Consider the following 72,089-nt stretch of genomic DNA (forward strand, 5'->3'; position numbering starts at 1 on the left):
GACTTGAGCAATTCCAGCAGGACAATGTGACACCCCACACGTCCAGAATTGATACAGAGTAGCTCCAGGATCACTCTTCTGAGTTTAAACACTTCCGCTGGCCAACAGACTCTCCAGACATGAACATTATTGAGCAATGTGGGATGCCTTCTAACGTGCTGTTCAGAAGAGATCACCACCCCCTCGCACTCCTACGATTTTATGGACAGCCCTGCAAGATTGATGGTGTCAGTTCCATCCAGCACTACTTCAGACATTAGTCGAGTCCATGCCGCGTCGTGTTGCGGCAATTCTGCGTGCTCGCGGGGGCCCTACACGATATTAGGCAGTGTACCAGTTTCATTGGCTCTTCAATGTAGGTCGGTGCATGAGAAAAAGTGTGCTGTAGTCGAGTTTCGAATTCGAAGAGCTCGTCCACACATGGAGCAGCTTCCCTATCAGCATGACAATTCAAGACCACACACGTGCTCTGCTACGTCTGCAACAATCCGACGTCTTGAGTAGACTGCCATAGATAATCTTCTTTACAGTTCTGACTTTGCCCCATCCGATTTTTATCTGTTTCCAGAATTTAAAGAACACTTCACTATGAAAGTGATGAAGCGGTGCAACCAGAGGTGAGGGTGTGGCTGTGTCAACAGAGTCAAACATTCGCCAGTGATGGTATCAACAAACTGGTCTCTCGTTGGGAGGACCGTGTTCGTCTCCAGGGTGACTATGTTAAGAAATAAGTATGTAGACATGAAGAAAAAGATGCAAAATGTTAATAATGCTTGTTTTATTTTAAAAGCTTTAAGAGTTTTCACATAATAAATTCGGAGGAATTACTTTTTAGCATGGCCTCGTACCACATTTGTAAACCAAGGGCCACGAGTGAAATTTGAGCTCAATTAGACAAGGACTTGTATTGTATTTTATTGTATGTTAACCGGGGACCTTGAAACGACGGAAGGCTCCGTCCCCGCTGCAGCTGCAGTGGTCCGCAACCCCACGACGACTACCGCAGTCCACTTCACCCCTCCGTCGCCCCACACCGAACCCACGGTTATTGTGCGGTTCGGCCCCCAGTGGACCCCCCTCCACCCCTACCCCCAGGGAACGTCTCACAGCAGACGAGTGTAACCCTTATGTTTGCGTGGTAGAGTAATGGTGGTGTACGCGTACGTGGAGAACTTGTTTGCGCAGCAATCGCCAACATAGTGTAACTGAGACGGAATAAGGGGAACCACCCGCATTCGCCGAGGCAGATGGAAAACCGCCTAAAAACCATCCACAGACTGGCCGGTTCACCGGACCTCGACACAAATTCGCCGGGCGGATTCGTGCCGGAGACCGGGCGCTCCTTCCCGCTCAGAAAGCCGTGCGTTAGACCGCACGGCCAAGACAAGGACTTCGTAGAACCGTTTCTATTTCAGAAGTATTTGTACTAACTGGAACAATATTGCATACTGATTTGACTTGTAAGCCGGCCGTTTGCGCCCCCCCCCCCCCCCCCCCCCCCTTTACTAAAATGTTTTTGCTTCGTTATTGTGTAGTTCGATAGGTTTTCGCTGTTAATTATGATACGCCCTGTATAACTTCCGATTCGAAACGTAATACTATTCTCGGGGAAAATGCTTTTCTGGCACGAGAACTGCATAGTGCGACAGTCAATTCGCTATTTTTCATCGATTTAGGGCCATCACTGATTTCTCGCAGCCTCCTGCGGAAGTATCGGAAACAGCCGTTAGCAGTGCACTAGTCGCTGACACCGCATCCGCTCGTCGGTAAGACTTTTCCTGCCACCGGCTGTCGACTTGGATTTTCTCGTCACCTGCTGTAGTGTTGGAGACTGGCGAGTAAGCAGGAGTTTCAGACTAGTGCACTTCCTCCGCTTGCTCTTGGTTCGGGGAAGGGTATCGGTCGTGTTCCTTTCGAAAGAACCATCGGGGAAGTTGCCTTGAGCGACATAAGGAAAGCTTGAACTGGATGACGAACGGGGTTTCGAACACTGGTCATCCAAAATGCAAGTACAGTGGCTATCCGTTTACGCCACATCTCTCTGTCCACGATTAAAAGAACGTGGACCCTTCCTGAGGACAATGTCTTCTTTGGCAATGAGTGTGGTATTAGTCATAGCTGGAGCTGCTGCATCGTCTTTATCACAATCGTTTACCACCATGTTAATTGGTCACAGAGTGACAATATGTCTAGAAAAGCGCGCAGCTTTGCGCGTCTATTTTTAAATATCTCTCAATGTTGGAGTTATTTATAGGAGTCTTCGTTGTGTATTAAACCATTCTTGATGGTTAAAAATTCAGAATGTTGGGCTTTTTGTGGATGTTTAATCCCGCGCAAAAGGGAGAAGGCCGGTTTATAATCTCTTTTGTCGTTTCTCCACAGTTTTTGCGAGGTACTCGTATCACGGGATGCGATTAGTTTACATACCACGATGCATATAATCCTTTTGAAATATCTTCACTGGCGGCAAATATTACAACGAGCTCCAAGAGTAGTTGAGAGCTGACGAGTAGGGTTAGACTGCGCCATCATTGAGCCGTAGGTATAGTTTCTATTTTGTTAGTGCGCCTGTTGTTCACCTACACCAAAGAATTTATACCATATTTGTCAGTTAAGCAAGTAGACTGAACCCATCTCAGACGAAATCGCTGCAAGTAATAGTATCACCTCCGATGAAATTACCGCAAATAGTACTATGTCAGAGCAGAAAACATGTGTGAAGCATTAAAATAGTAGGCCTCACTATCCACTTACAGAAATCGTATGTTATTAGTTGTGTCAATTACGAGGGCTACTCGGAAAGTAAGGTACGATCGGGTGCGAAATGCGAAACCAGAGCGAAAATTCGATGAAGCTTTGTACAGATGTATTGGGCAATGTCTCTAGCATTCCCATCGATCGCGTCACGTTGCTCTTTTCAGTTTAGAGCGCACAGTGAACACTTAAAGATTCCTAGAAAATAGTGTCTCTCCTCAAGTATGAGTGCCTGGTGAGATATTTCGCCTGATGTGATGCAGCCCACATAACATAACTGTCATGTGTTTCCTTCCTCGTGACAATTCTCGGCCGCACTGGGCACAGGGGCAATGAAGATACTCCTGCGGCGTTTCCGGTGGGAAGTGTTTGATTTCCCACGATACAGCCCGTAATTGGCTCCCCTTGAGTACCATCTCTGCTCACATGAACGTTGGTCATGAAGACGACATTTTGGCACGGACTGCGAGCTGCAGACTAATGTAGAGAATTGGTTAAAAGCACAGACGGCTACCTTCTGTGACGAGGACATATGAAAGCTGGTACAACGCTTCCACAAATGTCTAAAACGGAGCGGCGACTATGTAGAGAAGTAGCTGGGAGCTGTAGCTGACTGTTACAAATTAAACGTTTTTCATTTTCACAGCGGTTTCCGTTTCGTGGCTGACCGGACCTTATTTTCCGAACAGCCCTCGTATGTAAATTGGTTGTAGAATCGACATAACTGATATCTCTCAAATAAATGCATTGTTGTACTTGTCAGCGCTTCATATTGCACAGCTCAAGAAAAGGACCCACTGTTGTTTCTCAAAAGAAAATACTTAGTCGTGGTTAAGAAAAACATGTATGACAGAAGACATGACCAAGCGCGAATTGTTAGAAATGGTTACAGCAAATAAACTTAAGCATGAGCACATCTTCTATAGACTTTAGAGTCCGCCCCGATAGGTGAATGGTAAGCGTGACGGACTGCCGTCCTAAGGGGCCCAGGTTCGATTCCTGCTCAGGGACTTGGTGTTGTGTTGTCTTCAACATAATTTCATCCCCATCCGGCGTGCAGGTCGCCCAATGTGGCGTCGAATGTAGTAAGACATGCATCAAGGAGGCCAGATATTCCCCGTAAGGGGCCTCCCGACCAATGACGCCAAACGCTCATTTCCATAGACATCGGAAGCAAAAAGAAAGTCCCCCCACCCCCGCTTGCCCCCCTCCCCTACGTCTGCGACCTGGTCTTACTTGAAAAGGTCTGGCGCGTAATTACATAAAATATATCACTAGAAACATTTGCAGATTTGCCTGACACACAGTTGCGTGGGAGAAATTGTACACTTAAAAATATCTGAAAAGAGTACTGCCGATGTGCTGCTGTAATTTAGCAGAAATTGGAAAAGTTTGTAACACCGGTCTGACTTGAAAGCTGTGTCGAAGAAAGTGCTTGGGACGATGACCTTGTACCATCCAGCTGATCGAAAGGAAACTCAACTGATATGACTACAGAATTTACTTGCACCGCATATGAAATTGCAATTTAGAAACTTGAGATTATACAACGACTGCAGTTCTGCGTAATGATATTGTTCATAAAAATGTTCAAATGTGTGTGTGAATGCCCAAAGGACCAAACTGCTGAGGACATCGGTCCCTAGACTACTTAAACTAACTTATGCCAAGAACAACACACACCCATGCCCGACGGAGGACTCGAACCTCCAGCGGGAGTGGCTGCGTAATCCGTGACATGGCGCCTCTAACCGCACGGCCACTCCGCGCGCCTGTGAAATTGTTACTGCAATTCGTATATCGTTAATTGCATCAATTTTGGAAGTTTACTCTGTAGTCGAATTAAATAAGTTGATGCTGAGGGAATCAGATTAGGAAACGAGACACTTAAAGTAGTAGATGAGTTTTGTAAGTAGGCTGTTTAGGTTTTCTTATATTGGTAACGCCACGTAGCGCTCTGTATGAAAAATCACTGGCTGTGCTGTGCGTAGTCTGTGGCTGGTTGGCATTGTTGTAATACTCGCCATTGTAGTGTTGGGCAGCTGGATGTTAACAGAGCGTAGCGTTGCGCAGTTGGAGGCGAGCCGCCAGCAGTGGTGGATGTGGGGAGAGAAATGGCGGAGTTTTGAAAATTGTAAGACTGGATGTCATGAACTGCTATATATGTTATGACTTTTGACTATATTAAGGTAAATACATTGTTTGTTCTCTATTAAAATCTTTCATTCGCTAACTATTCCGTAGTTTGAATCTTTTATTTAGCTGGCAGTAGTGGCGCTCGCTGTATTGCAGTAGTTCGAGTAACCAAGATTTTTGTGAGGTAAGCGACTTGTGAAACATATAGGTTAATGTTAGTCAGGGCCATTTCTTTTGTAGGGATTTTTGAAAGTCAGATTGCGTTGCGCTAAAAAAATATTGTGTGTCAGTTTAAGCAAATTCGTGTATAATTGTTCAAAGAGGACGTTTCAGTTTTACTATTTGGGGAACAAAATAACTGTTGATGGTCGAAGTAGGGAGGATATAAAGTGCAGACTGGCAATGGCAAGGAAAGCATTTCTGAAAAAGAGAAATTTGTTAGCATCGAATATAGATTGAAGTACCAGGAAGTATTTGTATAGAGTATAGCCATGTATGGAAGTGAAACATGGACAATAAACAGTTTAGACATGAAGAGAACAGAAACCTTTGAAATGCGGTGCTACAGAAGAATGCTGAAGATTAGATGGGTAGATCACGTAACTAATGAGGAGATACTGAATAGAATCAGGGAGAAAGATTTGTGGCACAACTTGACTAGAAGAAGGGATCGCTTGGTAGGACACATGCTGAGGCGTCAAGGGAGGGAAGCGTGAGTGGTAAAACCTTAGGAGACCACGAGATGAATACAGTTAACGGATTCAGAGGGATGTAGGTTGCAGCAGTAACTCGGAGATGAAGAGGCTTGCACAGGGTAGAGTAGCGTCGAGAGCTGCATCAAACAAATCTTTGGACTGAAGACCACAACAATAACAATTCTGAATTGTAAAAACTGTCTGTTATGTTAATGCCTTGTAAATGTCAACTTTTCGCTCAGATGTTCTTATTTTTATATGCTCTAATCGAACTGCAAATGGAAATGTTAGTGAGAGAGACTGCGACGTGCAGCATTTATTCTTAAGCACTGAATCCAACTGTCTTTCTGCTAAAAGTGTGTCTTGATCCGACTTCTACTCTTGAAGAGATGACTTCTGGCTTCTGTAGCATGCCAATAATGTGACCACTTGACTGAACTCAGAGGTTGTCAACAAAACATACGGCTTTCACATCGTCGCCAGAGAAGCGCAACATTCTTCTAGAAAACTCCTTTTCTTTACGGCACTTCTGTAATCAAACAGTTACGTCAAATGTTCACTGAATTCCAGGGAGAATTTAGATATTTATTCAAATATAAAGAATTTTAATAATGTGTACATCAATAAAATTTTGAGGTGATATCTGAGGTCTCCGAGGTATGGTCACCTTACAAGGTCTACTGTGATGTCACGGTAACTGTCGCCGCGCGGGATTAGCCGAGCGGTCTTGGGCGCTACAGTCACGGACTGTGCGGCTGGTCCCGGCGGAGTTTCGAGTCCTTCCTCGCGCATGGATGTGTGTGTTCGTCCTTAGGATAATTTAGGTTAATTAGTGTGTAAGCTTAGGGACTGATGACCTTAGCAGTTAAGTCCCATAAGATTTCACACACATTTTTGGTAACTGTCAGCAAACACAAATTCACTGACAGGCCTACGGTGAAGTTGTGTCAGACAAGGTGTACCATCAGATTTAATTTGGCCGAAAGAAAACATTAGTCTTTTTCATAGGTCAACGCCGATTTCTGACTGATTGGATACCTGCAGTAAGTTAAATGTGAAAGGGGGCCAGGCTGTAATGTTGTCGTTGCAGACGACACAGCTGGAGGGAAGGAAGTCTTTAGTGCTGGAAGCAATGGACTCTTTACTTTGTACAGAATATGGCTTTAAGAAAAAGAAATCATCATACTCCAATTGATTCACGTAACATTAATATAATATCCAGTACAAGTCAGTTTGCATAGTCTAGTTGAAGTGTCACATTAACTATGAGTTGATGGGAGAACATTGACCGAGAGTATTTCCATTAATCATTTATCTGATAAGAAACCTATAGTACAAATGTATAAAGTCAGCCTCCAAATCTGAGGGTAAATTACGGCTGGCCGTGTGTAACACATTTGTCGACGCCTGTACCTTGCACAAGAAAGTACCTGTTCACTCTAGTTATCTTTTACGTTACAAAAGACTCAGGCCGGGTACGGTGGGGCAGAAACTTTTCAAAGGAAAAGGGAACAATGGCGAAGCCCTCCCCCCCCCCCCCAATTTTTGAGTTAGCAGAGTCTCGGATAACTTAATTCTGGATGGTTCGGCGGGGATTTATACAGCACCAACGTGCTTGGTCAGTGAGACTGGTTTCAAACATACACCAAACGTAATGCTACGCTTACTATAAAATCATTTAAGGCCTTGACTGCATCCTACTACTAATTTATTTGCAATCTCCACTCACTACATGATAGCCTGAACAAAGCTAGTAACTTTGGATACTGTCTGCATAATACGTTCACAGTTCCTGATAGCCCCCATTTAGATTTTTCCCTCCTCCTTTAACTCAATGAATATACAGGAACCACTGCTCCACCCCATGTTACCAGTTTTTTTTATTATTTGAGGAATATAACAGAGACTAAATTCAAACAATTTACCTACTGGTGCAATAGTATTCCTTAGGATATTATAGGACCAAGCACGCACAGATTTCACTACAATACCTTGTCTAACTCTCGACCCAAATACTAACCCTCTAACAGAACACCCGCTGTAGACTAAGAGTACCAACTCGCCGAATACCATCATTTCCAGGGACAAACCCTTGACCTAACACGCTATCTTATGTGAATGTCACCTGGATATCCATGCCATCACAGCCCTGTTACAAATTCACTTGTTTTTCCCTACAACCCTTCTGTAAGAGATCATCAGATTTATTTACTTCCTTGCCTAAACTTCGTATATCGTATCTGTCAGGTAAAACCTAAATCCAAGAACCTTATCGTATCCATAAAATTTCCAATCCTAGTACAGTTCCATGTCAATATCAACACGATTGTTCAGTTCTCAGTTCTGATACTCCTATTTCTTATCCAATTCAACAATTACTCCCAAGTAATGAAATCCTCTCTGCCCTTTATCTTCGCTGTCAAATTTAGTTCATTCTTTTCTATCCTTTACACTACCTTTCCATATATTGCTCGACTTTTTTCCTGATATCCAAGGTCATAAAAGAAAAACAGTATTTGAGAAAGTAGTGAGTCCAGTTTGAAGCATATCCCCGATGTTATTCAGGCTGTGCATTGGCTGAGCTGTGAAAGAATTTTGGAAAAGGAATTAAAATTCAGAGAGAAGAAATAGAAACTTTGAGGTTTGCTGAAGACATTGGAATTTTGTCAGAGACGGCGAAGCACTTGGAAGAGCAGTTGAATGTAATGGATAGTGTGTGGAAAGAACAATAACAAAACTGAAACTAGGGTAATGAAGTGTAGGCCAATTAAACCAGGCGATTTTGAGGGAATTAGATTACGAAGTGTGACATTAAAAGTAATCGCATGTTTTGCTATTGGGGCAGCAAAATAACAGACAATATTAACTTATCCATATTAACGATGGAGCATCTCAGTAGCTGTGGACTGAATTGCTTTTGCTTTATCTTTTCAAGTAATTGACGATGGCCGAAGTAGAAGGCAACAGAAAGGAAATGACTGCGGAGAGAAATTTAACATTGAATATTCTCCTGAATTTAATAGCTACGTAGTTTCTTCTGAAGATTTTAGTCTTAAGTGTAGCCTTGTCCGGAAGCTGAACGTTAACAGTTCAGAAAAGAAGAGAGCAGAAGTTTTTGAAATGAGGCGCTTCGGAAGAATGCTGAAGAGTAGATGGGTAGGTCGTATAGTAATATGGAGGTACTGAATCGAATTGGGGAGGAGAGAAATTTGTGGTACAGTTTTGAGTAAAAGAAGTTGTCGGTTGATAAGACACATCCTGAGGCATCAGGGATTCGTAAGTTTAGGAAATGTGAGAAAGGGGGGGGGAGTGTAAACATTGTAGAGTCATCAAGGCGTGAGTACAGCAAGCCGGTTCAAATTTCAAATGAACACAGGTTGCAACAGTCGTGCACGGAGTAGTCCCACACCAGCCTAGAGAGTTGCCTCAAACCAGTCTTCGTAGTCAGAGTTTTAATAATTTTGAAATAATGTAAATATTTCAACTAATTTAAGAATTATTCCTGTTTCTGAAGAAAATTAATTGACTGAGGAGTGGAAAATTGTTATTTTGCTTTTCTGCGAGACTCAAGGAAGTGAACGGCAAAAAAAGATTCAAATTATTTGTTCTGATATTATCCTCGACAGCAGTCACTTTCTCCATAATTTTCCCGTTAATGATATCCTAAAGAATAGTTATCAGAGCACTTATATTAAAATATCCGTATGATTTATACATTTTTTCATCTACAAAACGCATCCGTGTAAGATTACAATAGAACTAAATATACGCGCGCGCTCGTGTGTGTGCCTGTGCACATGTGTGTGTGTGTGTGTGTGTGTGTGTGTGTGTGTGTGTGTGTGTGTGTGTGTGTGTGTGTGTCACGTAAACCGTCAGTACGTTGCTATATTTTTTATCGAAAATGAGCACCACATTTATAACCTGACAGATCCCACGTCATAGCGAGAAATCGCAATTATGATGTATGGAACACGCAAATAACTAATAATTAACTCAATGCCTTTGGTACTGGTGGTTTATGTTACTAATTACACCTCTGGCGTTTTCACCGGTAGTTTTATTTTTTCACGTATTTGGGAAGTTCTATGAAAATTAATGCGTTTAATTAACTGTTTTAAAGCTAAATAACGTTATCGGAGACGCTAAATAGAGTACATAAAACCGCAGAAACACTGTTACTAGCGTAGTGAAATATTAGGACAGTAACGATGCTTCTGAGAACAAAAAGCGAGTTTCAACTGCACCGCGGACGGCCGCGTAGTAAGGACGAATTTTTAGCTTAATTTTAAAGTAGAAGTCTTATTTAATTGCACGTCATTTTTATTACGTCAGCATATAAATTATTTATCGTTTTATAGACCTCCGTCGATACTTAATATTCAGTAATATTCTCCCCGTCGTAATAACTTACGGGCAAAATCTTCGGGGACGATAAATATTTGTTAGGACTAAGGTTTGCTGTCGAGGCTCGAGTTAACAAATGGGAGCGCTGAAGGATCCAGAGAGTTTGCGCACCTGATACCGGCGCGCGGCCCTCACTGCAGATATTGGCTCGCAGCTTTCAAATCCGCTTTAGCGCTGAGTGACTCATTTTTTACTTTAACAGGAATGCGAGCGAAGCAGTCTGCAGGCGAGACTGATACGCCACTTTTCCCTCCCGCATTATTGGCTGCTCACACGGTTTAGTTCCTAACAAGGGAACCTCCCCATCGCACCCCCTTCAGATTTAGTTATAAGTTGGCACAGTGGATAGGCCTTGAAAAACTGAACACAGATCAGTCGAGAAAACAGGAAGACGTTGTGTGGAACTACGAAAAAAATAAGCAAAATATACAAACTGAGTAGTCCATGCGCAAGTTAGCAACATTAAGGAGCATGTGAGCTCAGGAGCGTCGTAGTCCCGTGGTTAGCGGGAACAACTGAGGAGCGGGAGGTCCTTGGTTCAAGTCTTCCCTTGAGTGAAAAGTTTAATTTTTTATTTTCGGAAATTTATGATCTGTCCGTTCGTTCATTTATTTCTCTGTTCACTGTAATAAGTTTAGTGTCTGTGTTTTGCGACCGCACCGCAAAACCGTGCGACTAGTAGACGAAAGGACGTGCCTTTCCAATGGGAACCGAAAACATTTGATCGCAAGGTCATAGGTCGACCGATTCCTCCACAGGAAAACACGTCTGATATATTCTATACGACGCTGGTGACGGCATGTGCGTCACATGACAGGAATATGTTGTCGACCCACCTAACTTGTACACTTGACGAATGGCTAAAAAGATTCTTCTACCTTGCCCGATTTAGGTTTTTTTGTGGACGTGATAATCACTCCCAAAAAAGTGATGAAAACATAAGAGTTTGTGTAGCGTAGAATATTTCAGACTTGTTTTCCTGTGGAAGAATCGGTTCACCTATGACCTTGCAATCAAATGTTTTCGGTTCCCATTGGAAAGGCACGTCCTTTCGTCTACTAATCGCACGGTTTTGCGGTGTGGTCGCAAAAAACAGACACTAAACTTATTACAGTGAACAGAGACGTCAATGAACGAACGGACAGATCAAACTTTGCGAAAATAAAAAATTAAACTTCTCACTCTAGAGAAGACTTGAAGCAAGGACCTCTCGTTCCACAGCTGCTCACGCTAACCACTGGACGACGGCGCTCCTGAGCTCGCGTTATCCTTGATGTTGCCTATCTTGCGCATGGACTACTCAGTTTGTATATTTTGCTTATTTTTTTCATAGTTCCACACAACTGCTTCCTGTTTTCTCGATTGATCTGTCTTCAGTTTTTCAAGGCCTATCCACTGTGCCAACTTATAACTAAATCTGAGGGGGGTGCGATGGGGAGGTTCCCTTGTAAGAAATGTTAGTTCAAAATAGGTCAAAAATTCACTTCGTTCGTATTAGCTTAGAGTCATTCGCTGCAAGGAGTAACCTGCGTAAAGACGGGCGGTGTTGAGGTTCTGAGCTTAAATCCTATTGTGGCAAACCCGAATTTCAAATAAAACACTGCTAAAGTAGGTGTAACATCGTAACTGACACCGAAATTTGCTTTGACAGTTACACGAGTTAAGTGGCGCACTGGTAAGATATTGGACCGAAATTCGCAATGAGTGAGGTTTACTCACCCATCTAGCCGCCGAGATTTACGTTTTTTGCAGTTTCCCTAGGTCTCTTAAGTCGATTGCCAGGTTGGTTCCTTTGAAAAGGATAGGGGTTTTTTCCTTCCTTATTTATGTCCAAGCCTAGCTTGTTTCCGTCTCCAGTGTCCTTGTCGCGGACAGGAAGTCAAGCCAGCCGCTGTGGTCTAGCGGTTCTAGGCGCGCAGTCCGGATCCGCGCGACTGCTACGGTCGCAGGTTCGAATCCTGCCTAGGGCATGGATGTGTGTGATGTCCTTAGGTTAGTTAGGTTTAGGTAATTCTAAGTTCTAGGGGACTGATGACCACAGATGTTAAGTCCCATAGTGCTCTGAGCCATTTGAACCACTTTTGACAGGAAGTTATATCCCTATTCTTCCTCACCTTTCCTTTTTCCTTCCCTTCCCTCTTCGTCTATCCCTTCTCCCTTCGTCTATAGCCGGCCGTTGTGGCCGAGCGGTTCTAGGCGCTTCAGTCCCGAGCCGCGCTACTGCTACGGTGGCAGGTTCGAATCCTGACTCGGGCATGGATGTGTGTGCTGTCTTTAGGTTAATTAGGTTTAAGTAGTTCTACGTCTAGGGGACTGATGACCTCAGATGTTAAGCCTCATAGTGCTCAGAGCCATTTGAACCATTTTGAACCTTCGTCTATCCTTTCCCTCTTGGCCTTCCTTTCCCCTTTCGCCTTTCCTTCCGCACTTCGACTTTCCTTCCGCACTTCGACTTTCCTTTCCCTCTTCGCCTTTCCTTTCCCTCTTTGCCTATCATTTCCCTCTTCACCTCTCCTTTCCTTTCTGTAGTTTAATCACTCAAGAGATCACAGTACTGGTGGTAGATACAGATGCCTCTCTGACATAAATTCCATAAATGTTGAATGTGGTTCTTGAAAATGTTACCAAATCGGAAGACTAGTTCACCAGGAAGCAAAGCATGTCCAAAATTATTCACATAATCGTTGTAACGGAGATATTGTTATTTCTACAGTCGCAGATTGGAAATCTTGTACTCGATGGACGTAACATATCAGCTGCACCAATTTGCAAATACATTGTCAAACAAAAAATGGTTCAAATGGCTCTGAGCACTAAGGGACTTAACATCTATGGTCATCAGTCCCCTACAACTTGGAACTACTTAAACCTAACTAACCTAAGGACATAACACAACACCCAGCCATCACGAGGCAGAGAAAATCCCTGACCCCGCCGGGAATCGAACCCGGGAACCCGGGCGTGGGAAGCGAGAACGCTACCGCACGACCACGAGATGCGGGCGTCAAACAAAAAAAGTGAAGCACTCAGAAGACATAACTTCGTACACAGTGTAGCTAGTATGTAAATGACGCAATGCTCTGTGGCACCAGAATGGCCACCAGAGTTCATTGGCGTCGTTCGTGTTAAGTGTTAATGGTGATCATTGTGAAGGACACGGAGATGCCGCGTAATCACACCAGACAGCGATATCAGCACCTGACAGTGTTTGAAAGGGGGCTTACTCTGGGTTTCTATTTGGCCAGATGGTCTAAACGTGCAATACGCAGATTTTTGGGACACTACAATGTGACAGACGCCTTGTGTTGGACGGCATGGGATCAAGCATACTCGTCGTCAAGGTTCCCATAGACCACGTCTGACCACCACAGAGGAGGATCGCCTTTTGTGCACCAAGCACATCATAAACTCTTCATATCTACGCCTGCCATCTAAGAACAAGAATGGACTGCCTGCAACATTGGTAGGAGACTAACAGAAGCGAGGCTAGAGAATGGCTGTCCCACGGGCAGGCTGCCGTTAACACCACAACACAAACGGCTGCATCTGGAATGGTGCCGTGATCAGGAAGCATGGCCTGCTGACGAATGTGTCGCATTGGGCTCTGAGATGAATCGCTGTTGTGTATGACCCGGGAGACAATCGTCGGAGCATTACACGGCGACCTGGGAAGAGATCCAAGTCTTCCCAAATTTTGGAGATGCAAAACGTTGTTCCTCCTGGCGTCGGGGTGTGGGGAGGGGGAGCCTCCTGATATAGCTTTACGTCACGGCTGGTAGTCATTGAAGGAACTCTTGAAGGCACAACGGGACCTCACGGGCATCCTACGTCCTCTTGCGTTACCACTTTGCGACAGTATCGGAATGCCATTTTCAACAGGAAAATGCTAATCCATACATGTTTCTGGTCACTACGAAGTGCCTGCGTCATGCTGAGGTATTCTCATGGCCAGCAAGAGACCCAGATCAGTCCCCAGTACAACATGTTTGGGACCAGCTCGGATCTTAGTTTCGTCTCAGTGGGATATCAACGACCAATTACAACAGTGTAATAAATGGAACACCTACAGCTGTCCTTATTATGTTATTTATTGATTTATTGTATGGCTACCAGTTTCGGTGTTTCAGTGCGCCATCTTCAGGCCTTAACTGACGCTGAGGGGGTTAACTGCAATCGTGTATACGATTCATCAGTGGCCAACATCTATGAACTGGTTTTTGAAGACTACCTGTAACAACGATGTTGTGTCTCCAGCCGTCAATTTCTAGTTAACCCCCTCAGTGTCAGTTAAGGCCTGAAGATGATGCACCTAAGTACCGAAATTGGTAGCCATGTCCTTTTATATATAATCCTCGTGTCACAGTGTTAGTTGCCATACTCCTTCGAAACGGCTCGATCGATTCTGATGAAATTTTACATGTATATTCGGTAGGTCTGAGAATCGGTCGTAATCTGTTTTTCATACCCCTAAGTGATAAGTGTGGTCCACCCCAAATAATTTTTCTTATTTTTTGGACAGAACTTTTTATTTTTTTATGATGTGGCATTACGAAATACACGCAACACTAAATTTACGCCCTTCTACAACCAATCCCTATTTTTAATAGCAATTTTAGTAATTTAATAATTTTCTACTCCGGTCTATAACTGATCGATTATCACTTGATCAGTTATCCCCGCCAGGTGTCTACCGGAGATAGTCTTCCACTATTCGATAGATAGGTAATTGAAGAAAATGTACCAAAAGCAACGACTCGAATATCGCTCTTTGAATCGATGTAACTAGACCGAGAAGTTTAATTAGGTTGCACGCGTCATTCGCCAAACCGACATTTAGGCCTAGCGCACACGCATCGACTTTTATTGTACGGAAATATATGGTACGATCAAACTTTTTTTGTGGAACAAAGAAGTTCCTATGCTCTCCTTTGTTCCTCTAAAAGAATTTAATCGTACAATATGCTTACGTACGATAAAAATCGATGCGTGTGCGCTTGGCCTTATTCATTATGCTTGTGAACATGTTATGACACGAAATTGCCACTATGTTTGAATGCTCATGGACGAGCCGTGTATCAGCTGCAACTGTTAAATCAGCGCGATCTACCGTAGAAACACTAGAACTAATAGTGGCCTTTAGTCACTCCCTACACAGTTTTCGGCCATTATTATTGTTTGTGTCACGAGCTCCCGCCAACAACGGCTATTTTGTTACACGTATACATTGTGTTACACGTATACATTTTTCTTATAGACTAGAGATAATTTATGTGGCAAAACAACTTTTGCCGGGTCAGCTATAACATTTAAAGATTTTCAGAGGCGGAACGAAGTTCGCCGGGTATAGCTAGTAACAAATAAAATCATAAGGACGGCTATAGGTGTTCCATTTTATTATATAAGTCAACGGCCAAAGTCCCTCAAACGTCCAATCAAAATGATGGTCATACAGTTACAACAGTTGTGAGTCAACTTGCCACAGTAGAGAATACAACGGCTTTACGATCCTTTCCAACCGAATCAGTGCATGCATCCGGGCCAGAGGAGGTGTAACTTCATACTGATAAGTGAGCTCATACTGCCAAGTTCTCTGTAAATTTGATTCCATTTTGTAATTATCGAAATAACATTACACACCCTCCCAGTGATTAACACCCTGGACTCGCATTCCGGAGGCCGAGCCGGCCGGTGTGGCCGTGCGGTTTCTAAACATTCATGGTGGTGTCTGTCTGTTCTATATCGTGTCTCCCTACCACTTTCGCGCAACGACGCTCTGAGCGTGTTTTTTAGGGAATTGACTAGTTTGAACCTGGGACCTGTTGCTGGTAAGGAGACGCCAGACCACACATGACATGTAGAATTCAGAAGAGTTCAGTGAGACTAGCGATGATATAACCAAATACTTAACGATCTCAGCGTCAGCTCCACTGAACTCCCTGTAAAAGAATCTTAATACTAACTAAATTTAGTGGAAGGGGTTCAAGGCTTTCCTATTTTTAGTTAGCTGATAAAATACCGTCGAAAAAGCAGTTAAGTTTACCATTGGAATTTTTATTTTACTCACAAAACATCGTTTATAAATTGCACTATTGATAAAAGGAAATGTTTTAATACAGGATGGTAAAAACCAACTGCGTTCAACAAAAATGTGAACGAATATTCCCAGAATGGGTTTCCAAGTTCTACAATCGATCGAAGAATGACCTATACCATATCACATCTGTAATTTAGTTTTAAATTAAGTTTCACAAAAGAGAAAACTATCAAAATGGTCTACAGTGACCCTCAATTATCTTTAATTACTTATCTAACTTGTCGTAAATTATAGTGGCTGATGTGGCTTCTCAATAACTATATAACAGAAAAATCATCGGGTTTCAGATTTTTACTTCAAGTGGCAAATGTGAACACTATGAACTATAATTTACGATCGACAATGGTATTACGCAAAAAGAGGGTGTAACAGATGAGACTTCTGCAGTTCTGAGTGAAGCCTTATGCGCTCAAAAATGCGGCATCGCGTGCGTTCATTACCTTGTCGGTGTTTAGGCAGCGGCGGGCAGCACAGCTCCGCTCACCTCGCCATCTCGGAAGCAACTCTCCTAACTTCTCCTTACTACAATTTACCGAAGTTGGTTTAAAAAAAACTATCTGACTGTGTTTTCATCTGACCAATCAGGGTCTCAATGTTAACCTTAAGCTCCACCTACAAAAATTCCGTCTATCCAATAAGAAACGTTATACTTTTCGTGGTGGGGCAATGTTTTTAAAGTTTGCAACGTAACAGAGACGCGAAAAAGTCTCACGCTAAAACCTGTAGCTGGTGTGGTCCTTTTAGCGTTATCGTAAGATCTATACTGTTCTTCTGGAGGGCTCTATCTTTTAACATTGGCTGGGGGGGGGGGGGTGGTCCTAATGTAACAGAGACGCGAAGAAGTCTCACGCTAAAACGTGCGGGTTGTGTGGCCCTAGCGGTTAGCTGGCGACGTGGGTGTACAGTCCGTCCCTTACCGTAGGGCCTTCTAGCTTTAACACGGTTCTGCTCTCGGCTTCTGTTCTCGTTTCTCCCCTCGGAACTGCGTCTGTCTTACGGTCGGAAGGTATGACATGCATTTAGGCATTCATGTGTTAGTCTGTGGTATTAAATTTGCTCACTCGTTACTCGTATTACTTCGGTTAATTTAATGTCACGAATTATTCGGAGCTTTGTGACATACTACTGGATTTGCTTATCATGTCAGGGTTTTCATGGAAGGTGTTGGATTTGCCTGACACCTTACAGGTTCTAGGCGCTTCAGTCTGGAACCGCGTGACCGATACGGTACCAGGTTCGAATCCATCCTCTGGCATGGATGTGTGTGATGTCCTTAGCTTAGTTAGGTTTAAGTAGTTCTATGTTCTAGGGGTCTGATGACCACAGATGTTAAGTCCCATAGTGCTCAGAGCCATTTTGAACCGAAGGCCGACGGTTCAACCCGCGTCCGGCCATCCTGATTTAGATTTTCCGTGATTTCCGTAAATCGCTCCAGGCAAATGTCGGGATGGTTCCTTTGAAATGGCACTGTCAACTTCCTTCCCCAACCTTCCATAATCCGATGGGACCGATGATCTCGCTGTTTGGTTCCCTCACCAACTAACCAACCAATTTTTTGTCTTGCAGCATATAGGCTTCACGAGCAGGGGAGTGCAAAGAAACCGAGCAAGTTGTCAGCATTGGAAAAGAAAACATTTTGGTCCAAAAACGAGGTATCCGCTATTGCGGCCCTGACTAAAGCCACTGTATTAGTTAAAGCTAGAATTTAAAAAACGAATACTACTTAGCGCAGTTGTATTATAGGAAAACTATTAACTTGCATTCGATGTTGGAAGCAACAGATTCGGATGAGGTCTTGAAAACTGTACGAAGTTAAAAATGGCTCTAAGCACTATGGGACTTAACATATTAGGTCATCAGTCCCCTAGACTTAGAACTACGTAAACCTATCTTACCTAAGGACACAACACACATCCATGCCCGAGGCAGGATTCGAACCCGATCGTAGCAGCCACGTGGTTCCAGACTGAAGCGCCTAGAACCGCTCTGTCACTGCGGCCGCTGTACTACGTTAACTGGCTATTTTAAATACTTAGGAGAACAAATAACGTGCAATAAAAAAAGTATTAGGAATATAGAATAGAGTACATAGCATGGAAAGGGTATTCCATATGACAAAAACATATATAGCAAAACATCTTTGCCATGGATCACAAAAGTAAGACGGTGTTAGGCAGTGGTAAGCCCTGAAACACTATGCAGCAGAAACTTTTAAACTAATAAGATTTTGGGATCCTGAAAATCTGGAAAAGTCTGAAAGAAAAATTCTAAGAAAATACTGGGAGCTTAAAGTAATAGTAATGCTGTATGCAAATTAAGATCAAACAGAGAGCTCATTTGAAAATAGAAATGATAAATGGTGTAATGAGGAAAAGAAGCCTACAGTTCTATGGACACACACATACAGAATGGTTGGTATTAGACTAACCAAGCAGATCCTCATCTTACTAAACAGTTATAAATCCAAACCCTCGTGGTTCGTTGAAACTGATAAATGAGAAACGCTGGAATTAGAATAGATGAAATACATAACAAAATACCTTTTAGAGTAGAAACACGAAAGTCAGGAGTGCAGGAAAGAAAGAGGTCTGAAAATGGAAGGAAGTGGACCCACGAAGAAGAGGAGGAGGAGATTACTGTTTAACGTCCCGTCGACAACGAGGTCATTAGAGACGGAGCACAAGCTGGGATTAAGGAAGGATGGCGAAGAAACTCGTCCGTGCCCTTTCTAAGGAACCATCACGGCATTTGCATGAAGCGATTTAGGGAAATCACGGAAAACCTAAATCAGGATGGCCGGACGCGGGATTGAACCGTCGCCCTCCTGAATGGGAGTCCAGTGTGCTAACCACTGCGCCACCTCACTCGCTCCACGAAGAAAAGTAGCGAAACTCTCTCTGGAAGCAACTAAAGTGGGCCGGCCTGTGTGACCGAGCGGTTCTAGGCGCTACGGTCGCAGGTTCGAATCCAGCCTCGGGCATGTATGTGTGTGATGTCCTTAGGTTAGTTAGGTTTATTTAGTAGATTGAAGTTCTAAGGGGCTGACGACCTCAGTCCCATAGTGCTCAGAGCTTTTTTTTTTTTTTTTTTTTTTGGCTCAGAGCCATTTGAACCATCTGAATTAAAGTGTAACGTACTATTTTGCCCACTCTACACATAATTTATAGACATTTGGGAATGTTGCCTTGTCAGTGGATGACCAGTTGCGGTATTGTCGTGGAAATTCCATCCTTCGTCGGCGACGGACAGCAGCCTGTATGGATGTACGAACCAGGTGTCTACAGCGGAGGCCCACACGTGACAACGTTCGCCGGACGCTGGTCGAGGAAACCCTGTCGGTAGCACCATGGTTCATCTGGCCGGTCGCTCGCTCAACAGTGCAACCTCTATCCGTCCGTCTACACATCTACGCAGCCGTCTTTACTCCTGTCATCTACGGCCCGTGGCGCACCACAGCTACCTCAGCACTGGTTTTGGAGAGTGCCATTTTGCCATGCACGGTATATACGAAATGCATTCGCAGTTGCGAATAAGAACAACCGTCTGCTGTATAACGGAATGAAGACAATGAAAATTTGTGGCACACCGGGAATCGAACCGAGCGAAGTGGTGCAGTGGTTAGCACACTGGACTCACATTCTAGAGGACGACGGTTCAAACCAGCGTCCGGCCATCCTGATTTACGTTTTCCGTGATTTCCCTAAATCGCTTATACCGGCCGTTGTGACCGAGCGGTTCTAGGCGCTTCAGTCTGGAGCCGCGCGACCGCTACAGTCGCAGGTTCGAATCCTGCCTCGGGCATGGATGTATGTGATGTCCTTAGGTTAGTTAGGCTTAAGCAGTTCTAAGTTATAGGGGACTGATAACCTCAGATGTTAAGTCCCATAGTGCTCAGAGCCATTTGAACCTTTTTTTTTTTAACCCGATTTTCCTGCTTTCACCGATTGATCGCCTTAACCGCTTTGGCTATCCATGCACGAGGCCCACGAGAAAGACAGGCCGTGACGCGCACGCCACGAAGGTAGGCCTGAGCTCGCTCGCTCGCTCGCTCGCTGAGCTCAGCAGACAAAATGTTTTTCTAAACCTGTTAAATCGCAGCTGGGAGTGTATGTACTAACGACAATTGCATCTTCTACAAGAATCTGCTATTATGAAGTCTTTCTGAGTACTATTCGTACAACAACATTTAAGAATAATTCTCGACATAAATAGTATAACGGCCTGCTTGTCGCATTTACTCTGTTCTGCGTAATTATCCTCATTTAATACAAGATGTGGTGCCTTATGCAGCTGATAATCATTTTGACATGGTTTTAATTTTATTGTACCCCAGTACAGCCGTAACAAATAATTAGTGGGCCTATGCACTTTCTATCATTGTAGGACCAATAACAATGAGATTACATAATAATCGATTCCAGAAGAAGATGCAGTTCTCGTTTGTACATACGCACCCAGTTACGAGTTAACAGGTGCAGAAACGCAGTTTTTCTGCTGCGCTGAGCGAGCAAGCTCGGCCTACCTTCGTGACGTACATGTCGGCGCCTCTCTTTCTCGAAGGCCTCGATCCATGCACAACGTACGTCCAGACCCAAACTTCCGTATGCCGTCGCCCATGTGTCACCACTTGCACTCGTACACAGTACGTAATTCCAGTACAGGGTGGGGGGACACTTACATGAAAAGTCGGAATATTGCATCGTACTTGTTAAAAACACAGACACTGCCATATCCTGTACACGGTATACCTTAATCACTGGCTCATGGAAACAGTTTGTAAACTTAACCGTTTCGGAAATGCTTCCACCCTTGGGCCAAGAAGCCAATGATCATGCCCTTTGGATGTCAAACTAATCGGTGCGTTTCTTTAGTACGACAACGATTGCACTGTTTTCACGTCCCCCCCCCCCCCCCCCCCTCCGATATACTTTATATACCCTCCACAGCTCGTGGTGCCACCTGCTTGTGTCAGTAGATATTCCACGCTGATGTCGAGTGTAAACAGGGGTCACACTGACGTGACTGGACCGTGTATTTCAGTAGTAAGCGTCAAACGTTCCTGTTAATGAGGATGAAGAGTATCCGTGTATGAGATTCAAGAGTGTTGCGCAATACCCTTTAGAGATGTACGTTCTGAGGAATTTATTTTGTAATTTGCCATGAGGGCACTACTAAAAAAATGGCTCTAAGCACTATTGGACTTGACATCTGAGGTCATCAGTCCCCTAGACTCAGAACTACGTAAACCTAACTAACCTAAGGACATCACATACATCCATGCCCGAGACAGGATTCGAACCTGTGCTGTAGCAGCCACGTGGTTCCAGACTGAAGCGCCCAGAATCGCACGACCACAGCGGTCGGCTAGAGGGCACTACTCTTGTAGTCATAAGACGTACAGAACTTACCTGTAAACTCACCAAGTGATTATACCGGATCGAAATTCAGGATGACGTGGAGAATGTGATTCGATCTGCTAACAGCTTCATTAAAACATAATTATAACAATTACATTAAGCATTCTGAACATTATGGATTGTTATAAAATATGTTTAATGAATACGTCATCTCGTCATATATTAAACTGACGAATTAATTAAACTGACGAATTAATCACATCTGGGGCTGTCACTCAATCGCTAAAACCCGTATTGCGACCATTGTAATTTAAAGCGATTCTTGACATAATAAATTATGATATAAATATTTGGAAGTTTATATACTTCCATTTTGGCGATATGTCCAATTTTAAGAAAGAAGCAGAGAAGGCCGTAATTCTACGGAAGGTCTTAATATCACACGAACACCGAAATAATAGTTGCTGAGATGAGTGATGGCAAAATATAAAATTAAAAAAAAATGAAATTGTTTAACAGAGGAAAGTCAACCGGATCTGATGAAATACCTGTACGATTCTGTATAGATAACGCGAATGAACTTGGCTCCCTTTCTAGGTCATTGGAGAAATTGAGCTCTCCAAGCGATGGGAAAAATCTGCAGATCACTTCCTTTGTAAGGATGCCGAAATGACCCCTGTGAAAAGAAAACCGCGTATTTCCTTTCTTATCCTTTGTTACCGAGGGCGGTGGTGCAATGGTTAGCACACTGGACTCGCATTCGGGAGGACGACGGTTCACACACGTGTCCGGCCATCCTGTTTTTAAAAAAATGGTTCAAATGGCTCTGAGCACTATGGGACTCAACTGCTGTGGTCATCAGTCCCCTAGAACTTAGAACTACTTAAACCTAACTAACCTAAGGACATCACACACATCCATGCCCGAGGCAGGATACTTGTTTCTGTTTTACAAATACAGTTGGTTTCCAATATCTGTAGTTTTTTTTTTTTTTTTGTTACATCGGCATCTTGTCAGCTGTGGCCGAGGTTTTTTGTGTTGGATTTGTTTACAATTTGGCAACTTAGTACAGTATAATTATAATAAAGTATCTTAGCATGTGTTCGTTACATTTCTGATTTCTCTATACTTTATGTTCATAGTAAAGTAGAACCGGCGATCCATTAGGCTTGTCTCGTTTTTCTTCGATATCAAGTAATATTGGATTTAACCAAGAATAATCATTCACTTTAATTTACGGATCCGCTATCCCGTCCAGAAGCAAGTTTCTTTTGTAGTTAATGCGTGAGGCGATGTCCTCATTATACTACCAAATTCTTCTCCCCTCATATTCATACAGATGGTGTTTCGCAGCTTATCAGTCTGTGTTCTCTTCTGACTTGCAGGTTGCATGTCGGACGACGGGTTAAGGGATATACTCCTTTCATATAGGAATACACCTCATGTAAACGTTACGCTATGTATTCTTCCGCGTTTCCTGGAACCTCATTGGATTTCGTTTCACGTGGAGTAGAAGCGAAGCTGTCTCGAGTACATTCAAGTAAGACTCTCATTGCGTTTTATGCACTGCGTTACGCGTATATCGACTCAGCGATAATTCGGAACAATAGCTTTACCTTCGCATTTAACTTGAGCCGCACTGGCCAGCCACCTGGTCCAGTTAACCTACAGTGTTGTGAACGGTTGTAGTAAAGACGTAAAAGTGACGAGCAGAGAAAAATATAGAATTTAATGTCATTTAATTTTTGAACAGAAGGAAATAAAGGTAAAAACTCGGGCGATACACTTCTTAGGTAATCTGATGGAAAACATAGCATGCTCTCTATCTTAGCTAACGTAGAACCGTAATTAAAAACGAGAGATGAAAATTCCTGACTTTAACAAAGGTAATTTTCCTGCACGAGCTATGCGCAGAGCAACAGCGCACTGCTGGGATTTCACCATGTAGTCAAATATTGAACCCACGGAAGGTATTACAGTCTGTCATCTGGTAATCTCCGAACTTCTTCCGTATCGGACTCCGAGGAATACAGTGCATTTCATTACTGCTACGTTGATAACGAGGCCACCAGCAACAGAATCTGAAACCACCAAAAAGTCCACATTTCCTCCTCCAACGTCCTGTTGTGCATTTCGGCAGTTACCTGTCACAAAGTTTTGTGCATTAGTCCCAGTAAGTTTGGCAGCTTAAATGTCTTGTTATTTCTTGCTACAGGTACCTTAAATTCGCTGACAACTATAAAAATGCATCATTTGTATAGTTTGCTCAACCCCGTTAAAATTATTGTTCTCCATGTTCCTATGACGCTTATAATTCTGGCTCGTGTGAGATCACATCTGTCTTATAAAATGATGGACATATCCAGACAAAGAGTATTTGATTTTACATTTTTCTCCAAAATATTTAATTGTGTAATGTTTTATTAAATTTAAAATCTTTAACAATATTTTATAAAATATCGATAATTGAAACTGTATTTGCAATGAATACCAGAATTTTTTGTGCGATATGTAATTAGAAACTAGAAGACGTGCATTATTCTTGAAAAAATGATGGTAAAGTATGAGTTAACTACGATACGTCTGATAAATTTCATACTCAAATCATTTAAGTATTCAAACCGAAAAATGTAGAATATTTCGGGATATGAAATGTCGCCCCTCGAGCATTGTCGGTTACTGATCTGAGACGCTGCCGATTATACCAGAAATACAATCGGCAGTCTCCCCTATATATTTGATGGATATTGTTTCCCGAAAAACGTGAAAACTGATTTTTATCTGTAAAGTTGTGAAAAAAAAATTAAGAACAACTTCTTTCTAGCCATTAATGGTGTTCCGCGCGAATGTTTCTTTTGTGTTAGCAGAAGAGCCAACACCGTGTGACGAGTGGAGGCCGAAATGCACGCGTTTTAGCTCACGCAGGCTGACGTGAGGAGGGAAGAGCTATACTGACGTGAGGTCTGGAACATGACAAGGAATGAGAATTCAGAAAGCGGACGTAATTAGTTTGATACTTAACTTTAATCCATTAATGATGAACGTCGCTCTTGACGGTACATGATTCACAATATTATCTGTTCAGAATACACTCTTGAATATAGTAATTATAGTAACTGAATAGGGCGCCTTGCTAGGTCGTAGCAAATGACTTAGCTGAAGGCTATGCTAAACTGTCGTCTCTGCAAATGACAGCGTATGTAGACAGTGAACCATCGCTAGCCAAGTCGGCTGTACAACTGGGGCGAGTGCTAGGGAGTCTGTCTAGACTAGACCTGCCCTGTGGCGGTGCTCGGCCTGCAATCACTGATAGTGGCTACACGCGATGCCAACGTATACTAACGGACCGCGGCCGATTTAAAGGCTACCACCTAGCAAGTGTGATTTTTGAAATGAAAATTACACAGCGAAAGTATGGTTAAGGAAAACATTGATGGCTGTTAATGCATCAGAATGTCTTAAAGTTTCATTTACAGTGGTATAGTAAGAAGATACTTAATACATAAGTTGGACCTACTCCCAAGAGCGGAACAACACCAGTGTACGAGAGCTACGGCTACTGACCAATCAATTATCGCGTTTGTGTTTGTCTACATCAGGTATCTTCTTATGATGAACGGAGTATAAGTCATATTTCAAAGAGTTTATTATTTATTGCGATATTTCTATTCGCAACTCTGTACCATACTGACAGAGCATCCCAACTGATCGGTGGGTTGTAGATATTGCTTCAGATTTGTTTTCAGTTTCTGCTTTTGTGTATGTGTTGCATTTTATGCTATCTGTCGTTTTCCATTGTACAATGATTTACTTGTGACGTTTCGGGTTATGGCTTCACGCATAAAGCTATATTTTATAAAGAACATTCGGCTAATCGTCTCTGCACCGTGTCAGTTTTAGTATACGTACCGCCGGAGCAACTGCTACAGATCATTGGTAGACGTGAAAAAAGGTTAAGTAACGAGAAAATATCGACTGAATTATCCAGGCATAGTCTTAGATGCACTAGAAGATGGGACCTGTGAGACTGGTCGTGAAACGTGATGGAAAATCACATCTACAGGGTGTTTCGCAATTCGTGTTACACGCTCTTAGAGGTTGTGTAGGGGACTCAGTAGATCAAGTTTTATATAGGAACCCTTGTCCTGAACCGTCAACCAACGCGTCAGTGCTATAGGCGCCGGCGCATGTAAATGTATGACTCCGTGATGATGTTACAGACTTCCAAGGATGATGCAGAAGGCTAAATGTATCAATTTAAGGTAAGGGTCCGTGTACTGGAAACGGAACGAGACGAAAGTTACAAGAGAAAACCGTTCTGATTCCTCTGACTGTGGAGTACATGTACCAGGACTGTTGTTGCTAACATTGTAGGGTAGGCAACTTTCAGAGGAGGTAGTATGGACCAAAACAAGAAAGAATGCCTAGTAAACATGGGATCTAAAATACATACCTTAAGAGCTACGAACACTTGTTCGCCGGCGGCGGTGGTCTCGCGGTTCTAGGCGCTCAGTCCGGAGCCGGGCGACTGCTACGGTCGCAGGTTCGAATCCTGCCTCGGGTATGGATGTGTGTGATGTCCGTAGGTTAGTTAGGTTTAAGTAGTTCTACGTTCTAGGGGACTGATGACCACAGATGTTAAGTCCCATAGTGCTCAGAGCCATTTGAACCATTTTTTTTGAACACTTGTTCAATAGAGGAGATGTATTTCACACTAGGGAAGGTGAACAAGAGTTCATAGCTCCTCGGTTACGCATTCTAGATCCCATGTTTACTCGACTTTTTTTTCTTTTCTTGGTCCATACCACAACCTCTGAAAGTAGCATACCCTAAATTCTTAGCAGCAACAGTACCGGTACGTTATTTCACTGTCAAAGATGTAGAATGATTTTCGCTTATAACTTTCGACACGTTAGTTTCCGGTACAGGGATCCTTACGTCAAACTGATACATTTATCCATATACAGCATTCTTGAAAGTTTGTAGGATCATCACGAAATCACTCTGCATACACAGGGTGACAATTATTGAACTGTATGAAATAAAATCGTCATAACTTTTGAACGGTTTGCGTTAGGACGTTCAAACAGCACAATTGGCCTCGGGGTGTGTTGGGAATTGAATTGCGCATGCGCACGCGCCTTGGTGTTGTCGGCCATTTGCAAGTGAATATGTCACGGTACAACTTGCATGAGCGTATAGCGCTTGTAAAGGTGCACTATGCAAGCAACAGTAGCCCAACTGCGGCTCAAAAGAAGCTTGCGACCGAGTTCAAACTGAAGACAACCGGTCCAAATGTGCTAACAATCAAGAATTTGATTCGAAAGTTTGAGAGAACGTGTAGTGGCTGTTGATATACTTTTCGGGATGTGAGGTCGTGGTCCAAGAACTTTTCTGCTCCTTACGTTTGGTCCAGGACTGCTCTGGACGAAACGTATATCAACAGCCATGTCACCCGGTCGTGAAAGCCTTCATTCTACAGAACGTGTAGTGTTTGTGATGAGAGTGTTAGCAACGTCGGTCGTCCAAAAAGGGTGAAAACGTCTGAAAACACCGAGAACACACAAGCTGTCTTTCAAACCTCCACCAGTAAATCGATCCCATGAGCTGCACAACAGATGGGAATCAAGTGGGAGACACTGTGACAAATTGTTGTTGAAGACCTGCTTCTTTTCCCATACAAAATTGGAACCCACCAGCCATTAAGTCCCAGGGCCATGGAACAGCAGTTGTGTTTCGCCAAATTTTTTCTATTGTCCACAGAATTGACGAACAATAGTTTTATGTGAATATGGTTTGGTTTAGCTACGAAGCCCACTTTCATTTGGATGGGTTCATCAGTAAGCAAAACTGGTGCATTTTGGGGACTGAGAATCCGCTTTTCGCGATCGAGGAGTCTCTTCACCCTGAACGGGTGACTGTCTGGTGTGCAATGTCCAGTCATGGATAAATCGATGCTATATTCCTCGATGGCACGGTGACTACCAAACGGTGTGTGAAGGTTTCGGAAGACGATTTCAACCCCATTATCGAAAGTGACCCTGATTTCGAAAAGACGGAGCTCGACCTCATCGAAGCACGAGAGTGTTTGATGTCCTGGAGGAGCACTTTGGGGGCCGCATTCTGGCTCTGGGGTACCCAGAGGCCACTGGAATGGGCCTCGATTGGCCGCCATATTCTCCTCATTTAAACACCTGCGACTCCTTATTGTGGGACTATATTAAAGACTAGGTATACAGCAATAATCCCAAAACCACTGCTGAGCTGGAAACAGCCATTCATGAGGTCATCGACAGCATCAATGTTCCGACACATGAGCGGATCATGCGGAATTTCGCTATTTGTCTGCGCCACATCATCGCCACTGGTGGGAGGCATATCGAACATGTCATAACCGAAATCCGAATATCTGTTGTGAAGTTTACGTGTTGAATAAAGAGTGTACACGCCGTAGCTTGCAGCTAAATTACGTTTTCTTTTCATGTAGTTCAATGACTGTCACCATGTATACGGGGTGTTACAAAAAGGTACGGCCAGACTTTCAGGAAACATTTCTCACACACAAAGAAAGAAAATATGTTATGTGGACATGTGTCCGGAAACGCTTACTTTCCATGTTAGAGCTCATTTTATTACTTCTCTTCAAATCACATTAATCATGGAATGGAAACACACAGCAACAGAACTATCAGCGTGACTTCAAACACTTTTTTACAGGAAATGTTCAAAATGTCCTCCGTTAGCGAGGATACATGCATCCACCCTCCGTCGCACGCAATCTCTGATGCGCTGATGCAGCCCTGGAGAATGGCGTATTGTATCACATCCGTCCACAATACGAGCACGAAGAGTCTCTACATTTGGTACCGGGGTTGCGTAGACAAGAGCTTTCATATGTCCCCATAAATGAAAGTCAAGAGGGTTGAGGTCAGGAGAGCGTGGAGGCCATGGAATTGGTCCACCTCTACCAATCCATCGGTCACCGAATCTGTTGTTGAGAAGCGTACGAACACTTCGACTGAAATGTGCAGGAGCTCCATCGTGCATGAACCACATGTTGGGTCGTATTTGTAAAGGCACATGTTCCAGCAGCACAGGTAGAGTATCCCGTATGAAATCACGATAACGTGCTCCATTGAGCGTAGGTGGAAGAACATGGGGCCCAAGCAAGACATCACCAACAATGCCTACCCAAACGTTCACAGAAAATCTGTGTTGATGACGTGATTGCACAATTGCGTGCGGATTCTCGTCAGCCCACACATGTGGATTGTGAAAATTTACAATTTGATCACGTTGGAATGAAGCCTCATCTGTAAAGAGAACATTTGCACTGAAATGAGCATTGACACATTGTTGGATGAACCATTCGCAGAAGTGTACATGGAGGCCAATCAGCTGCTGATAGTGCCTGCACACGCTGTACATGGTACGGAAACAACTGGTTCTCCCGTAGCACTCTCCATACAGTGACGTTGTCAAAGTTACCTTGTACAGCAGCAACTTCTCTGACGCTGACATTAGGGTTATCGTCAACTGCACGAAGAATTGCCTCGTCCATTGCAGGTGTCCTCGTTGTTCTAGGTCTTCCCCAGTCGCGAGTCATAGGCTGGAATGTTCCGTGCTCCCTAAGACGCCGATCAGTTGCTTCGAACGTCTCCCTGTCGGGCACCTTCGTTCTGGAAATCTATCTCGATACAAACGTACAGCGCCACGGCTATTGCCCCGTGCTGATCCACACATCAAATGGGCATCTGCCAACTCCACATTTGTAAACATTGCACTGACTGCAAAACCACGTTCGTGATGAACACTAACCTGTTGATCCTACGTACTGATGTGCTTGATGCTAGTACTGTAGAGCAATGAGTCGCATGTCAAAACAAGCACCGAAGTCAAATTACCTTCCTTCAATTGGGCCAACTGGCGGTGAATCGAGGAAGTACAGTACATACAGACGAAACTAAAATGAGCTCTAACATGGAAATTAAGCGTTTCCGGACACATGTCCACATAACATCTTTTCTTTATTTGCGTGTGAGGAATGTTTCCTGAAAGTTTGGCCGTACCTTTTTGTAACACCCTGTATACATTTACAGGCACCGGCGCCTATAACTTCGATGCTCTGTAGCATCACTGGATGATGTTTCCGGACATGGGATTCTATGTAAACCTTGATCTATTAAGTCCCTTTTACAACATCTAGAAGTGTGTAACATGAATTTTTAAACATCCTGTATACCTACAGGCACAGTCCGCAAACCACTGTAAAGTAGGTCGGTGAGAATATTTGCCCTGCAAGGCAAGGGTGCGCGTTCGTATCCCAATCCAGAACATAAGCTGTCTTGAAGCTTTTTACCAGCAGGCACACACTTCCAAAATCTCAAACTCATTCTGGTATACTGAACATTCCTTTGCTTTGCGTTTGGTACTAATCTGAAAATTATTCTATTTGTTCGCCCTGGGGAAGCGTACGCGTGTTAGTCACCGGTCTGGGGGTGAGGGATCTGTCGAAGTATGTGGGTAAAGGCGGAAGACCGCAGCGGTTCAGCTCGTGCGTGAGAATGACAGGTCGGGAGCTGGCCGGGTGCTGGCGTAACAGGGTGCAGCTGACAGGAGGCGTGTTTTTGTAACCGGTCCACAGCGCGACACAGGTCTCTGACAGCAGGCTGCTCCGCTTTGCCAATAAATCCAGGGAACCTGTCACTGCAGCTTTTATCGTAACACAAGAAGAATATATACTGCCGGCCGTATCTCTTCTTAAATTCGCGCTCGGCGAGGAACTTTAATTTTCGTAGCCTTCCTGACGAATCGTCAACGTAAGTTTCAACGACGATGGTGTTCGACATAACGTATAACGTCCACATCGAGGTCAATATCTATATCTACATCTATATCTACATCCATACTCCGCAAGCCACCTGACGGCGTGTGGCTGAGGGTACCTTGAGTACCTCTATCGGTTCAAATGGTTCAAATGCCTCTGAGCACTATGGGATTTAACTTCTGAGGTCATCAGTCCCCTATAACTAAGAACTACTTAAACCTAACTAACCTAAGGACATCACACATCCATGCCCGAGGCTGGATTCGAACCTGCGACCGTAGCGGTCGCGCGGTTCCAGACTGTAGCGCCTAGAACCTCTCGGCCACTCCAGCCGGCGTCTATCGGTTCTCCCTTCTATTCCGGTCTCGTATTGTTCGTGGAAAAAAGATTATCGGTATTCCTCTGTGTGGGCTCTAGTCTCTCTGATTTTATCCTCGTGGTCTCTTCGGGAGATATACGTAGGAGGGAGCAATATACTGCTTCACTCCTCGGTGTAGGTATGTTCTCGAAACTTCAACAAAAGCCCGTCCCGAGCTACTGAGCGTCTCTCTTGCAGAGTCTTCCACTGTAGTTTATCTATCATCTTCGTAACGCTTTCGCGATTACTAAATGATCCTGTAACGAAGCCCGCTGCTCTCCGTTGGATCTTCTCTATCTCTTCTATTAACTCTATCTGGCGCGGATCCCACACCGGTGAGCAGTATTCAAGCAGTGGTCGAACAAGTGTACTGTAACCTACTTCCTTTGCCTTTGTTTTCGGTCTGCATTTCCTTAGGATTCTTCCAATGAATCTCAGTCTGGCTCTACTTGACCAACGATTAATTTTATATGGTCACTCCATTTTAAATCACTCCTAATACCTACTCCCAGACAATTTATGGAATTAACTGTTTACAGTTGCTGACCTGCTATATTGTAGCTAAATGATAAAGTATCTTTCTTTCTGTGTATTTGCAGCACATTACACTTGTCTACATTGAGATTCAATTGCCATTCCCTGCACCATGCTTCAATTCGTTGCAGATCTTCCTGCATTTCAGTACAATTTTCCATTGTTTCAACATCATCCGCAAAAAGCCTCAGTGAACTCTGATGCTATCCACAAGGTCATTTATATATATTGTGAAAAGCAATGGTCCTACCACACTCCCCTGCAGCACACCTAAAATCAGCCGGCCTGAGTGACCGAGCGGTTCTAGGCGCTTCAGTCTGGAATCGTGCGACCGCTCCGGCCGCAGGTTCGAATACTGCCTCGGGCATGGATGTGTGTGATGTCCTTAGGCAAGTTAGGTTTAAGTAGTTCTAAGTTCTAGGGGACTGATGACCTCAGAAGTTAAGTCCCATAGTGTTTAGAGCCATTTGAACCATTTGAACACCTGAAATCACTCTTACTTCGGAAGACTTCTCTCCGCTGAGAATGACATGTTGCGTTCTGTTATGTAGGAACTTTTCAATCCAATCACACAATTGGTTTGATAGTCCATATGCTCTTTCTTTGTTCATTAAACGACTGTGGGGAACTGTATCAAACGCCTTGTGGAAGTCTAGACACACGGCATCTACCTGGGAACCCGTGTCTATGGCCCTCTGAGACTCCTGGACAAATAGCGCGAGCTGGGTTTCACACGATCGTGTTATTCGAAACCCATGCTGATTCCTACAGAATCGGAATGCTAGCACAAACGAAAAAGGTACGTATGTAATCAACGGAAAAAAGGAGGATTTGGATTTAACGTCCTGTCGACGACGAGATCATTGGAGAGAGAGCACAAAATCGTATTGGGGAAGAATGGGGAAGGGATCGTGTGAGCCACTTCAAAGGAACCATCCCAACATTAATGGAAGGCCTAAATCGTCATGGCTGGACGGGGATTTGAATCGTTGTCTACCAGAATACGAGGGTTTCCCAGAAAGTAATGCACCGCATTTTTTTTCTTCAGCAGTTCTCTATTGAACTACACACAAGAAAGAATGGTATTTTATCTACACCCCCTAGTTTTCCACGTAATCTCCATCCCGTTCTATGGCCTCCCTCCAGTGCGAAACGAGGGCGTGTGTGCCCTGTCGGCACCAATCCTTGTCCTGGTAGCGGAACCAGTGCTTCAATGTGTGAATCACCACCTCATCAAAATCTCTTCCACGAATGGCACACTTTAATGGACGAAACAAGTGGAAGTCCGAGGGGGCTGGGTGAGGGCTGTAGGGTGGATGGGGTAACACTGTGCAACCCTGTTTTGCGATGTGTTCAGAAGTCTTCAGACTTTCGTGGGTCCGAGATTATCGTGTTGCAGCAAAACATCTCCTGGGTTGCTGTGGCGTCCAAGTCGCTAGAAATGCGTCTTGAGTTTTGTTACTGTGTTGACATGTGCTTCTGAATTTATGGTACCGCCTCTTGGCATCACATCAATGGGAATCACACCTTCACAGTCCCTGAACACGGTGATCATGACCTTACCGGAGGAAGTAGTTGCTTTTATTTTTTTTTTCTGTGGGTAGTGGGAACGGCGCCATTCCATCGACTGTTGTTTTGTTTCGGGCTCAAAATGGTGAACCCAGGTTTCGTCACCTGTAACAATACGGAACAAGGAGGCCTCCCCCTAAGCTTCAAAACGTTGCTACAAATCAAGACAAATGTTGTTTTCTGTGCGATTTGTGATGAGTCGTTAGTCACCGCGGGACCAACCTTGCACACACTTTTGAATATCCAAGAGTGCGGATAATTGCATCCACACTTCCCTTGCTGATTGACAGGTGCAGTGCCAACTGCCGAGTCGTAATGCGTCTTTCCTCACAAATGGCAACATCAGCTCGGTGCAACATGTCATGTGTGACAGCAGTGGATGGTCTCCCCGACCGCTGCAAATCGTGGAGGTCCGACAAACCGCCTACTGATGACCGTGCCCAGCGACTAACTGCACTTCTGCCAACAGCAGATGCTCCATAGACTTTGCATAAACGTATGTGAATATTCCCACCAGTTTCTTTCTCTGCAGTGAGAAATTAAATGACGACCAGTACATTACCTATTGTTGTTGTCGTTGAGGTCTTCAGTCCTGAGACTGGTTTGATGCAGCTCTCCATGCTATTCTATCCTGTGCAAGCTTCTTCATCTCCTAGTTCTTACTGCAACCTATATCCTTCTGAATTTGCTTAGTGTATTCATCTCTTGGTCTCCCTCTACGATTTTTACCCTCCACGCTGCCCTCCAATGCTAAATTTGTGATCCCTTGATGCCTCAGAACATGTCCTACCAACCGGTCCCTCCTTCTTGTCAAGTTGTGCCACAAACTCCTCTTCTCCCCAATTCTATTCAATACCTCCTCATCAGTTATGTGATCTACCCATCTAATCTTCAGCATTCTTCTGTAGCACCATATTTCGAAAGCTTCTATTCTCTTCTTGTCCAAACTATTTATCGTCCATGTTTCACTTCCATACATGGTTACACTCCATACAAACACTTTCAGAAACGACTTCCTGACACTTAAATCTATACTCGATGTTAACAAATTTCTCTTCATCAGAAACGCTTTCCTTGCCATTGCCAGTCTACATTTTATACCTTCTCTACTTCGACCATCATCAGTTATTTTGCTCCCCAAATAGCAAAACTCCTTTGCTACTTTAAGTGTCTCATTTCCTAATCTAATTCCATCAGCATCACCTTACTTAATTCGGCTACATTCCATTATCCTCGTTTTGCTTTTGTTGATGTTCATCTTATATCCTCCTTTCAAGACACTGTCCATTCCGTTCAACTGCTCTTCCAAGTCCTTTGATGTCTCTGACAGAATTACAATGTAATCAGCGAACCTCAAAGTTTTTATTTCTTCTCCATGGATTTTAGTACCTACTCCAAATTTTTCTTTTCTTTCCTTCACTGCTTGCTCAATATGCAGATTGAATAACATCGGGGAGAGGCTACAACCCTGTCTCACTCCCTTCCCAACCACTGCTTCCCTTTCATACCCCTAGACTCTTATACCTGACATCTGGTTTCTGTACAAATTGTAAATAGCCTTTCGCTCCATGTATTTTACCCCTACCACCTTCATAATTTGAAAGAGAGTACAGACGCCATTTTGAAACTGTCTTGCAGCTACGGTATCTGTTAGAAGTATACTGTTACTTCAAAACCGTCTTGATTGCAAATATTTTTATTCATATGACCGGTTTCGGTTCATTCAGATCCATCTTCAGATCTGTAAAAATAATGATACTAATTTACTATTTCACGGAAGCAAATCTTTTTCATCCTATCTAATCAACATCAAATGCACCAGAGCGTACCTGATATTTCAGTTACAGGAGTAACCCGTCCAAATCCAGCAGTTTTCACATGCTACGTCACATAAAATTGGTTGGCAGAGTGCACGTCATTTATATTAATTATAACACTATTACCGACAGGTGGCGTCTGGTACATTTGTTACATTCCATTTGCACATATTATATTCAGTAGATCGTTTTTTATTAATTAAAAATACTTAATTAAAATATGTAGATGTCAAGGTTAAAATCTGTACCTTTCAGCATTAATAAAAAAACAGTAAAATTATCATTTTTATACGATCTAAAAAACATAGGGCGATTTATATATCTATGGTGATGGTGTGAACTTGTTTTCCTCTACGGTCTGCTTCCGTATTTCCCGCCATTTCGGTGTTGTGCCTCGGTCCGCTCAGTCAACTGATGTCCATCGCCGCGGGCAAGAGGGCCGCACAGGAGGGCCCCGTCAACGACGCCAGGCACTGCACGCGTCTTCCGGCTTCTCCACCGCGCACCATCTCTCATCCCTTGGGCTGGATCTCCACACGCAACAGTTGTCATCTTAGTAGGTCGTCATAAATGCTAAAATAGGCGTTATGATTGAATTCGCTTTGCTCGTTGAGGATTAAATCCGGATCTTTATTTTTGTGGGTGTATATTTCAATTTCTTCCAAAATGTTAAGAAACCGTCCCTTATGGGCTCTATGCAGGATGTCTAAATTGTGTTCAATGTTCGTGACTGAGTGCTTTGCCGCATCCATATGCGCTCCAAAAGCTGTTTTGTTTTGAGAGTAGGTGTGCTCCCTGAATCTGGTTTTCAAAGTTCCTACCAGTCTGCCCTATATATTGTTTACAGCAGTCATTACATTTGATCTTATATACACCTGAAGTGTCGGAAACTTGGCGCGCTCACTCAGTAGACTTCAGATAATACATATGTAAGGTTTCGCATTCGTACCATTGTTTTCGGCTGAGAAAAAAATGTGCGGTGCATTACTTTCTGGGCAACCCTCTTACAAATCAGTGTCTTACCGCTGCGCGACGTCTCGGCGATAGCATTGTCGAAGGAGTGTTGAAATAATTGTGGGAAACTGCGTAAAACCATTCCAATGAGAGGCGTCCGCGTCAGTACACTGTCCAGTCATCTTGTTCGGTGTCAGGGCGTCCAGAAGTCCGTTAGCTCAGAATGATAAAGAAGTAGGAATACGTCACTCATTTCCGGAAATTATACAAGAAGGTAACAAGTGACAGTTTCCTTCACTTTTTGAAATTTCTTGAAGTAATAGTATGACAATGCTTGTAAATGTATGGAACGGCCTCGACTTTGAGCTAAGGAAGATTTTTTATGTTTACTAGACTTGTGATTAGCGCAGAGGGTGCCCTGTTAGAAAACATTCCACCAAACTAACATGTAATCGCTCCCTGTTGATAATTTCGTAAGCTAAGACACTAAACAAGTTAAAGTACATTTAATTCAAAGTTTCTTACACAAAAGAATCCCTTGAAAGTACTGCTATTACGTGCAGTTTTTTTACTTCTTCCTCGGAACTCATTACTATCTACTGTTCCGGTTACCCTTTCTGCTCAAATTATCTTTTGCGAAAGAGAAGCTTCTTCTATCTTTTCTTTTTATATACCATAGAAAATCAAAGCTATTTTTAGTTATCATCCTGTGAATATTACAGCTCTTCTGCACTTCAGTGCTACCAAGGAAGTACTACCATGAAATTACCAGCTTACGCCGTGCATATTACTTTTTCAGTTCTCCGAAATATATTTGAGTTACTCCTTCATGAAGAAGTTTGCAGCACGTTTTGTAAGGGAAAATGGCTGTTTCATCTAATAATGTGAACATTTCAGAAACAGACGATCCGTTGGAATTATTCAGGCAGTCAATAATTACAGGCTGATGAATGGAACAGAATGTACTGGGACGTATGTGGGTGAAATAAGAAGAAATAATTGTGTCTCGCGAAGTGGAGATGTACCTGCGTGATATTTACAGTCCATGAATAGTTGATGATGGCTTTTTGATTGTAAGTTCAAAAACAATAACGCAGGAAATGAACAGCTCAGAAGAGGGGAAACTTAATCCTTCAGTCATATTAAAGCCTTTCTTTGTCTGACGTAATAACGACAGGAAAATAACAGCTACCTCTGCTTCTACACATGGAGTACGGGACAGAAGATTCAATACGCTCACTTCCGTTTTAAGCAGCGCGTGAGAAGGAAGACAGCGGCTCAAATCCCGTGCTTTCACTAAAATGCTCGGAGCAAATGGCTGGATGGTTTCTTTGTGGAGATCAAAGCCCATTTCCTTCCGTAGCCTTCTTGAATCCGAGTTCGCGCTCCGTCTCTAATGAATTCGGCGTCGATGGGACGCTGTATTCTAAACTTAATTCCTCTTTCTGTTGTAAGAAGTAACGCAGACTGTGTACCTTTCATATCGCATCACGTGACATAATCGTTCGTCTTCCCACGGTAACTGTTTGATCACAAGTGCTAACTAATCAGGATATGTGAGTCATGCAGTAGTTAAATCCTCCGTACTTATTCTGAGCTTGAACTGACCACAAGTTGCTCTTTTTGATGAGATAAATTTCTCACGTACGTTATAATGAACCACACCAATTATCTGCGTCCGTGTAATAATACCTTACCTGCTACCGACGTTTATTTTTTCAAATCACAAGTACGTCTGCACGACTTCAGTAACACAGGCATACTATTTATTATTTTACGGGCCGTCCCAGCATACCCCTCATCGAGTGTTAAATTAGACTGCGAGTTTGGTTTTTATGGGTCGTTTACGACACTTCGCAGTCCACAAAATCACACAATGATTTCCTTCATAGGATACGGATGCAAGCAAACATGAAGTAGGGCACACAGCGATTAACAACGAGGCTGCTGGAATCGCGTCACACAATTCCGCTCATTCCAATAATTCTTGATGCATATACTAGGACTACAAATCCAACGGTCCAGCATTCGATCCCAAATCGGTCATATGACTTTTTATCACTTAATGTTTCCTTCCTCTGACAATGATATTGTAGGCGAAAGACTTCTGGTACACAGTGGTTCGCAATCCACTTTAAACAGTAGGTCCTTCTACTATTGCATGGTTATGACAGTTCAGACATCGGGGAAACAAAGGGCATACCACGTCCAACACGACGATGCCCAATAAAGCCCTCAAGTGTTCTAACCAACCTCCGGATGGAGGACAGCTTTAGTTTTAACTACAGTTCAAGAAACGAGTACTTCATCAGCCACTTGCAAGTGAAGTTTTGTGTAACATTCCGTACTAAATCTCTAATAAGGGAATAGATTAATGCCTGCAAGGTCGACATAAGTATGTTCATGAAAATTACTTGTGAGCACTGAACCGCTACAGAAAATGACACATTTTGATTATATAGAAATTTCATTCCTTAAACTAGCTACTTTATTTACTCTTTTCTTCGAAAACTGCTGGTTCCGAAGTGTAAAATGACCCCTATTAAAGGGAGACCCATATTTTACAGATATTAAATAATAAGTCAGTATTTGCAGCATGGAAAGGTGGCCTGAGTTATGGTAGGGAATGTGTCTCATTTCAAAATCGAGCAGTTAAGTTTCAAGCGACCGCTAGCCCCATAAAAAACGGCTAGGAGCAACTGCGATCTGAGAGAGGAAGGATGTCTCCTAGGTGCACCAGGGGACTGACCGAGTAAGTTCCATGGAAGGGCGGTAGCATATATGTAAGTAAGAGCCTCTAGAATTAACTACACATACAGGTTACTATCTATGTATTTGTGTGTCGTATTTTTCTAGGAAATGTATTCCGTGTCATTTCGTGGTAATAAATGTATTTAAATTATATATCGATGAATGTTTACTGTACTGATCAGCCAGAACATTATGACCACCTACTTAACAGCCGGTATGTCCGCTTTTGGCACATATAACAGCGGCTGGAGGGAGTTGGCACCACATCTAAACACACAAGTCACCTGATTCCCGTAAATTTCGGGGAGGGGAGCGATCAGTTCTGAAGCCACGTTCAATCACATCCCAGATGGGTTCGATCGGGTTCAGATCTGGTGAAATGGGGGACCAGAACATCAATTAGAATTCGTCACTATGTTCCTCGAACCACTGTATCACACTCCTGGCTTTGTGACCTGGTGCATTATGTTGTAGAAGATGCCGTGGGGAAACATCATCCTCATAAAGGAGTGAAGGGGTGCACGTGGTGTGCAACCAGTGTACGATACTCCTTGGCCGTCGCATCGTACTAGCTCCGCTGGACCCGTGGATGCCCACGTGAATGTTCCCCAGAGCATAATGGAGGGGACGCCATCTCCTCTCTGTCCCGGAGTACAGGTGTCAAGGAGCTGTTCCGCTAGAAGACGACGGATGCGTGCCCTTCCATCGGCAAAATGAAGAAAGTATCGGTGTTCTTCAGACCGTGCAACCCTCTAATACTGCACCAACGTCCAGTGCCGAAGTCGCGGGCCCATTTGGGTCGTGATGTTAAAATTGGCACATGCATTAGTCGTCGGCTGCGGAGTTCGGTGCACTGTGTGTTCAGACACACTTATACTCTGACCAGCATTAAAGTCTGATGTTGGTTCCACTACAGTTCGCTGCCTGTCCTGTTTTACCAGTCTGCCTAGCCTACTTTTTTTTTATTTTTTGTACTGTGGCAGATTAGTAAAACACGGCGCCACCGGTTCAAATCCGGTAAAACGGTTCAGATCCTGTCGAACTGTCTCGGTGGACAAGTAAGAGGAGACTCAAAGCAACGGCTGAATAACAGCCGATCATAACACTTAGAAGGTGTGGCGGTGGAACTTTAAGATACGTGTCATCCTCCGACGGTGGAAGGGGTCCAGCAAGGCGCCAACTTTATGGTCAAGGAGGAAAGTGGCTGGACGTGACCTGGCCACTTCTAGTGACTGTACGAAACGGGCAGAAAAACGTCGTCGTATTGGGCCTAACGTCAGTCACAGCCCGAATTCGAGTCCCCCAGGATGGTGAGCGGAACGGGTTGTCGGTGCCAGCGCCGTGGAACTGTGGTGCCGATGGTTTGGAGTCCAACGACTGTCTCCCGGAGGACGTCCACTTTTCGGTACAGTTGGCGAGCCTTACGGCGAACGGTCGTCCTGAGAAGTGCCGTATTTGTCTCCTCATGCAGAGTGACAATCCTAGTGAGCGGAGGGGCGTGAAGACTCCAACTGAGAACTTTATTCTGTAGGCGCTGGAACGTAAGCATCCGGGACTTACTGATCGTGGCCCACGCAAAGCAACCGTACGTTAGTGAGGGTAGGACAACGGAGTGATAGAGACGGAGCTTGGTATCTAAATTCAGCTCTCCTCTGGAGAAGAGCGGGTACGAGGCCTTTGTCAACTGAAACCGTTTATGGGTGACGTATTCTGCGTGGCGGTGGAAGAAAAGTTTATTATCCAGCCAGACCCCGAGATACTTGGTAGCTTGGGCCCACTAGCCTACGACGTCTTGACATCCGTAACGAGGGGTGGCCGCCCAACCGTACGACGTCTGGACGTGGTTTGGCTCTGAGCACTGTGGGACTTAACATCTGAAGTCATCCGTCCCCTAAAACTAAGAACCACTTAAACCTGACTGACCTAAGGACATCACACACATCCATGCCCGAGGTAGGATTCGAACCTGCGACCGTAGCGGTCGCGCGGTTCCAGACTGTAGCGCCTAGAACCGCTCGGCCACTCCGTCCGGCTGGACGTGGTTTCACCTTGGTTCTACCACGTGTTGAAGACACTCACTACAGCACTCTTCAAACACCCGACAAGTCATGCAGCTTCCGTAATGCTCGTTCCGAGCGTCCGGGTCATCAAAATCTGCCTTCGGTCAAACTCAGATAGATCGCACGCCTTCCCTATTCTACACGCGGACAGCACTCTCAGTGATACAACACGCACGGTGCGTGTGCCTGACTTGCAGTCATTCCTCGCTAGATGGCGCTGCTGTCGTCTGGACAGGTTTATATCGATAGTTGGTCGGTGCTCATAATTTTCTGGCTCATCAGTGTATATGATCTGGAAAATTGATTTGCTGCTCTCACATGGACATGAAGAGCACCAGAACTTACTTATTTCTTGTTATTAAATCCCAGTGGCAACTGTGTTATTCGATAATGGTGATGAAGTTCAAAATTGGTTCAAATGGCTCTGAGCACTATGGGAGTTAACATCTGTGGTCATCAGTCCCCTAGAACTTAGAACTACTTAAACCTAACTAACCTAAGGATATCACACACATCCATGCCCGAGGCAGGATTCGAACCTGCGACCGTAGCAGTCGCGCGGTTCCGGACTGAGCGCCTAGAACCGCGATACCACCGCGGCCGGCGGTGATGAAGTCCCATACTCCTTGACAGAGCGTAGCGGACGATGCGAGAGACCCGCACCGCTGTACTAGGCAAGGTCCTAGCGGAGGTGGTTTGCCATGGGGATGAATGATGATGATGAAGACGACAAAACAACACCCCGTCATCTCGAGGCATGTGAAAAAAATCCGTGATCCCGCCGGGAATCGAACCCCGGACTCCGTGCTCGGAAAGCGAGACCGCTACCACGAGACCACGATCTGGGGGCGTTCAATAGACAATTATCTTGAAATACTACAAAGTTGACAGTTGCCTTCCAAAAGGGCCCTGGTTAAACATTCATATGCACAAGCTGTGTGTTAACGTGGAAACGAAATAAAGATGCTAAGATAAAAATGGAGCTCCCACTTGGAGGAGAATTCCTGTCACAACCACCAAGCATTACCGCGCACCCTAAAAGACACTTCTATAGTCATACAAACGAATCACGGTGCCAACATTGCTTTATGAAAGTCCCTGTTGGACGCTAACGAAACAACAGACCAGAGGAGTATGGAGTACACAAAAGAGCTTTCTTAGAACCGTGGTTAGCAGTCCTTTAGTGGATAGTAATACAAGAGAGTACATAACTGAGGGGCTAAAGACAGTTGATTTTAATGCAGTAATAACAAAATGCAGAGAAAAATGGTAAGAACATGTGACAAGAATGGATGATGTCAGAATTCCATAGGTGTTGTTAAAACATAAGCCGGAACACGGAAAAAGGAATATTGGATGACCGAGCACGGAAGGGATGTTTGTGCTAAGACTTTTAAAAGTAGAAGAGATTAAGAATGATATAATCCTTGTTTGTTATGATGACAACACAGTCGAAACTCTAGCTGAAACAGGCGGAGCTCATTAAAGGTTTTACATTTTCTCCCTCGTTATAGCTACAGTACACTATTTCCTCTTTTACTACTGCAACCACATACGGTAGTTGTTATTCATACCGCCGGGCGTTTCCTTTGCACAATGGCTCAGTGGAGCTCCTGCATCGGTGACGACTAATGCCCGTGTTAGACGAGGAATGAATGAATGAACGATCGATCAGGTCGCTCCCGGTCAGCGTATCGCGTAATGCAGCGGTCTGGGCAGCTTCTGTCCCTGCCACAATGCTGTGGTTGGAAAAGCCCACGTTGGATTCCAGTCCACGTTCCGGCCCCAAATTTGCCGAATATCAATCCTACGGGATATCATTAAGCGCTGGCTCATGCCTCACGAACCACATTCTCGTTTGATACGTAATTGCATATGGCTGTGACTTCTCGCTTGTAACGTAACAGCTTAAATGTGACTAAAATTTACTAAAATTTTATCGATTAAACTGTAACCATAAAAATCGATCCATGAGATATCGACTTTATGAACTATGTTAAATGTCTTTGCTCTTTATATATAACCTGAAGTCGCGTTCTAGCGTCTGTCTGTATGTGCAGTCTAATCTCAGGAAATGCTGTAGGCATTTTGATCCAATTTTCACTAATACATACATTTATTAAAGAGAAAGATTTCTGTATATTATTTACATACATTTCGTACAAGTTGTCTGAATTACAAGAAATTAAAGTTGAGTTGTGAAAATGATGCTACTGCCTCCTACCGAACACACCAGAACTCGAGAGTCAAGCAGTGCCTTGAGTGTGCAGAAAACGTCTCTATATTCGTATCTGCTTTGAAGGTCTAATGGCGGCATGTAGATTTATGTTTTCCGTGATTTCCCTAAATCACTTAAGTCAAATACCGGGATGATTCCTTTCAAAGCGCACAACCGAATTTCTTCCCCATTCTTTCCTTCTTAGAGCTTGTGCTCCGTCTCTAATGACCTCGCTGTCGACGGGACGTTAAACTGCAATCTTCCTTTTTATGAAAGCCTGCAATCTAGCTCAGCGCGTTCGGTCAGAGGTCAGAGGTCTTTTGTAATAAAAAAACTTCGTCACGTATTCAGTGAAGAACTTGAAGGGGTGTCACGTGACGCCCACCCAGACCAAATGATAAGAACAATGACGAACAAAATGAAGATTCAAAATGGTTCAAATGGCTCTGAGCACTATGGGACTCAACTGCTGTGGTCATCAGTCCGCTAGAACTTAGAACTACTTAAATCTAACTAACCCAAGGACATCACACACACCCATGCCCGAGGCAGGATTCGAACCTGCGACCGTAGCAGCAGCGCGGCTCCGGGCTGGAGCGTCTAGAACCGCACGGCCACCGCGGCCGGCAACAAAATGAAGAAAAAAATCGTAGAATGCTTGGCAAAGAAGAAAGTTTGCAGGATCTAATGCCTGCCACTGCAATTTTTTTCAGTCTGCCTTTTAACATAGCATTCAGTTCTCAATGATCTAAAAAGTAGCCAGAAACGAAACGTGGCTCGTATTCCACGATACACTGCAGACCCCCTTTTCCCTGTTTCAGGGACATGCAAGTTGCCAAAGTGACGTCCATTTGTTTGCTATCGTTTCGGAACAACTACCTAGCAAAAAAAACATGCAAGTCCGCAACATGTGCTTTTTATGCACAGAGTAAAGTGCAGCATGGGGTACAACTAACACCTTTACTTCGTTATATACAGAGTGTCCAAAAAAAAAAAAAAAAAAAAGACAAGCTTTAGGGACATGTTCCTTACACAAAAAAGAGCTATGAAAACTTGCTCATCTTCTATACCATGAAACAAGTCTCTTCTACTGTAAGGAATTTGCTTCCCATATTTTGGCAAAAGGCTGTGTGGACCAAACCAAGGGAAAACGTCTAGGAAATATAGGGTCTAAACTACAAATTTTAAGAGCTATGAGCGCTTATCATCTTCGGTAGTGTGAAAGTTCTCTTCTACTGTAGAAACGATCATAGCTCTTAAGGTATACATTTTAGAGCCCATGTTTACAAGATAGACATTTCTTTCTTGTTTTAGAGGAAGGAACCTGTCCCTAAAGTTTGTCGGTGTTCTTTGGGACACCCTGCATAGAACGTTTTGCAGCAGCGCAGTAAATGACTCAACTTTAGTCTCCCTGCTTCCCTTGAGTAAATCACACATGCGAACACTATTCCCTGCATGGTGGGGCGAAATATATTACTAGTTTGGACACTTTCAAACTATCTCGCCATGCGATAAAGAGATTTACGCCTTTTGAAGATCGCAAAGACATGGGTACGATTTTCTTTATTGGAATTCAGAAATTTCATGCGGATGAATACACAAGATTTCGAGATATTCCTACAGATGGTTGAGGAATGCATTTTGAAAAATGACCATAATTTCAGGTTGCCAGTTTCTGCTTCCCTAAGATTACCAGTCGCAATTCACACTCTTAATTCGCTGCAAATTCTTCGAACAACGGGTAGTGAGTTACTAAACTTTGACGTATCGTAAGAAATACGACCAATAACGAACAGATAACCACCTCATCATGAGACTATGATGTGAGACTTACGACATGAAATAATCAGATATTTTTAGCCCAATTAGAAGAACTGCATGGCAAAAAACATATGAATGCAGAATATGTGTTGTTTTTAATCTTTCAAGAAAAACCGTTTTCCAAAAACCACTTCAGCAATTTTGTTTCCTTTGTATACAGTATGTTCTTTCAGTAGCACAGCAGACGAGTAAAATTTCAGCTTTCTGCTTTCCTTGAATCACACCTAAATGTGGAAACTATTCTTTTCGTGGCACAGCGAAGAGTCCACTACAAAGAAACACGCGAAAGAGTCTCAACAATGCATCACAGTGCGCAGTAAGCTTCACAAGAGGAGTGCGTAACACGAGGTCATCATATGGATCATTCGTTTCTTTAAATTTTTTTCTGTTTGTACCACCTCATCCAGTCTCCATATATATATATATATATTGAATCAGACAGATACAAACACACACACAGACACAAACACAAACACACACGCAGACACAAACACAAACACACACACAGACACAAACACAAACACACACACAGACACAAACACAAACACACACACAGACACAAACACAAACACACACACAAACACAAACACAAACACAGACACAGACACAGACACAGACACAAACACACACACACACAGACACACACACACATACACACACACGCGCGCGCGCTCCACACATGCACACACGCACACCCATGATTCTCATACAATATTTAGATTGGTTGTTAGCATGTTAGTTACATCACGATGTGTTCCAATCATTGTCATGTGATATCACTCCAAACGACAATTCAATAAGTAACACACAACATTCATGCCCCCAGACAAGTGTTCTGGCGTGCGCTGCTTACATTGCATCAGTTACACAGTCTATTCACATTAATGTAATCACCGCATATGATCGACATCAACCTGCAATAACCACTCACATCCAGGACTAGCATCGGATGGTATACGAGGTGAACATCAATAAAACCGACAAACTGCAGGGACGGATTCCTAGCTGGAAATGGAGGAAAAAGCTCCTACGAACATGTGTCTGGAAATGCATCGTTGCCACGGTAGATGGCGCTGACGAATGACATTTCCTCTGACTGCGTGCTGTGTGTTCCTTGTATGTTAAAGGCTCTGTGATTGACGCAGCGTGCTGTAAGCAGAAGAATGGTCCGATATTGACGTCGGGAACAAGCTGAGATGCTGTACATGTACGGCCAAGTGGATAGAAACAGTCGAGAGGCAACACGGTCTTCCAAATCTGGTCGTCCGCCACCTCCCTGCACGTTCGTCTGTCTGAAAGGACCCACGACCACACAAACGCCTAAAAAAGATTTGAAATGTTATGTGATGTGGTTGGTGCCTGTGTTTTGGTGTAGCCGCGCTGCCTCTCTACCATTTCCATCTGCCTGGCCGTGCACAACCACCATCTCGGCTTCTTCCCGACATGAGTACAGAACCATTCTGCTGCTTACAGTACGGTGCGTCAATCACACAGTCTTCAACACACAAGGAACACACGGCACATGTTCAAAGAGACTTCAATTCGTCAGAGCCATCTACCGTGGCAACGATGCATTTCTGGACGCATGTTCATAGGACATTTTTCCTCCTTTTCGAGTTAGGGAGCCGGCCGCTGTGGGCGAGCAGTTCTAGGCGCTTCAGTCTGGAACCGCGATGCTGCTACGGTCGTAGCCTCTGGCATGGATGTATGTGATGTCCTCAGATATTAGGTCCCGTAGTGCTTAGAACCATCTGAACCATTTGAACCAGTTAGGAACCAGTCCCTGCAGTTTGACGGTTTTATTAATGTTCACCCTGTATAAAGCGTGTTTGGGGGGACGCGGGGAACAGTGCAGTCGTCGTCGTAATGCGGAAATGGAGAGATTTATATGACGCCCAAAAGGGCACGATCATTGGCTTTCCACCAGAAGGTGGAAGCACCTCGGAAACGCGTGGCGCTGTGTACACTGTGCATGGCAAAATGCTGCTATCCAAAACCGGTGCCGAAGCAACTGTAGTACAACACGGGCCATAGCAGGTGTGAACGACAGCTGCGGAGATGAGTACAAGAGAACAGATGTACAACTGTCGAACAACTGCCTGCCCCGAAGAACCAAGGGGCTACCAATACTGTTTCCTCAACGATCGTTCAGAGAACGTTGCTGCGTATGAGCCATACTGTCTGCTGTTCATCGGCGACGAAGGCTGGAATTTACGTGATAGCACCTCAACTGGACGTACACCGACTGGCGGCAGGTGGCCTTTTCAGACGACTCACGCTTTGAGCTCCATCGGACAAATAGCCTTTGGCGTGTGCGGCCTTCCAGCAACCCCTGATCTGTGGAATGTTTTCGTGGCATTGCCTGGATGATCTTGTCATTCTGGAAGGTCATCAGTCCCGTAGAACTTAGAACTACTTAAACCTAACTAACCTAAGTACATGACACACATCCATGCCCGAGGCAGGATTCGAACCGGCGACCGTAGCGGTCGCGCGGTTCCATAGTGTAACGCCTAGAACCGCTCGGCCACCTCGGCCAGCGCGCATCTGCTTGGTGACCATGTCCACCCCTAAATGGAATTTGTTTTTCCTCGGGTCGATGTCATCTTCCAGTCGGACCATGCAATGTGTCACACAGTTCGTAGTGTACGCTTGTGGTTCGAAGGTCTTCAGGATGAGTTTACCGTAATCCACTGGCCACCAAAGCCCACGGACTTAAACCAAATCGACAAACTACGACACGTCTGTCCCCGGTAGCTGAGTGGTCTGCGCGACAGAATGTCAATCCTAAGGGCCCCGGCTCGATTCCCAGCTGGGTCTGAGATTTTCTCCGCTGAAGGACTGGGTGTTGTGTTGTCCTGATCATCATCATTTCATTCCCATCGTCGCGCAAGTCACCGAAGTGGCTTCAAGTCACCGAAGTGGCTTCAAGTCGAAAGACTTGCACCTGGCGAAAGGTCTACCCGACGGGAGGCCCTAGTCACACGACATTTTTTATTATTATTATTTATTACGAGACCACTTTTGTGGAGCTGTTCCCGCCATGCATCCTCAGCCGGGAAACCTAGCGCAGATGGCTATGGCTCTGTAGTCGGCATGACGTCACATCTCTGTCGATACGAGCTTCCAGAACCTCATTGACTCTAGCTCATTGACTCCGCACTGCAAAAGATGGTGTAAGTAGGCTGTTTAGGTTTTCTTATTGGTAACGCCACGTAGCGCTCCGTATGAAAATCACTGGCTGTGCTGTGTGCAGTCAGTGGCTGGTTGGCATTGTTGTAATACTCGGCATTGTAGTGTTGGGCAGCTGGATTTTAACAGCGCGTAGCGTTGGGCAGCTGGAGATAAGCCGCCAGCAGTCGTGGACGTGGGGAGAGAGATGGCGGAGTTTTGAAATTTGTAAGACTGGATGTCATGAACTGAGATTATATATATATATATATATATATAAAATGACTATTAAGGTAAGTACATGGTTTGTTCTCTATTAAAATCTTTCATTTGCTAACTGTGCCTATCAGTAGTTAGTGACTTCCGTAGTTTGAATCTTTTATTTAGCTGGTAGAAGTGGCGCTCGCTGTATTGCAGTAGTTCGAGTAACGAAGATTTCTGGTGAGGTAAGTGAGTTTGAAAGGTATAGGTTAATGTTAGTCAGGGCCATTCTTTTGTAGGGATTTTTGTAAGTCAGATTGCGTTGCACTAAAAATATTGTGTGTCACTTTAAGCACAGTCTTGTATAATTTTTCTAAGGGGACGTTTCAATGGTTACTCATGATTTTGACAAGTGGTGACATTAATGTGACTGGACCGTATATACGAAAGCGATGACACTCATTTACTCAGTGTTGTTCTCTATATATAAAAGAAAAAAAAACACGCTAGACCACTTACGTCATCTGGAAGTAGATACATACTGCTACCCAAACGAAGCCGAGCCGGATCGCTAGTGAAGTAAGAAGTATTTGTTAAAGAAAGTAAGAGCATTATAATGAATGTTTATAACAGTTATAACAATCGTAAGATTCGCAGGTTATTTGGAAATGTATTACACTTTTGAGAAAGCTAATAAGAAATGCGGAGATCCACTCGTGTGGCGCAGAGCTGCATGGAAAGAACGAGATGATGACAGTCACAGAGGCGGCAGTCTGCTGTGCGGACGTAACTGTGCCACGTCTGGTGATGTTAAAATTTAGTGAGCGCCGAAACTGTGCAAATTCGAATGAAAATTGGTGTGGCAGTGGCATCCATATTACGAAGTCGTGGCTCAAAATTGCAGGTTTTGGAAAGCAAGATTATTCAATACTGATCGGTGATGGAATTTGGAGGCTACACTACATCAAGTAGTACTGGTAGTAATAAAGTATTGTAATAAACAAATTTCATCTCAAAGGAGACGTGAAGAGCCGAGTCAATTATCATTATGCTGTCTTCAACTACAGAACAACAACAGCTACGAAAACTAGGCAAGAATTTTTATTAGATCTAAGAGAGTCAAAATGTATTGAATATCACAGTCCAAACTTCAGACGCCATTATGGGATGGAGTAAGTTATTTAAAATTCTTTCTTAAATTCATTATCCTAAAATCATAAACAGTATCCCATTTCCCTGTCACTCTTTTTACACATAATTATTTAAAAACAAACGGTCGGAAGGTCGTATTAATTTCCCAGAATCACGACAATGGAACATTACTGTAATCTGAACTAATATTTTGCTGAAAAAAACGCTAAAATTCTATTCGTATTTATCTAAAGTTTACTGGTCGCACTGCTAACTTACTTGCTGACATTTATCTCAGGATTAATTTAATTACTCTTCCAGTTACTTCATTTTCGTTAGTTCAGTATTGCATATGTTATAGATGGTAACCTGACACGTCTAGATACGACTCCGACAGATAACACATACATAAGCATCCAGTCTGATAGCGTGCATCCATTCATATGCATTGTACATTCCGACGGACTTGGACAATTACAGCAGGACAGTAGCTCACCTCTTAGGTTGAAAATATTGATGGCATAAAAGCAAGCACTGAAAATAACTTCTAATGTTCACCCAGTCACCTTATAGGAATCTCTTAAAGAAGCTAGCCATGTAACTGTACTTTCTCATTATGTATCCTCGCTAATGAAATCCTTGATAAATAATTCCTCGCAGTTTGAGAGGAATATCAATATTTTAGAAGAAAAATGTCCGTATTTACTTATTATTAAAGTTTTCAATGACTCAGAAAGGAATTCATTGTGCAGTCACCAAATTATTTGCGCTATAACACAAAATGCCTGACATATAGAAAATCAAATTTTAAATCCAGACTGAAATAATTTATTCTGCACGACTCGTTCTCTTCTCTGGAACAATATTTGATTATAGATTTTTGTTAAATTTGTGTTTCACTTATAACATGAACAGTGACAAATAGTAATATGATCAATTAGATTAAATTTAGTGTTTTACGATAGATAATCATTAATCTGTAAATGGTTAGCCTACAAAATACACACAGAAAAATCCTTTATACGTAGCCCGTTAACCTTCTATGGGAATCGTATAAATGATGTATGGAGCATGTAACTAACTGATTTGTACGTGTAGAATCACAGTTATTGCCAACTTTACTATCTTTTTCTGTCATTTAAATGTGTTAGGCGAGAGATTTTTCTGTCTAATAACGTAAGATTCAAAAGTGGTAAAGTTCAAGAAACAACTCCCGAGAGGCAACAGAGCCTAACCTGTCAATATTCTAATATTCTCCAAGACCGTTTCGCTACTTCGAGTAAAGAATTGTTTTTCCTGTTGTATGGGTGTTGGGCTGCAAAAGTGTGCTCGTAACTATAGCAATTGGTAAGAACTAAATCCATTTAGGAATTGATGTTACTGAATTGTTTAAGTCAAAGAAACCAAACTGTTTCAGTATTCTGACAGTGAGTACGAAACATTACGTCGGTAAACAGATGAAAAATCAACCTTACGGAAGGACGTGTTGCTATTGATGTTAAACTGGAGAATCAATACAGAAGATTTTCAGTATAATGTACAGCTTATAGGGATACCGAAGCTATTTGAGGCCCATACTAACTACGTCCATGCAGTTAATCCACATAAAGCCTCCACCAGGGGGCCACAAATCTAGGCCAAAGTCAGCTATTCAGGCCGTTCACCACACCAATTAATTTTGTAATAGCTTTCGGGTGCCCTGGAGCCAACTATTGTTACCCACGTAGTCCATCAGCTGCCAGCAGCTATTGCTCAGCTTCTATAACCTAAGCGATGCCAAACAGTCATTACTCTCATACGAAATGACCCACTGACGTAGGTGACTTTGTGAATGCAAAGAGCTGCGTTAGTTCTGCAGTTAATGTCAACCTCATGGCATCTAACAATTCTGCTACGCTGTCCTCTGCCTTCTAGAAAAGAGTCATCGTAGCAACTTTCCCAATAGATTGTGATGGTGACTTAAAGAAACATTATGTTCATTTGTAATCGACTATTCTGCGAAGTCTAAACACGTCGAAATTTGTTCCTTACATGACACGTCTGAAAGGCGGGTACTGTGGATGCAAAAGACACCTAATATTATCTTTTCTTTTCTTATTGTGAATGATGGCGTTGGAGAAATGAAATAAGATGAGGCAATTCATAGGTTTAATGAACAATTGCGCCGGACAGGCATTCGAACACATATCTCCCAATTATCTCGCGATCAACTGTAAAGTGGGTATAATTTCGCACCTTACAAGCACTCATTTACATACTTTGCCGTGATTTACAACAGCAATTACTCTCCTGGAAATTGAAATAAGAACACCGTGAATTCATTGTCCCAGGAAGGGGAAACTTTATTGACACATTCCTGGGGTCAGATACATCACATGATCACACTGACAGAACCACAGGCAACAGAGCATGCACAATGTCGGCACTAGTACAGTGTATATCCACCTTTCGCAGCAATGCAGGCTGCTATTCTCCCATGGAGACGATCGTAGAGATGCTGGATGTAGTCCTGTGGAACGGCTTGCCATGCCATTTCCACCTGGCGCCTCAGTTGGACCAGCGTTCGTGCTGGACGAGCAGACCGCGTGAGACGACGCTTCATCCAGTCCCAAACATGCTCAATGGGGGACAGATCCGGAGATCTTGCTGGCCAGGGTAGTTGACTTACACCTTCTAGAGCACGTTGGGTGGCACGGGATACATGCGGACGTGCATTGTCCTGTTGGAACAGCAAGTTCCCTTGCCGGTCTAGGAATGGGAGAACGATCACCAGAGGTGTACGGCCAGTGTAGGAGATCGCTCCCCACACCATGATGCCGGGTGTTGGCCCTGTGTGCCTCGGTCGTATGCAGTCCTGATTGTGGCGCTCACCTGCACGGCGCCAAACACGCATACGACCATCATTGGCACCAAGGCAGAAGCGACTCTCATCGCTGAAGACGACACGTCTCCATTCGTCCCTCCATTCACGCCTGTCGCGACACCACTGGAGGCGGGCTGCACGATGTTGGGGCGTGAGCGGAAGACGGCGTAACGGTGTGCGGGACCGTAGCCCAGCTTCATGGAGACGGTTGCGAATGGTCCTCGCCGATACCCCAGGAGCAACAGTGTCCCTAATTTGCTGGGAAGTGGCGGTGCGGTCCCCTACGGCACTGCGTAGGATCCTACGGTCTTGGCGTGCATCCGTGCGTCGCTGCGGTCCGGTCCCAGGTCGACGGGCACGTGCACCTTCCGCCGACCACTGGCGACAACATCGATGTACTGTGGAGACCTCACGCCCGACGTGTTGAGCAATTCGGCGGTACGTCCACCCGGCCTCCCGCATGCCCACAATACGCCCTCGCTCAAAGTCCGTCAACTGCACATACGGTTCACGTCCACGCTGTCGCGGCATGCTACCAGTGTTAAAGACTGCGATGGAGCTCCGTATGCCGCGGCATACTGGCTGACACTGACGGCGGCGGTGCACAAATGCTGCGCAGTGAGCGCCATTCGACGACCAACACCGCGGTTCCTGGTGTGTCCGCTGTGCCGTGCGTGTGATCATTCCTTGTACAGCCCTCTCGCAGTGTCCGGAGCAAGTATGGTGGGTCTGACACACCGGTATCAATGTGTTCTTTTTTCCATTTCCAGGAGTGTAGTTATCATTTGATAGGTTGCATGTCATATATATGAATATTTAAAGAAGACTGACATTGTCACGTACTCCTTGTAAATAGTTGTTAACGCTTATTGCATGAAAGGTGACGGAGTGTCTTTATTATCACAACGGCGTAATGAATGATGGCCTATTCTAATACAGGTTGGAACGCCAGTGGAAATGAAATGGCAGGTATAACTCAAGCCCTGGGTGGAAAAACCCACACAGGTGTGTTGGTCCTGCTTCACACAGGCAGTGCCAAGACAGTCTGGGCACCTGAGCCCAGAAGCACAATACAGCCGCGGCCGGCCAGTGTTATAGTACGATCTGAAGGATAAATGAATATACTTTGGGAACTCGGAAAAACTTTGACGCAGCAGAGAAGATCGAGAAAGCGTTACCTCGGAAATCGCAGGCTGGGTTATTTCCGAGGATTTTTACTCTGAGTAGTGTACCATTGTATGAGTATAGATATTTCCTCACACTGGACGACAAGCGACTAAAATATGGTTGGTCGGCTTGCGGAAGAATCTGTAGAGAGGGAGAATATGCCGTGGTTTAGAGTATATGATTCGCCTTCTGAGTTTTCTGAGTTACAAGGGAGGGGAGTCGAGGTTTTCTGGGAAGCTAGCGGTGGAGAGGAGAGGTCTTTCATTTTGAGCGCCCATGTTGGACGGTCGCTCAGTATCAGATTTTGTTGGTACAGACGGACTTGCTGTCTTTGTCTCAGGAGATTTTGTAGTTAGAACGGTTTTTCTTTTATATATTTCGTGGCTGGAGTTCTTCCGTCGTCGTAAGCGTGTACGAGAACCACCACCCCGACGCACCGGACGCAGTACATACGGTGATATTGCTAATTGCTTCGGCTTATTAGGCCTATAAAGCTAAACAGCTGTGATCACGTAAATTTTATTTCCACTAAAGTTGCACACCTCTGTAGATCATCTTTGAAAGTAGTCTTCTAGTGTCTGGTACATAGATGATGTCAGTCGTCTCGCGTTATTTACATTAGACCGCATGGGCATAAAAGGGGCAGCTTTGGGCAATTGATCAATCATATTAGTTAGGAAATTCATTTGTATTCCTTTATATCCATTAGACATTGATGTATAAACATTTGTAATATAAAGGGGCTTTTAACTTACAATAAATGTATAAGTGGAAACAGCATTTATCATCTGGTGGTTACTGGTTCCCTTAATCATTCATTTATGCTTATGTTGTAATTTATATGTTAAAGTACAAGAAGGAGGAGATAAACACCATTAAGAGATACTAAGACCTGCTTCAGAGGTTAGTAAAACAGGGCCAAATCTTCATTTTCGCGTTCAGTATTTCCGTTGCGCACATTCATTTTTACACTCGCCTGGAGTAGCATCTTGGACAACTAATTAGGTTCTGGATCTGGCTCAAACATTCGGTATTATTTTACGTTTGTCTTCTATTTTTTGCAGCACGAAACTGCAGGATTTTGCTTCAGGACTGCATCAGAAAAGGAAAGGATATAACGGAAAACTGTGGGCTAGCTTATCATATGCCTATAAATCAGTTTAATGAAATCACTAAACTGAAGTAAATTGAATCATTGGGAATGAAGCCAATGACATGACCTGATATTCGAAAAAACATGAGTTTGTCTCCTCGGGAATAACTGCCACCACATATTTATTACGATGCAGGTTCATCATTTTTCATAAGATTTCACTGACATCATAGCGTTTTACTTATTTCCTTCCCGCTGATTATATTCATTTTATTCAGTTTAATTGAAACATGAGATTTCATAAGATGTATTTGTGAATATTTGTAATTAAAAAATTCTGGTCGAGATGATGTCACGGTTGACAATGGATTCTCATTCGGGAAGACATTAGCTCAGATCTCTGTGAGGTCAACCAGACAGGTTTTCTGTGGATTCACTAAATCGCTTAAGGCAAAAGCGGGTAGAATCCTTTGGCGAGGACATGGTCGGTTTATTTCCCAAAACCTAGTCTGCGCTCCGTCTTTAATGATATTCTCGTTCAACATTAATCTTAATTTTTGCCTTTCGAAGAAGATATGGAGTTTACTATCATTCAGATTTTTGGCAACAGCAATTTCCTTTTCCCATATCAGATTTTAACGCTGTCTGGGGCAGATACTGATTTCAAGCGACTGTGGGAAGTGATCTCCGTGAAGTGAGCATGGCCCCATGTCAGTGTAAGGAGATAAACATGGCGACTGCTTTATCAATTCACGCACTTCAAACGGATCATTGAATGTATCAGTGGCAGAATCCAGCTAGCAATCTACATAATGAGTATTGGTTATCTGTTCAGACCTTTAAGGATTTTTGAGCCTCATAACTATAAATAGGGAGCTCGACAAATCAATGACTTTTGTCAACAGCACATTTATTTTTCAAGGTTTCGTCTCGGTGGCTCATCTAGAGGTGCACGTGCACCAGGTTCGCCTCGTGTTTCGAGGTTTGCTTTTCTCTTATGTGACCAACGAGTAAATTAAATGATGAACTTGGCATGATGTGTTTTTATTTAAGAAGTATAATGAGTTTAAAAATTAGAGCTATATACTGAAAATCATCTCAAATTGGAATTACCTACTGCAAGTATGAAGTCAGTAGTAACATAGGACATTCTGCCTGCTTTCAATATTACTGGAGCTGTAATAGGTCAGAAGTTTTGTTAATTTTGGCACGAAGACAATCAACATAGCGAAGAAAAGTGATATGTTATTTAATTTAGCTTAAAATCATAAATATATGTTACAAAGCTAAAAGCCGGCCGCGGTGGTCTCGCGGTTCTAGGCGCGCAGTCCGGAACCGTGCGACTGCTACGGTCGCAGGTTCGAATCCTGCCTCGGGCATGGATGTGTGTGATGTCCTTAGGTTAGTTAGGTTTAAGTAGTTCTAAGTTCTAGTGGACTAATGACCACAGCAGTTGAGTCCCATAGTGCTCAGAGCCATTTGAACCATTTAGCTAAAATAAATTGCACTATGTTCAGTGCACGTTTTAGCCAGTACAGACATAATAACACTGTGCTAAATGGAAACTAGTGAAAGATATGCACATGTCAATGAAATGGTTAACACTTGCAATTTGTTTGAATCTGACCTTCATGATAAACATATTCACAGTCATTAGTAGTATCCTGTTCTAATTGTAGCGATAAACGGGCTGAAAAATGACATTGCAAAACAAGGAAATTTCCGGTACGACTGAATTGCATGTTGTTCTTTACTCAGTTGACTGCCATAGAAAATGCGGCATACGCAAAAAGCACATGAATAGGTAAAATATGAAATCATAAGTACTTATAATTTTGTAGGCAACGATCTGTGTAGTGTTTGATTTCATTTCGTTCTGAAGGTGTGGACATTATTGCTACTGCATCCATTTGTGGACAAATTAACCTGTTTGGGTTTCATATTTTCCACAATTCTACAAATTTACAAAATTCAATAATGGATACAATTAGAAAGAATGTCACTGACGTAAAGAGCTAACAGGTGGAAGGTATGCTGAAGGAATAAATCCATCAGCGTCTCATTGAACTATTCTGAAATTAGAAAAAGATATCCAACTTTATCCAAAATTTCTGAAAAAGTAATATATTCATGTGTAGAGTCACATATTTGTAAAAATGAAGAACTAACAAATATGTCAATTTGGATTTTAGAAAGGCTTTTCAGCAAAAAATATATATATATATATATATATATGCTTTCACACATCAAATATTAAATTCTTTGAATAACCGATCATCACCCATTGAGTGATTTTGTGATTTCTCAAGGGCTTTTGGCTGTGTGAATCATGAAATTCTTCTAGATAAGCTTAAGAATTGTGGTATGATTGGGACAGTGCACAAATGGTTTAATTCATATTTAATTGGAAGAATGCAGACAGTGTGTAACAATCAACAAAGTCCTATAACTGGGGAGGTGTTAAGAATGGTGTCCCACAGGGGTCAGTCTTGGGAGCCTTATTGTTCTTAATATATATTAATGACTTGCCACTCTATATTCATGGAGGTGCAAAGTTAGTTCTTTTTGCTGATGATTAAAGTATAGTAATTACACCTAACAAAAACAATTAGCTGAGGAAACTGTAAATAATGTCTTTGAGAAAGTAATTATGTGGTTCTCTACACATGGACTTCCACAAACTTTTGAGAAAACACAGTACATACAATTATGTACAGTAAATGGCATACGACTATGGATGAATATAGACTTTAAACAGAAGTCTGTTGCTAAGGCAGAATATTCCAAATTTCTGGGAGTGTGCATTGATGAGAAATTGAATTGGAGAGAGCACATTGATGATCTGCTGAAATGGTTAGGTTCAGCTACTTATGCTCTTAGGGTTTTAGCAAATATTGGTGACAAACCTATCAATAAATTAGCCTACTGTGCCTATTTTCGGTCTCTTCTTTCATATGGCATCATATTTTGTGTTAATTCATCATTAAGAGAAAAAGTATTCATTGCACAAAAGCATGTAGTCAGAATAATAGTTGGAGCTCACCCAAGATCACCTTGCAGACATTTATTTAAGGAACTGGGGGATTCGCAGTAACTTGCAATACATATATTCACTTATGAAATTTGTTATTAATAACCCATCCTAATTCAAAAATAATAGGGAAGTGGATATCTACAAAACTAAAGAAAGGATGAGCTTCACTATTCCTTGTTAAATCAGACTTTGACACATAAAGGGGTGAATTACAGTGCCACAAAAATGGTTGGTCATTTGCCAAATAGCATTAAAAATCTGAAAGATAGCCAACGAGCATTTAAAAACAAATTAAAAGAATTTCTGAATGACAACTCCTTATACTCAATAGTTTCTAGATATGAAGTAGTAACTGTATATCTTCTTCTTCTTCTTCTTCTTCTTCGTCTTTCGCTTTCCCGCCGCAATAGCAGGGTCGGCGTAGTTACAACGGATTTGGCAATGTTAGTTTAAGGGGTGGCCCGATGGCCTTCCTGCCGCCACCCCTTACCCCCCTCCCCCCAGGATGGAATCAGTGTGCCCCAACTGTCTACGTCTAGTGTAAATCGTGAAATATTACGAACGTGTTTCAAATGCCTACGACTCGCGTAACTGAGGCTGAACGTGGAGACCAGCGCGGTATTCACCTAGGGGGATGTGGAAAGCCACCCAAAAACCACATCCAGGGTGGTCGGCACACCGGCCCTCGTCGTTAAGCCGCTGGGCTGATTCGATCGGGGGCCGGAGCGCCTACCCAAATACAGGAAGCAGCGCGTTAGCGCTCTCAGCTACCCTGGCGGGTAGTAAACAGTGTACAGAAAACTTATGTTAAAGTGGCGCTTTCCACATCATTATGAAACGTCGTAGTCATGATCTGTGGAACAAGTATTAATGTAATGTATAGTACTCTCTTGTTAGTTCAACTTGGTGAACGTAGATTGACGGAGACGAGAGTCTATTTCCGGTCTTATTTGTAACCGAAATACTCGTCGATGTCCTCTGTGGTGACTACGACCAGGAGCTGATACAGTCATTACTAGTCGACGGCGGAAGCGCGGAATAATTATCCGTATGGATAGACTGAAATAACCAGAGGTGGTAGAGTACTTCAGGGAGAGCATAAGGGAAAAATTGACAGGAATGGGGGAAACAAATACAGTAGAAGAAGAATGGGTAGCTTTGAGGGATGAAGTAGTGAAGGCAGCAGACGATCAAGTAGGTAAAAAGACGAGGGCTGCTAGAAATCCTTGGGTAACAGAAGAAATATTGAATTTAATTGATGAAAGGAGAAAATATAAAAATGCAGTAAATGAAGCAGGCAAAAAGGAATACAGACGTCTCAAAAATGAGATCGACAGGAAGTGCAAAATGGCTAAGCAGGGATGGCTAGAGGACAAATGTAAGGATGTAGAGGCTTATCTCACTAGGGGTAAGATAGATACTGCCTACAGGAAAATTAAAGAGATCTTTGGAGAGAAGAGAACCACTTGTATGAATATCAAGAGCTCAGATGGAAACCCAGTTCTAAGCAAAGAAGGGAAGGCGGAAAGGTGGAAGGAGTATATAGAGGTTCTTACAAGGGCGATGTACTTGAGGACAATATTATGGAAATGGAAGCGGATGTAGATGAGGACGAAATGGGAGATAAGATACTGCGTGAAGAGTTTGACAGAGCACTGAAAGACCTCAGTCGAAACAAGGCCCCGGCAGTAGACAACATTCCATTAGAACTACTGACGGCCTTGGGAGAGCCAGTCATGACAAAACTCTACCAGCTGGTGAGCAATATGTATGAGACAGGCGAAATATCCTCAGACTTCAGGAAGAATATAATAATTCCAATTCCAAAGAAAGCAGGTGCTGACAGATGTGAAAATTACCGAACTATCAGTTTAATAAGTCACAGCTGCAAAGTACTAACGCGAATTCTTTACAGACGAATGGAAAAACTAGTAGAAGTGGACCTCGGGGAAGATCAGTTTGGATTCCGTAGAAATGTTGGAACACGTGAGGCAATACTAACCTTACGACTTACCTTAGAAGAAAGATTAAGAAAAGGCAAACCTACGTTTCTAGCATTTGTAGACTTAGAGAAAGCTTTTGACAATGTTGACTGGGATACTCTCTTCCAAATTCTAAAGGTGTCAGGGGTAAAATACAGGGAGCGAAAGGCTATTTACAATTATACAGAAACCAGATGGCAGTTATAAGAGTCGAGGGGCATGAAAGGGAAGCAGTGGTTGGGAAGGGAGTGAGACAGGGTTGTAGCCTCTCCCCGATGTTATTCAATCTGTATGTTGAACAAGTAGTAAAGGAAACAAAAGAAAAATTCGGAGTAGGTATTAAAATTCATGGAGAAGAAATAAAAACTTTGAGGTTCGCCGATGACATTGTAATTATGTCAGAGACAGCAAAGGACTTGGAAGAACAGTTGAACGGAATGGACAGTGTCTTGAAAGGAGGATATAAGATGAACATCAACAAAATCAAAACGAGGATAATGGAATGCAGTCAAATTAAATCGGGTGATGCTGAGGGAATTAGATTAGCAAATGAGACACTTAAAGTACTAAAGAAGTTTTGGTATTTAGGGAGTAAAATAACTGATGATGGTCGAAGTAGAGAGGATATAAAATGTAGACTGGCAATGGCAAGGAAATCGTTTCTGAAGAAGAGAAATTTGTTAACATCGAGTATAGATTTAAGTGTCAGGAAGTCGTTTCTGAAAGTATTTGTATGGAGTGTAGCCTTGTATGGAAGTGAAACATGGACGATAACTAGTTTGGACAAGAAGAGAATAGAAGCTTTCGAAATGTGGTGCTACAGACGAATGCTGAAGATTAGATGGGTAGATCACATAACTAATGAGGAGGTTTTGAAAAGAATTGGGGAGAAGAGGAGTTTGTGGCACAACTCGACAAAAAGAAGGGACCGGTTGGTAGGACATGTTTTGAGGCATCAAGGGATCACAAATTTAGCATTGGAGGGCAGCGTGGAGGGTAAAAATCGTAGAGGGAGACCAAGAGATGAATACAGTAAGCAGATTCAGAAGGATGTAGGTTGCAGTAAGTACTGGGAGATGAAGAAGCTTGCACAGGATAGAGTAGCATGGAGAGCTGCATCAAACCAGTCTCAGGACTGAAGATCCAACAACATGTCTGGCTCAGAGGCGGGAGGCGCGCACTGACGGAGCTTAATGCTTGGCTGTGCTCTACTACACACTGAATTTCAGCTGTGACAGCAGAGGTGTCAGCGCTTGCTCAGCAAGGCCTGCTCAGCAAGGCCGCTATCAGTCAACAGGCGAAAATTATACCCTTGTCAAAACGCTGGCGTAATGCTTGCTAGAGTAGCGTTGTTTGCTTCTAGACCAGAACTCAGAAACGCTGTCAGTCGGACAGGATGCGTCTGAACATTTAATTTTCGTATTTTCTCTTAAGGTGGCGAAAAAGTTATTGTCAGTTGTCGCTGAAGGCAGTTTGCCTGTGCTTTTCCGGTTCTTTATGCAGGAAAACTCACAAAATAGACAGGAAAACAGATAAGGCAAAAACTGACATAGTGTCTAGTTTTGGAAAAATCTGAAATCAGTGAGTGTACAAAACGGTTGGAGGCATATATAGCATATAAACTACGAGAGCGTGCTGAAACGTAATGTCTCCGAAACTTTTTATGTGAAAACTCTAAAGGTTTTTTAAAGTAACGGAGTTTTTATCTGTTTCCAAAACTTAAAGAACAGCTTAAAGGACTTCATTTTGATAATGATGAAGTGGTACAAGCAGAGATGAGGTTGTGGCTCCGTCAACAAAGGCAAACATTCTGTAATGACGGCATCAACAAACTGATCTGCGTGTTGAGTGACGTCCTTAGGTTAGTTAGGTTTAAGTAGTTCTAAGTTCTAGGGGACTGATGGCCATAGATGTTAAGTCCCATAGTGCTGAGAGCCATTTTTTTTAGCCAAACTGATCTGCTGTTTGGGAAAATGTGTTTGTCGACAATGTGACTATGTTGAAAAATAAATATGTAGACATGAATAAGAGAAATGTCGAGCGTTAATAAAGTTTGCAGTAATTGTTTCACAACGTAGCATGCATATTGCTTATAGAAATTGAAGGGTTACTCTTCTAGTCGACATACAAAGATGTGGCGGTAGTTCGAGTTAAACGAAAATAGGCAGAACATTATAAATACATGTATTCTAGGCGGGCCATAAAATTCGAGGAAGATTTTGCTTTAATGTCCCGTCGAGGATGAGGCCATAAGAAATGGAGCTTTAGCACCGATTGGGGAGGAAATCGGTAGTCTCCTTTACAAAGAAACCACCCATGAAACGTAGCGCAGTTGCCACAGCACTGGGGTTGGCATAACTCCAAATCTCTGTCGGTACCTTCCAGAACTTGATTGACTCTGTTCGCGTTAATGTGACTGGACCGAGTAGAAGTTGATGAGCCTTAAAACTGAAATGAGAAGGATCTCCTTCGTGCATGAAGTACGTATTTCGTTGCACTGATAAAGGAACATCTTGTAGAAGAATAGGTAGAACATTTTCTCGTGATTACTGTAAAATGAAGAGTTTACAAAATGAGTTGTAAAATGGAAATAAATATTTTTTTGTTCTAAGTTCAAAATGTTCAAATGTGTGTGGATTCCTAAGGGACCAAACTGCTGAGGTTATCGGTTCCGAGACTTACACACAACTTAAACTAACTTACGCTAAGGACAACACACACATCCGTGCCTGAGGGAGAACTTGAACCTCGGGCAGTAGGGGCCGCGCAATCAGTGACATGGCGCCTCAAACCGCGCGGCCACTCTGCACGGCCTTGTTCAATGTGCAAGGCACGTGTCGTGAAAGCTTAGCCGTACCTTAATGTTACGATTTAAATTTGTGCCACACCTGGATTCTAAGTCTGCCCTCTTGTTTACAGCGAACAGTCTCCTTAACCATTAAGTTATGTGAGAACATCTCCAGTACCCAGTTTAGTATCAGAGGCCCTGATGGTTCCTCACAGTACTTTCCACCGCTGTAAGCAGACATTCAACAGAAAGCAGGAGACCTGGAGTCCGAAACCGGTGTGACAAAATTTTTCAGTCGCCCCGCTATAATCATAATCATTACACTATACTTTCACTGATTCATATTAGTGCAAATCACTGATTTCATATCGAGTGATTCTCTTCATTTATTTTTAATGGATTTGAATTAATGTGTATTCCTAACTGTGGATTAGCCACAGGCCTGCATTATAATCGTTCCTATGGCGATGCTATTGCCATAAATTCGCAGGGTTAGCTTCTGGCTATTTGTTCGGAAAAAACTTGACGTAAGCATGGACGGCATAGAGAAAAAAAAATTCAAATGAGTGTGAAATCTTATGCGACTTAACTGCTAAGGTCATCAGTCCCTAAGCTTACACACTACTTAACCTAAATTATCCTAAGGACAATCACATAGCCGGCCAGTGTGGCCGAGCGGTTCTAGGGCATGGATGTGTGTGATGTCCTTAGGTTAGTTAGGTTTAAGTAGTTCTAAGTTCTAGGGGACTGATGACCTCAGATGTTAAGTCTCATAGTGCTCAGAGCCATTTGAAGAAACACACACACCCATGCCCGAGGGAGGACTCGAACCTCCGCTGGGACCAACCTCACAGTCCATGACTAAGCGCCTCAGACCGCTCGGCTAATCCTGGCATAGAGAATTTGATTCAGTCGTGGAAGCGTATTGTCCTAGGTGAACCTGCAAATACGCATTCAGGAGGACGACGGTTAAATCCCGTGTCCGGCCATCCTGATTTAGGTTTTCCGTGATTTCCCTAAATCGATCCAGGCACATGTCGGGATGGTTCCTTTGAAAGGGCCGACTTCCTTCCCCGTCCTTCCCTAATCCGATGAGACCGATGACCTCGCTGTTTGGTCTCTTTAGCCAAACAACCCAGACCTTTACCGTCTACAGCTTCCTCTAGTACCATGAAATTAATTGCGTAACTGCGTAACGGAAACTGCAAATATACCTGCAATGTCTTATGGAATGAGAGCATGTGACACTGTTGATAATCCATCAATTGGATGGAAATGATCATTTCAAAGGTCCCTTTGGCGCTATTTGACAGGAGTAGGTTATATGTCGTTACAGGGTTTCATCATCTCGCATCCATTCATCCGTAACACACGCTCAGCAGCACACTTTATAAGCACGGCTATCGGTCATTCACGCATCACAGATACGTTCTACACCAGTGGTTCCCAACAGGTGGTTCGAGGACACCCAGGGGTCCGCGAGCTATATATTTCGTATGATAACCGATTTTTTGTTTTGGCTGCTCAATATTTTTTCAATAATGAATGTTTCAATTTTTTTTCTAAGTACCAGAAATAGAAAACGAATAAAAACACTCTTAATTTGGATCTTTTAGGTACTTAATACTGAGATATGACAAGGTAACAATCATGCTCGATAAGGGGGTCCTCGAGAAAATTTTGTTGGGAACCGCTGTTCTAGACGCTTCTTAACAAGTTTGATGAAGACAACGGCAGGCCATATCCAGGAGGACCTTGGCTGGGATTGGAGTGTTGGTTGGTTTTGGGGAAGGAGACCAGACAGCGAGTTCATCGGATTAGGGAAGCACGGGGAAGGAAGTCGGCCGTGACCTTTGAACGGAACCATCCCGGCATTTGCCTGGAGCGATTTAGGGAAATCACGGAAAACCTAAATCAGGATGGCTGGACGCGGGATTGAACCGTTGTCCTCCAAAATGCGACGGGAGTGTTGAATTTTCCGATCTGCCCCCAACGCTCATTTCCTTATATGGGACTAACTGACCTGGAGGAGTGTTCCCGTGGGCTATTTGGTTGAAGTGTCTACTCGCGAGGGGCAGGAGATTTTAGTGTTGCACTCTTACACAGATTTTGATTTGTCACTGCATAATAATGTGTTTCGCAGGTCGTTCAACAATATTTAGGTATTTTACAGACAGGTGATGCACCTTATCCTATGTTAAAATGTAAATCAAAGGAAACGTACGCACATTTTTCCCAGTTGACTTATATTGGGGAATGACATCCGGAGAAAAGTTAACTAAATGTCAGAAGCGGAACACAAAAGCAACCAGACGAGGACTCGGAAGGTAATAGAATTTAGCACTGATTAAAGCACCATTGCGATATCATCCTGAAGTGATTTATAAAATTGTACTCATGTGGGTCGCACAGAGTTTGAATGTGATTACTTCCAAATGCCAGTCCGTTATCGTTATCACAGCACCACCTGACTCGGGAATGGATTAGCCGCAATGAGTAACAGCTTGTGACATGTGGAGCACACACTCAGCAGAGCTAGGCCGGCATTTGTCGCGTGTTCCGCTAGACGTAGAACTCCGACAGATTTTCACGCGGTGGGCGGTTCTCGTCTGCCTCGGTGCAACATTATTTACATTTGAGCAGCGGTTACGCTTCTCATTAGCAGACGTCGACGCAGCTGCTGCCGTCCCTGCAATTCCATTCTCATCGTATTCACACCGGGATTAGCTGTCTGCGCCCTTGTAGCTTCATTTCATTTATCTGCTAATAAACTCTGAAACCCGCCCTCTGGGAATTATAGCTGCGGTGAGCGCAAATCACTCTCGTAACGAAGCGCTGGTAGCAAGTCGTAATACCCACTCGCCTAGTGCATACTGCTCGGATGGATTTGGTTTGCCATTACCACCTTGCGGCCAATGACAAACATCAACTACACTGCCTGACTGAATATGTGAAACACCGATAAGCGAAGGAGAAACTAACTGAAACTTCACGGGTTGAGATGGTGTCTGATGTTATTGCAGTGATTACAAAATCGAGTCAAATTTACATCGAACTTGGCAATATGAGTCCATTCATCAGTATGACAAAGTCTGGTCTGGTTGCCTGCACTGATTATCAGTTGGGAATAGTGTTATAAAGTCGTTTTATCCTCTCCTGAGGCAAGCTGGGTCGTAAATAGTCCTAGATATTCTGATTAATGGCATTGGAAGGGCTGAGGGGTCAGCCCAAGGGTGGGCAGTAACTGGGGCAGCAACAGTAGCAGACCGACTGGGAGACATGTGAGATGTGCAGGATGTCCCTCAGATCCCCACATCCGTCCTCCCCCTCCCCCCTCCCAGTGAGGCCCACTGGCAAGAGCCTGAAGCTGTACGACTGAAGCCAGCACCGCCTGGAGCTGTGACCAAAGGATCACCAACTCAGCCTACATCCGAACACAGTAATCGCAGTCCCTGTTCATGCCAAAGACTGCAAAACTCTACACTACCCAGTTATTGGAACGCTAGACCATGCCTAGAAAGCCTACAAACACGTAAGAAATTTAAAAATTAAACTAGTAACCACACAGGTAACAGGAAATAAGTTACTCTTGCTTGAAGTTCGTAAAAATAATTCAGAAACTAACGCTTTACTCGCCTGTTCAGCTGTGGGAATGCAAGGAGCTGCCCCACTGACAGTCTAATTGACACTGAAATTTTCTAATCAGCAGAAACAAACAAAAGCCTGTATGATATATGTGTCGATACACGCAGCGGTACTTTACAATAATGTGTAATACGTTCCTGTAAACAATGGTTAAAAGGTGTTCAATTTGTAAATATGATGTTGTCAATGATCTGTGTAGTGTTGGTGGGATAGGGATTGGACTGGTAAATGTGGCACCTTGCTTCTCTCTATCGTTTACTGTGTGTTGTAAAGCTGTGTAAATGTGTTGTAGTTCTTGGTGGTGAATTAATGAATGGCCATAAAGCTACTGCAGTTCTCTCACCATTAATTGTGTTACTGGTACACTGCATAAATCGCTTCCATTCAGGAGATACTGTTTCTTGTAGAGCAGAGCCACATATCACATATCCACAGTATATCTTTTCATGGTTGTTAATGTGTGTGATGGAATGAGACTTACCATGTTCAATTCCAGAACAGTGATCTGCAATAATGCTGTAATGCATTCCTTTACTTATGTTGAAATAAGACTAGAGAGAAGAGAAGCTGGTGGACCTCATAGTACGCGAATTTTCTAACGTGAGGAATTTGTCACAGTATAACCTCAGCACCAGCACACAGTCCACAGACAAAGAACTAAATACCTCCAACACCAAGGTGCAGAACGTCCTGCTCGAGACGGGCATGCACCTATTCAAGTACCAGAAGGTACAAGACCGTGTCTACATCAAATCGTAAACACCAATGACTTGGAAACAAGTGTTTTCTTTACTGACGAGGCTGCCTTCACAACAGCCATGTCTGGGAGTAGGAAATTCCTAAGGCAACGCGTGTGTTCCACAATCAACAGAGGTTTACCATTAATTTGTGGGTTGGTATTGTTCGTGACTATCAGATTGGGCCATATCTTCTGCTTATCACTCGCCGTGGAGGGAATTATCGTATCTTTCTCCGCGGAGTCGTATCGAAAATGGTGCAGGATGCCAGAGAATGGCCCTCTAGTAGTCCCATTAATGTTTATGATTCCAGCATGCCCCACCAATCTTCGATGTTGATACCAAAGAATGTGTAAACAACTTTTTCTACAATTGTTGGATTGGGATGCGTCTGCCAGTATTGTGACCACAACGTTTTCTCAATGGCAGTCATATGGATCTCTTTTTGTTGGTGGAGATGAACGATTCGGTGTACCACTCACAGATACATACTCCAGAAAACTGGTTACGGTTCGGCTGATTCTGCAGCTATTATTTCTGAAACAAATGGTTGTTTAGAGCGTTTTTCACCACCATTAGTACCCTTATGCCAGCTGAGCATTAATGTGGACGGATGGCATTTTCGGCAACATCTCTAAAACACTATTAATCACAAGACAATTTGAACACCGTCTCTGAGCGTCACCAGCGTCAAAACCTTCACGTTCCATGAGGGTAGGAATGTTTCACCTGTGACGTGTTCGTGACAAAAAGTGTTTCTTTTATCTTCTCTAAATACTCTAAAATTTTATATACTTAGTTTCTTTTATATTCTGTATATAGCAAATTACCCATACTTTTTCACATATTCATACAGAATAATGCAAGGCACCATATTATAATTGTCAAGAGATATCCGTCACAAATATAAGACGATAGATTTCATAAATCATGCCCACTGCTGAAACCGGATGTAAGAGAGCACACTGAGAAATTACATATTAAGAAGCAAACAATATGTCTCAAGGTAGTCTATCTTACTAACTGTCCTCAAGGATCAAGCTTCGTATCTGGACAAGCGCAAAAATTTCACGAAGTATTGCTGTCGACCTCATACAAATACTGCACATCAACATCTGTAAAAATAGAAGTTTGGAAATCATCTGAACATTTCAGGCGACTTCGGCTGTTATATACAGAGCATGCTGTAACAGTATGTTGTTTTGCATAATATTGTACAGTCAGTTCAGTACAGTCACCATAGTTCAGCATAATAGCTTCCTACTGCATGTCTGCCAGGTTGAAGCATTCTTTTGGCTGCGAAATAAGTACATTTGCACTCACGGAAATGGAATTGGGAACAGCGGATATGTATGAAAAAGAGAGCGCTTGTGTCCATGACGAAATGAATGGTGTCACTTGACTTGGATGTAGCCAGACTTCCCGGTCGCTACTGGCGAGACTTTGAGCACGGGAGAGCCAAGTCGCGCGATACCCGCACGTTTGATCGCGTCCACATCGTAATGCCCATTTCAAGGGACACTCCATTTACGAGGTCGTGTTAACATTGAGCTTTTCGTGTGGAATTATTTCAAATATTCGCCGAGTCATTCCATCCAGAGCCGCCTTCTGGCTATGGTGTGGAAAAGCCACCGCTCACACATGTATTTAAGCTTACCGTGAGCCACAGTGCACATAGATATGCATGGGCCAATGGATGCTCGAATCATGAAAAAAGGCCAATTCGATTGACGAAAGGTATGAAGAGATAGTAGTAGGGTTTAACATCCTAGCGGAGATGGGCTCATTAGAACTAGAGCATAAGCTCGGATTACGAAAGGATGGGGAAGGAAATCAGCCATTTCCTTTTCAGTGGAATGGAAGCATCATAGCGATTAAAGACTATTATTTCCAGACATCCTACAAATGCTTTATTTACAGGACAATGATTTTACATTACTGTGTATTCTACTTTAGACGTCGTACGAGTCCCCAATAAATACGAAGGCCACATAGTTTTACTATTATGAAGCAGAATGATCTAGTTTGTATTTATCATTGTTAATTTCCACTTCAATTTTCATTGATTACCTTTCAATGCCACTGAACTGTATTAATCAGTTTATTACTCATACTCCTGCTTTTTTCTCATTAATTAACGAATTAGGAAGGACTGGAAGGATCTTAGAGAGTTACTATCTCTTTAAGAGAAGTCTGATCATGTTTCACTTTTACGGTATTAAAGCATGTTTAGATGTTTGGTGTGGAGGAGGAGTTAATTATATGTTCCACAGAAAATGTTCACAATCTCTCTCGGGACGATGTGTAATGGAACGAATCTAAAAAATGGTTCAAATGGCTCTAAAGCACTATGCGACTTAACTTCTGAGGTCATCAGTCGCCTAGACTGAGCGCCTGAACCGCTAGACCACCGCGGCCGGCGGAACGAATCTGTCTACAGGCTATGTGCACATGATTTATTTATGAGTATGGATCATGCTACCCATTTTCAGAATAATAAATAGCAGAATTGCTTAAATAAAATGTCACTGTTCAAACAACAACTACACGTATTTTTCTACTATGCTGCCAGTGCTTAATTAAATATTCGTCCACGCCGTAGAAGGATTTTATCGGACGGAACGACTTGTTAGCAGAGTAGGGGAAAGCTATACCCACTACTAATCACACAGGCTGCATAGCTGTAGTGGGGAATTCTATCACAGAGTTATGCTGCCGAAGCACGTACACGAATTTCCAGCCAGGTCACGAAAGTGGTCACGTTAATGGATTGAACCGCCGGAGACTGATGGAACATTATGTAAATTATTTGCCACGCTTCGTTCAGAATAAAACAGTGAAATTGCATTGTGGGTTGGGTCTCGTCCGTTGACTCACGTTTCAGCAATTTATAAAAACATTTATGCGTGAAACCGTTCGTATTCTGTGGTGTGTGGAAGGAAACATTTCCCAAAAAAGTTGTTTCCTGGCGGTGGTGTAACATTTGCATGTAATTAGAAGCCTAAAGGAAAGGTTAGAAAAGGAAAGAGGATTAAGGTTTAGTGTTCCGTTAACAAGTAGCTGATCGGAGACGAAGCACAAGCTTGAAATGGACCACAACAGGGAAGACAATAGGACAGAAACCGTCCCGGAATTCCTCTTAAGTAATTTATTAAAACAAAAAAACATGAAAATCTTACAGCTGGAGTGACGGGACGGGGAGCTGGACTCCGGACACATTGTCCAGTATCTTATCTCTTCCTCTGCGTCCCGTAGCTCTGCACCACCCGTAGAGGAACAGTAGTAGCATAAGAATAGTAGCTGACGGGAATACTTGACTAGCAATTACATATATACAATAAATTGCAGAGAACCGTCAAAGTTGCAACATTGATTTCCTTTACTACTTGATGACTAGTTTCAAGGCTAAGCTCATTATAAAATCAGGAAACTATTCACGAAAAATTTCAGCTAAATCGTGAGTGAAATGCCTAGTAACGTGAACTGATGTTGTAAAACATGTAGATTCAGGTGCTAGTAAATACAGAAGACTGACATTCACCTTAAGTTTAGGATTATGAATTATTGTTCCCATTATACAAATATCTTTTTGTCTCACATTTAAAATACTGTAAAAATTTTCCTTGCAGTTTTAGGTTTAATGCGTTTAAAATGGAGGTTTTACATATGGAAAAGTAGGAGCCAGATAAAGTCATACACGCGGGTATTCAGGTGGATCTTTTTTCACAAAAACGTTTTTAATTCATGTTTTAGCAAAAATGTTGAACACTGTGTGATAGAGAAAGACCTTCGCATTTATTATCATTCATGTGGCTTTCCATTCGCATAGCTATTCAAATAATACTATATGTATAGTCGAACTTTTAGTAAAATTTACGGTCTGAATTTCTTCGTTTAACGTTCCTCTTACTTTTATTGGTGTTCTCGTATTTTCGAGAGCTTTAAAGGATGGTAACGAGTGATGTGAAGTCAACTGAAGTAAATGCTGACCTTTTGTTTGGCGAGTCCTCTTTGCCGGACTATGGACACAAACTGCAAACAAACCGGCAACAGGGTGACAAGGGCATGTAAAACACATTTTCTCCATCAAGTATTACAAGCTACACTGATCGTTACCCCGCATGAGTACAAAACAAACTTTTGAATTTATCTGCTTAAACCCGGCCAGCAAAAAGTCGTTTGAAGAGCGATGCATCACTATACCAATTACAAAATTCTCACGTACCTATAAATGACGTCGTCGTATATTAAGAACAGCTGCTCTGGTGAATAATGAAAGCTGCAGAAGATGGAACGCTGAGAGCCGTATCTACATCAGGCAAAGATGAATTAAAAACTATGTGCTGCAGTCAGAGTAGGAACTGCCTCACGAGAATGAAAACACAGTGTCTATAACAGCTACATTAGTTGGGTAGTGGCAGCGTCAGGACACATAATATCAAACTGATATGCAAATTAATGAAAGTGATCAATTAGTTACGGCTGTCCCGAATGCATCTTGGTCATCTATAGTGACACAGCCGCCCCTAATGGTTAGGGGACGCACCTGCGGCAACCAGCTGCTACAGACTAGACACGTCCCCAATGTCTCCAATACGTGTCTCGTTCTGCGATGGAAAACACTTTTGATTAACGTCATGTAGGACACTCCAGATTGGACTGAGGGAGAGCAACAGTCTCGTAGGGAAGGCGCTGTTCTGCGCTGGACTATTTTACATCAACTCAACTCCTACAATAAACCAGCTATTAAAAAAGGAAGAAAAGAACAAAAAGAACAATGCTTTTCGAAACGGAGCACCAAGAAATCCACTATCGTTTCGATGGGAAGATGAGATTAACTGTACAGGTAATCACCTTCGAATAGCTGTAGGAAGCGCTGTACAGTACCGCCGACTCTTCCAGTTTCCATATGTTGCGTTGTCTTCCACATTTTTGTCAGTGGGAAAAATCACGTCTGTGTTTTATTTCTACCAGCCTGTGGTGTGGTAGCCGTACAGTTTATGCCATGCAATGTTCAGTTTTCTGTGAGAGCCAGAGGATCGAGGCCTGTTAATGTCGGTTTAGCAGCAGCTGACATGGGTCTCTAAGTCATGGTAGAAAAAACAATGTATGATGTGTAGTCTTCCTAATTTTGCCAACAAGAAACACCACCATAACTGCTCGTACTATCTCTCCTACTACTTTGCGTTGCAAAGGAATGCTTCGTCTGGCGCTGATCTTACACACTGTACATGGTTGACGGAGATACGACATCATGTTACCATTTCTACCGAGTGGCCAACACGGGCTGCTATCGCATTAACTCAGCTTGTCCTCTTTCCCTACAGGATGCAGAAGGTCTTAGATATAGCACTCTCTGACGTCTGTACAGGTCAGACTTAAATTGGGGCGATCATATAGACTAAGCTGCATGGATGGCGGGGGCATAGACTTAGGTGCAGTTACAAGATGCAGACAGACTGTCTAAAAAACAGCGCTGGAATTTCTGCCGTTTGGGATCCTTAGCAGATAAGTTCGTAAAAGGTGACTCATTTCGAGATATAAGAGTGCCACGAATATGGTCCACCAGTGGCTGTAATCGTTAAAAGATGTCAGTACAGGATCCAACGCAAGTAAGTGGTTGAATGGATAGACTTGATTCAAAATCGTTGACAGCATTTCTACCAGAAAGTATAACACTATCAACTGCTTGTGTGTGTACCTGTAGGCTCAAGACAGCTTTTTATGCTGGGTGATGGTAACATAGTCGCGACGATCGTGTTTTTAATTGCACGGTTCATACGTGAAATGTATGTTGTGTTCCTCGAAAAGAACATCGTGTTCCCTCCACAGATTTCCATTTGAAAAAAAAAAAGTGTGTGAAATCTTATGGGACTTAACTCCTAAGGTCATCAGTCCCTAAGCTTACACACTACTTAACTTAAATTA

Source organism: Schistocerca gregaria, chromosome X (assembly GCF_023897955.1).
Source record: "Schistocerca gregaria isolate iqSchGreg1 chromosome X, iqSchGreg1.2, whole genome shotgun sequence".
Classification (NCBI taxonomy): Eukaryota; Metazoa; Arthropoda; class Insecta; order Orthoptera; family Acrididae; genus Schistocerca; species Schistocerca gregaria.